The sequence below is a fragment of the Ursus maritimus genome, unplaced genomic scaffold (genome assembly GCF_017311325.1).
Source record: "Ursus maritimus isolate PB19 unplaced genomic scaffold, ASM1731132v1 scaffold_4, whole genome shotgun sequence".
NCBI lineage: Eukaryota > Metazoa > Chordata > Mammalia > Carnivora > Ursidae > Ursus > Ursus maritimus.
In genome coordinates this window covers 91187782-91259509 of record NW_024426552.1, presented here as the reverse complement: position 1 = coordinate 91259509, position 71728 = coordinate 91187782, and the positions used below count along the sequence as shown (strand labels likewise).

At 44.8% G+C, this 71728-nt stretch overlaps 1 protein-coding gene and 1 long non-coding RNA gene across 2 annotated transcripts in view; both read right to left on the bottom strand.

Moving 5' to 3' along the window:
* LOC121100513 overlaps nt 1-131 on the bottom strand; it is a 1754-nt gene extending 1623 nt beyond the window's left edge. Inside the window, exon 1 of the long non-coding RNA XR_005832270.1 lies at nt 1-131. This exon is cut by the window's left edge and continues 33 nt beyond it. This is a non-coding gene — a long non-coding RNA (uncharacterized LOC121100513).
* A 20294-nt stretch (nt 132-20425) lies between these two features.
* SLC7A14 (solute carrier family 7 member 14) lies at nt 20426-69760 on the bottom strand. The gene is made up of 7 exons (XM_008705342.2): nt 69457-69760; nt 50003-50239; nt 48099-48316; nt 39100-39246; nt 36312-36520; nt 33360-34237; nt 20426-21320 (listed from the first exon to the last, which is right to left on the bottom strand). Exons 1-7 carry the CDS (start codon nt 69758-69760, stop codon nt 20998-21000), a joined length of 2316 nt encoding a protein of 771 aa, XP_008703564.1. The 3' UTR covers nt 20426-20997.
* Nucleotides 69761-71728: the final 1968 nt, after the last annotated feature.

Genomic DNA, 71728 nt, shown 5'->3' with positions numbered 1-71728 from the left:
AGGATGCTGTTAGCTTCTTATCATGGTCATCTGTAATCTACTTTGGAAACTGACACCCTGCCTGAAAGGGGAAAATAAAATGCCAACAGAAGCACATTAGCGCAAATTAAAGATAAGAGTTTGCAGAATATCTGATATGTAAAGGCGTCTGGACTAGGTTTTCTCTCAACCTTGCACCTTTTTTTATGGGGGCCGGAAGTCAGCCAGTCCCTCAGCTACATCAAGTGTGTTGATTTCGTTATGAGCAGAATAGTGAGGGATTGGCAGGAAGTGCCTCCCCGGTCCCCGCACCATGTCCCGTTGAGGAGCATGCTGTTTCTTCTTAGGGCTAGAATTTGGTGGAAGGCGTTACTCTTCACTAGTCTGCCTGATTTAAAAACTTCCTCCCAGGTGTTGGGACTCGGTTTGCATCGGGATAGGTAGCACAGAAGCAGCTGCGTCAGCTGGCACGGACGTGGCCATGAAGAGCGTGACCAGGTACCACGGGCAGAGTGACGTGGAGACACTGACCTCCGTGCTGGAAACTGTAGGTGGTCTGAGGGTGCTGAGCAGTTCCCCCCCCCCAAATATGAAGAACGATGTTTCTTTTCATAGTCAATGAGAAAACAAATAATAAAAACGAAAATCTAGGCATGGATCGAGTGACTCATACAGGCAATATGCTACCACATGAGTCATTTCATGAAATCCATCTCGCCAACTGTCAAAGTCTGGCAAGCCATCGTCTTGGCCCAGTTTGGTGGTTCCTCCTCACAGAGCCACCAGGGCCCCCGGCGCTTCCCAGCACACTTCTTTATCAGTCCTAGTGGTGGCCTGGAACTCATGGTCCCAGATGTCAGCATCTACATGGCAGATGGAAAAAGGATCAAAGAAAAGGAGCAGAGGTCCATGCCCACTATGTCCTAGGAGAGTTCCCTGAAGCTGCCATGGGAATGTGACTGTAGTCAGTCATATGGCCACATCTAGCTGCAGGAGATGCTGGGAAGTAGAATCTTCTTTCGGGCCGGCTACGTCATTGGCAGTGCCCAGTGTAAAATGAAAATGTGGAGTTTTTTTAGAAAAAGCAGGAAAAAAGTGTTAAAACTAAACATAAAGCTTTTTCCTTTTTCTGTGGTCTCTCTTTTGACTCTTAGTGATGGTTTTTGTTTTTTTTTATTTAATGTTCTTGGTAAAGAAAAATTAAAATTTTTAATTACTAGAATGAATTTGAGTATTCTTTTTAAAAAAGATTATTTATTTGAGAGAGAGAGAAAGCACAAGCGGGGGAAGGGCAGAGGGAGGGGGAGAAGCAGACTCCCCGCTGAGCCTGACGTAGGGCTGGATTCCATGGTCCTGAGATCATGACCTGAGCTGAAGGCAGATGCTTAACCCACTGAGCCACCCAGGTACCCCTTACTATTCTTTATGCTGTGCAATGTCTGTTTTAAAGGCAAATATAAGAAAGTTTCACTTTTGGGGCACCTGGGTGGCTCAGTTGTTTAAGTGTCTGCCTTCAGCTCAGGTCCTGATCCCAGGGTCCTGGGATAGAGCTCCATATTGGGCTCCCCACTCAGCGGGGAGCCTTCTTCTCCCTCTCCCTCTGCCCCCCCACTCGTGTTCTCTTTCTCTCAAATAAATAAAATAAAATAAAAAGAACATTTCACTTTTATGAAGAAACTTCAAAATTCCACAATTTGTATTTGGTAGCTCCCCATATTAGTTTTTAATTCTTTTTTTTTTTTTTAAGATTTTATTTATTTATTTGACAGAGATAGAGACAGCCAGTGAGAGAGGGAACACAAGCAGGGGCAGTGGGAGAGGAAGAAGCAGGCTCATAGCGGAAGAGCCTGATGCGGGACTCGATCCCATAACGCCGGGATCACGCCCTGAGCCGAAGGCAGACGCTTAACCACTGTGCCACCCAGGCGCCCCTAGTTTTTAATTCTTATTAGAACTGTGGAGGCATTGCACAAAGCTAACTCGGTTGTCTTTTATTCTACTTCCCGATGTGCACATCGTCTACCAACACTCTCTACCTTTGGCTTCCTGACGAGTAAGGAAGGGCTGAAATGAGAAGGACCAGTAAGTCGCCCTATGTTTCCCCTTCCTGCTCTGTCATCGTGTTCGGTGTAAAGTGGTTGGTGAATACAGGGAACTAACACAGCGATATGATAGGGTTCTTGGGTCATTTGTGTTTCTCAGAACTCCATTGCCTTCTGTTGAAGTGAGTTGTGGTTTAAATGGTAAACGCGGCCTCTGGCGTCAGTGCACCTGTTTCCTCCGTGTTCTAGTGCGTTCGGGCAGCTGTAACACAATACCGCAGACTGGGCAGCTTAGAAACAACAGAAGTCTATTTCTCACAGTTTGGGAGGCTGGCAGCCCCAGATTAAGGCACTAGCATGGGGGTGTTCTGATAAAAGCCCTCCTCCTGGTTCACAGCCTAGTGCCCTCTTGCTGCTGTCTCACATGGTGGAAGGGGGAGGGAGCCCCCGGGGGCCTCCTTTATAAAAGCATAAATTCCATGAGAGCTCCACCTCCTCATACCATCACTTAGGTATTAAGTGATTAGGATTTCAACATCTGAATTTTTGGGGTACACAATCATTCACACCATGGCATTCAGTAGTAGACATAACACACTCTCGCCCTTGAACTTGCTTTGAGTCTTGCTGACCTCCCATACACCATGGGTCCCTTGGAGTGCTGTGCCCATGGGGCATCATGAACGTTGCATGAAATATGGTGGCAAGAAATGGGGGATGCGTGTGTTGCACATATTTTCCCTGCTCACATGCATGCTCCGTTGTTCTGTTAGACTTCACTTATAAAACGCAAGTTCAATGGTAAAATCATCAAGAATTTCAAGATGGCAGCAGCAGAGAATTGAACCCAGTGTAGGGTCCTCCTGCTTTTAGGGCCTGTGAGCCCACACAGGTCACGTGCCCACGAAGCTGGCCCTGGCTTTTATTCTAACTGGCTGTGTACCTAGCTAAGTTTTTGATTAAGTTTGTAAGAAGAAAACGGATTTTGAGGGAAACCTATGTTGTATCTTTCAACAATTCTATGAGAAGGGTGTCTGTCTTAGTTCAGACTGTTGTAACAAAAATACATAGACTCAGTGGCTTAAGTAATAAACACTAATTTCTCACAGTTCTGGAGGCTGGGAAGTCTAAGATCAAGGTGCCAGCAGATCCAGGGTCTGGTGAGTTCTCTCTTCCTCGTTTGTGGATGGCTGCTCTCTTGCTGTGTCCTGACGGGGTAGGAAGAGAGAGCGAGTAAGCGAGAGAGCTCTAGACTTTCCTCCTCCTTCCTCTTCTTCTTCTTCTTCTTCTTCTTCTTCTTTTTTTTTTTAAAGATTTTATTTATTTATTCGACAGAGATAGAGACAGCCAGCGAGAGAGGGAACACAAGCAGAGGGAGTGGGAGAGGAAGAAGCAGGCTCATAGTGGAAGAGCCTGATGTGGGGCTCGATCCCATAACGCCGGGATCACGCCCTGAGCCGAAGGCAGACGCTTAACCGCTGTGCCACCCAGGCGCCCCTCTTCTTCTTTTTTTTTTAAAAATTTCTTTTTTAGAGAGACAGAGAAAGAGAGAGAGTAGGGGGAGGCGCAGAGGGAGAGAATCTTCAAGTAGACTCCCCACTGAGCGGGGAGCCCGATGCAGGGTCAGTCTCATGACCCATGAGACCGTGACCTGAGCTGAAACCAGTTGCTCAACTGACTGAGCACATCTAGACACCCCTAGACTTCCCTTCTTCTTGTAGAAACACAAATGCCACCGTGGGGCTCCACTGTCATGGCCTCATCTAAACCGAATTACCTCTGAAAGGCGCCCCCTCCGAACATCATCACGTTGGGGGGCAGTCCTTCAACATATGAATTCGCAGGGCACACAAACATTCAGTCTCTTCAACAATCAGTATCATCCCCTTTCTCCCGTGTGAAGAAACCAGGGCTCAGGGAGATGAAGTAATGAGCCAAGGCCACAGAGCTAGTAAGTATCAAGGTCTGAACCCAGGCGTTCGAAAGCTAAGGCCAGTTCTCAGACTGCTACAGCATACTCGGGGTTTATGAAATGAAGTTAAACTATGTTTAACAAGATAGAGCAGAATTAAAATGTCAAAGATACCCATCTATCTCATAGGACGTTAAAGAGAAGAATAAATTTTACTTAAAATAGTAACAGAGTGCAGCCATACATGTTTTGTTCATTTAATTCTTACAACAATTCCATGAGTTAGGGGCTCTCATATACCCATTTTACAGAAGAGAAAACAGAGGCACGGAGAGGTTAAGTAAATTGCGTCAGGTTCCAGAGCCAAGATTCTAACCTTTGTAGTATGACTATAAAGCCTGAAGTATTAACCACTGTTCTAGCCCTCCAGTGCATTTACCTCCTGAGAAAGTGGAGTGAATTACTATGGAAAGCCATTTACTGAAAGGACGGATTCAAAATTAGCCTAGGATTCTTTAACATAAAAACTCTCCTTACTAAAAATGTTAGTTTGGGAATAGAGCTAAATTCTGGACCTGTTTTCAAAGCAAATATTCTTAGATAGGGATTGTTTATCTGTAGCCATCTGGAAAATAAAGGGAACTCAAGCTTCTCTGTGGTGTAAGGGCTATTGAATATTTGTATTTCTGGAAAGAGGAAAGTAGACTTGTGTTCTCCACCACGCCACACATGGATTTTCAAGAAGTAAGGGGAGTTAGCTACTGAAGGGAGTCAACTCTCTTGTAGGCTTTGAAGTCCTAATGAATGATGGATCGTACTCTGTATGTAAAAGGTAAAGTCACACGGGAGCACCCTTTGCTAGGTATGGGTCACGCTGGTCACCACTGGTTAGCAGGGGATGGGGCAGACCGGGAGTGTGGAGGTGGTGGAGGGGATATGGACAGTGTTCAGACTGTGGGTTTGGTTTGCAAACGAATACCAAAATGAGTGAGTACACTCTGTTTTTAGCCAAGAAATCACTGGGCTGGGAAGCCCTCGAAATATCAATCACTCAATAAGACCTCGTTGGGAAAACAACAAGATTTTTTACAGAGCCCTTTTGAAGTTAACCGGTTTGGGCTTAAAATTTGAAAATAAAAGAAGAGAGCACTCTAGGTCAGGAGGTCATTCTGAGCTACTTTCAATCCAGCAAGATGCCTAAAAGGGAAGTAGGGCCTCACTTTTGTTTTAAAAAAAAATTGGGTTTCAGATGGCAGAGAGGGCCAGGGTCCTGATTCTTCAGTCCTGTACCTCTCCTCCTAGCCCAAGGAGTGGCGTTGGGGGGCTATGCCAAGACCAGGAGGCTATCAAAGCCTCCCTCTGTGTGTTCGGATTTGGAATGTATTTCTGATGTCATGATAAGAACAAAAGAATCTGGCTCTGTGTCAGGCTGGAGTGGCTGCAGGGCTCCCGAAGGCGAGGAGTGGGGTTTGTGTCCTCCTTGGGGTCCATCTCCAAACCCGGGAGTTTTCCCTGCGCCAACCTAACTTTCATTAGAGAGCTTTCTCCATGAACATGTCAGAACCCTCCTTGAACCCATTTCCGCCTCGGTTAGCACTGTCACTTAGAGTTGATGCGGTCCATATGTTTGCCCCCCATGGGGAGAGTAGTGATTCCTCTCATCTGTCCTCAACTTGTCTCCTGTAAGCGGCTTGCTTTGTCTCATCCATACAGTAGGCCGGCGGTCGCCATCTTGCTGGCTCACCTCACGTCATAGCTCCACACCTGACCTCAGCACCTGAGAAGGAGCAGCTTTCGAGGGGCACGTTTTGCACAAGCAGGTTGGTCAACGTTCCGCAGCAGCTGAAGATCTGGGCATAGTTACAAGTGAATGAACTTCAGATGCATCCATGTACTAATCTGTTCAGTGGAAACGAAAGGTTTCCAGAATTTGAGAGAAGAAAACGAAGTACGTTTCAATCTCATTTTTAAAGCACTATATCGCTCTATAATGTAAGTGATAAAAATGCCTCTAATTCCCTCAAAATGCCTCTAATTCCCTCTATGTTCTTTTCACTAACTGGCTGGGCATTTTCTGGAGATGGGAAAATTTCATCATATTCTTGAATTCGAATTAATGTGTTCGTAGGAAAGATACTAGAATGTGCCTTTGTTTGGTCAAGTGAATTTCATGATTATATCTTGAGAGTTTGCCAGAAAATGCCACTACTCTTCAATATTTAATTCCTCTCTAATACATTTTTGTAGCTGGATATCTAATGCCACATTATTATCTTACTCAGTGGTGTAGCCTAAATTGTAGGACAGCAAAATTTTTAGAGACTTTGTCCCTTTGATTATTGTAAAATAAACAGAGCATGGCTTACCTAGGAGCCCCACCCCTTTGTTCATTTCTTCACATTTTATGCACAGGATTTGTGGGCACTCTTTATGTCCTGCTATTAAATCTTATACAAAGATTTTCATTCTGCAAAATTTATTAACTGTCTTCTCTGTTTCTAGAGATACATATGTTTACGTACTCATCTCTTGTATTAACATACTATGTACAGTATGAATTGTAGACAAAAATCTTCAAAGAATGGGAAAAAAGGAAATAATATTTTAATTTTATTTCATATTATTTCATATAATTATATTTCATATAATTGTACTAAGGTATTATGTACAGTATAAAATGTACACAAAAATCTTCAAAGAATGGGAAAAAATGAAATAACATTTTAATTTTATTTTGTATTATTTATTAACGATGTGAACTTTTTCTTCTCTTCAAATTAGTAACAATAATTTATGAGAGCAATGAGTTTGAACCTACTTCATTATTTAATACTGGGATAAGAATATTCAAAAGTCTGATTCTTCAGTTAATTTTACTGTTTGGTTTTAATAGCTGCTTTGGCTGAAAAATATACCTCATATAAGGACACAGAATAATATAGGAAAAGTATATCATTGACTGTCTTCCTCAATAATTATACTCTTTTTTTAAAAAGATATTATTTATTTATTTGACAGAGAGACACAGCCAGCGAGAGAGGGAACACAAGCAGGGGGAGTGGGAGAGGAAGAAGCAGGCTACTAGCGGAGGAGCCTGATGTGGGGCTCGATCCCATAATGCCGGGATCACGCCCTGAGCCGAAGGCAGACGCTTAACCGCTGCGCCACCCAGGCGCCCCTCAATAATTATACTCTTGTGTCAATCTCCTCCATCAATTTTGCAAAGATTCCTATTAAAAGTTGCAGTTTTCCATCTTCCTTGATGTATTTCAGTAGTTTTCTCAAACTAATGAGATAGGTTGCATTCCTAGATTTCTAAGAAATTGTTTGAAAACCCATAGAGGTTTTTCATTTGTAAGATTTCTGAAACAGATTTAAAAATTTTAAGTTGTCTATATGTCTAGTAAGACCTATTATTTTCAGTAATAAAATTATATACATGTCCAAATATCTCTTTTCAAAATAGTCACTCCATTGCACTAATTTCCTTCGAAAGCAATTGTTCTTCATGAATTGTTATAGGATCACAGAGTAACAATGTTTATTTTGTTTTTATTTGTTTTTTATTATTTTTTAAAGATTTTATTTATTTATTTGAGAGCGAGAGCACAACTGGGGCGGGGCCGGGGGGAGAGGGAGAGGAAGAAGCAGACTCCCTCTGAGCGGGGAGCCTGATGTGGGGCTCCATCCCAGGACCCTGGGATCATGAGCCGAAGGCAGATGCCCAACCGATAGAGCTGCCCAGGAGCCCTGCATTTTGTTTTTAAATTCTTGTTAGATAGCAAACTTTTGTACTTTTGGCTTCACTGTTTTTGCTCCAATTGACTCTTCTATGGTTTCTTTGTAGGAATCTTTTTAAATGACTAGCTCTTTTTGTGGGGTCAGTTCAATAAAAATAGATAATGCAATCTATAAACCCACCTAAATGGGTGTTTGTAATAAACAAAATATCATAACCTGAATGAAACGATGAGGGGGTGAGGGCAGTACTGTCCCCCCCTGCTCACTGAAGAGGGTCCTCTGTCCTGGAAACTTTTAGGGACCCAGATGACAATTAGACCCTCAGAGGGATGGCCTGATGAATATGGGGTTCAACACAATCCACAGTAAGCCACCCTACACAATATAACACAAATAAAATTAAGCCTTATATCCCACACATTGAATATATTATTACTGTTTATTACTATACATTATAATCATATTGAATATAAGGCTTAATTTTGTTCTTGTTCTTATTTTTTAGATTAAAAATTTTGGAAAAATAGTTCTAACATTGTCTTTTTTATATTTTTTTGGGATGCTTCTGATCTATAGTGGGAAAGAGACATATAAACAAAGAACTGTATTCAACATGTAAAATGCTATATACATTAAGAAAAAAAGAATGCTACAGGAATGTGTGCTTGGGGGATGAGTGAGTAAGGCAGGGGTTAAATTTCAGAAATTCAGGGAGGGGATACACTTGAGAGAAGCTGAAGGACGAATGGGCGAATGGGCGTTTGCTGAGTGGACAGGGGGGTCAAGGACATTCAGAAAGACACAAGAGGGCAAGAGAATGTGCCTAGAAACACGTTCAGGAGTCTATTGGGGTCAGAATACAGCACGTTTGGGGGAGGGTTAGACATGAGCCTGGAGATAGGGATGAGGTATTGCCTGGGAGGGGCTGCATTCCATTGGCAAATGGGAGCCAGTGGAGATTTTAAGTAGAGGATTGACTTTAGAGAAAGATACATTTCATTTATAAATCATGAACAGTATGGACATTTTGAAAATAAGCATATTTTTGGCAGCTGTGGGTGAAATTCTGTTCAATCGAGTTTAACAAATAATTATTGATCATTTTCTGTGTGACAGGCAGTATCCCCAAGGCAACACAAAGTTATATTGGCACACATTTTACTTGGTAAAAGGATTGAACTGAATATTTACAACGACATATGCAAATATCTGCATTTGTCCTTCAAAATTATGATGTCTTTTAATATTCTTGAAATGTGGAACCAATTAGCACTAGTGTTTAATTCTTTTTTTTTTTTTTTTTTTTTTTTAAGATTTTATTTATTTATTTGACAGAGAGAGAGAGACAGCCAGTGAGAGAGGGAACACAGGCAGGGGGAGTGGGAGAGGAAGAAGCAGGCTCCTAGCGGAGAAGCCTGATGTGGGGCTCGATCCCATAACGCCGGGATCACGCCCTGAGCCGAAGGCAGACGCTTAACCGCTGTGCCACCCAGGCGCCCCAAATTCTTAACAATTTATATGTGAGCCAAGTACCCAAGCTAATGAACTCTACTTGAGTATGGCTCCCCTCTGCTAAAGAAATAGAAACATCCTCAATATCCATGCCAGCGCAGAGAGAGAAATGCAGTAAGAGAATAGCTTCTATTATTTGTGTCATTGCTTGGGGGAAAGCTAGTCAGGGTCCTTTCTTGGTTTGCCATCTAGGACTTGGCAAATATTTGGAAAAGCCCTCATAGGAAATAAAATTTATTTCTGCAAATAAAAGTAAAATATTTTTTAAGGAACATTTGGAAAAAAACAGAGGAAGTATAAAAAAGAAAATACAAAATTACCCCACATCAGACTTCTCAGAGGTAACAATGGTCAACACGTCATATAATCTCCTAAATCTTCTGCTATGCATGTATAAAATACATATATTTTCAAAACTAAAGACATACTACACACAACCTTTGCATTCGACTTTTAAAATTCAACAATTAATGAAGATTCTCATGTCATGAAACATTCTGAGCACATTTTTAGTTGGCTGTATGGTACTGAGTTCTACAATTACAGACTATTTAAACAACCTCCTGTTTGGGGACATTAAGTTAACTTTGATTTTTAGGTATTTTCTCCCTGTAATTATAGATATATTCTTTGGCATAAACCTTTGACCATAGCTCTGATGATTTATTTTCTTAGGATCAATTTCTAAAAAGTTAAGTTAAAGGATCTCAACTCCGTCGGAGAGGTGAACTGTCAAATATTTAAATCCGGTGATTGGAAATTGTTCTCCACTTTGGCAAAAGTGTAGGGAGGGCTTCCGGAGGGTGAAGGAAAACTCAACTTCTATTCATTTAGTCCCTCAACAAATATTCTTTGAATGCCTCCTGCATCCCAGGCTCTGCCCTAGGGGCCAAGGTGCAGCAGGAGGCAAGAGAGGGCTGTTCACTGCCCTCCTGGCAGCCGTCTGGAAAGTTAGAAATCACGGGTCAACTTCTTGTTTATAGATGAGAAAAGAGAGTTTACAGAGCCAGCCATGGAGGGCCAGGACCGGAATACGGTCTCTGGCAGTCCAAGCCTCTTTGCACCCCACCTGCCATCTGTCCTGTCTTAGTGATCTTGGGGACATCAGTTCAGGGCGGGTTTAGGGTATCTCCTGCCCTTGATGTGTTTAGATCTAGCTGCCAGCAAGGCTGTGAAGCGAATGGGGCCAAGTGTGTCTTTGGGACCCTGGTGTCTCCCGTCTGTGCCATTTCGCCTCTTGGCATCTCCCAACCCTGTGTCAGTCACCCAGATACCCCACAGTTTTTTCTCACGACTAGTGAAAATTCACTTTCTGAGAAGGAACTAATATCGGTCATTCATATCTCAACCTGATGGAGTTAAGACATTGTGTTCCTTCTTCCAGGGGAGTTAACTGAAAGAGCTCTTTCTTACTGAGGAATGTCAGACTTTGTTTCCAGTGGAAGCATTTGGTGTCAGGGAGCAGATAGGGGCAGGGGTGCCCTCCCTCTGCTGGTCCTCAAGGCTCACAGCCTATCTCCTTCCCACGCCCTTTCATGGGGTTGGTGAGCCCAATCTCCACCTTTTTGCACAAGATTGACAAGGCCGGGCGAGAGAGTTGAGGACATTGTATCCACACCTTGAACCGTTTCCAGGACATTCAAGGGGCTGCTTTGGATACAGAGCTTCGTAGAACAGGGAAACCCCAGTGCTAGGAAACCCCGTTCCCCCGCCGCACCTGCCCTGTGAGGAGTGTCTCTGCTAGGAAGGAAATTCAATTACGGTCTTCCAACCACCAGAATTGAATGTAGATGGACTATTTCGTCTTCGGATTCCGTGCCAAATTGTATTCCTGCTGCTGTGTTTGAAGTTAGTTAGAGTCACAAATCATTTGTATGTCCCTCCTCTGAAGGAAGGCCCCACTGTACTTACCCCAGCCGGCGAACTGACTTACAGAGGGCTCGCCCATTTCCGAAAACACTCTAAACGGCTCTGGTGGGTAAGCGTCAGGCTTACACATAGATGTAATAAAAGCTTGGAGAATTCAAATTTCTAGGTCATAGAAATGGGGTGTGTGTGTGGTTTCCTTTCTGAGCCTCATAGCTGTGAGTTTTTCTTGATTGGATTGAGGCCAGCGTGAGAATGGAAAGCACCTATCTTCAGGTAAGGGAAGAGAGGTGCGTGGGCAAAGGAGAGGAAGGGGGCTGGACACAGAAAGGGCTCTCACTGCCCGGCGGAAATAAAATGTAGAAGACCTGTCAGCTTCATGTTTGGGATACGGGGGTCCCTTACATTTCCTTTTTTTTTTTTAATTTATTTGAGAGAGAGAGACAGATAGCATGAGTGGGGCAGAGAGGGAGAAGCAGGCTCCCCGCTGAGCAGGGAGCCCGATGCAGGGCTCCATCCCAGGACCTGAGCCGAAGGCAGACGTTTAAGTGACAGAGCCACCCAGGTGCCCCCCTTACATTTCCAATGGGGTATTTAATTTTTAAAATGGTTTCGAGTTATGGCCTAAGGAGAAAATTCCTGTAAAGTAGCTTTGATAGTCTGAATAACCTTTGAATTGTTTTCAATCTTAAAAATTGTGGTAAAATATACATGACATGTATCATCTTAACCGTTTTTAAGTGTATAGCTCAGTGGTGTTAAGTACATTCATATTGTTGCATAAACATTACTCCATTCTCTTGTGAACTCTTTTTTTAAAGAGATTATTTATCTGAGAGAGAGAGAGAGAAAGAGAGAGAATGGGGAGGGCAGAGGGAGAGGGAGAGAGAGAGAGAACCTCAAGCAAACTCCCCCTACCACAGAACCTGATGCCAGGCTCGATCTCACCACCCTGAGATCGTGACCTGAGCCGAAATCAAGAGTGGGACGCTTAACAGACTGAGCCACCCAGGCGCCCCATCTTGCAAACTCTTATATCTTGCAAAACTGAAGCTGTATACCCATCAAACAATAACTCCCCACTCTCCCCACCCCCCCAGCCCCTGGCAACTACTGCGCTTCTTACTGCCTCTATGATTTTGATTACTCTAGGTACCCCATATAAGTGGAGTCATACAGTCTTTGCCTTTTTGTCAAAGTCCTCAAAGTTTATCCATGATGTAGCATATGTCAGGATTTCCTTCCTTTTTTTAATAAAAATTTTTCTTATTAATGAGCGAGAGAGAGAGCGTGCACATGCAAGAGAGAGAGAGCATGATTGGGGGGGAGGAAGGGCAGAGGGACAAGCAGACTTCCCACTGAGCATGGAGCCTGACATGGGGCTCGATCCCAGGACCCTGAGATCATGACCTGAACTGAAGTCAGGCACTTAACCAACTGAGCCACCCAGGATTTCCTTCCTTTTTAAGGTTGAATAATATTCCATTGTGTGTGTATACACACACACACACACACACACACACACACACATATATATCACATTTTCCTTATCTATTCATTCATTGTTGGACACTTGGGTTGCTTTCAAGTTTTAGCCACTGTGAGTAATGCTGCTGTGAACAAATGCCTTGGAGACCCTGCTTTCAATTCTTCTGGAGACAGAGCCAGAGTGGAATTGTTGGATCATATGGTAATGCTATTTTTATTTTTTGAGGAATAGCCACACTGTCTCCCACAGGGGCTGCATCATTTTACATTCCCACTAAGAGTGTGTAAGGGTTCCAATTTCTCCACTTCTTCACTAACACTTGTTATTAAGTAACCTTTCAACATCAAGACCCGTGTAATGAGGTTGTATTTTGGAATATGAATCCAATTACTTTTGATCCTGGTAATCCCCCGTTCCAGGTTGTCCTGTGGCTCCCCTTGGATACTGTTTGTCAATAGGCAAATGGGCAACTCTTCCACCAGTAAGAATGAATGACAAGGCGTATAACTCACAAAAGTTACGGAAAGTTAGCAGCTGTTCTCGGGAGCAGGCTGCCGCACCCACAGGCTGTAAGCCACGATCATGGGCTGTAAGCATCAATGAGATGAGTCCAGAAATGACCGTATATCATTCGTGAAGGAAGTAGCTGGATACTTTTGCCTGACGTGGTGCTGCTGGTTGCCCAGTCTCAGAAGGGATGCAGTGGGTTTTGAAGCAAAAGTGCTGAGGGCTTGGTGGACCAGCAGGAGCCCGGAATCATACAAAGGAGCATCTGTGTGCAAGGAACTTCACAACTGGGGTTAAATGCCAGACTTGTGGATTTTAGAAGTGAATGTCATCCTGAAACGCACATGGCTGGATGGGTCAGTTCTTCGGTGGTGCCCTGTGTAGGGAGCAGTCCACATGGCCATTCTGCAGCAGTGGAGGGCCCACAGCACCCTAGTTCTCATCTGCTCCCCTAACCTCCCCTCTACTCACCCCCCCCCCCCAACTTCTTTGAGATTCTATAGGCTCTGTTCCCAGATGCCATTTTGGAGAGAAGCAAGGGCGAAGGGAGGAAATCCAAAAGACTGAGCATTTATCCCAAACAGACTCAATCATCTAAAAAGAGACTAAAACTGGAAGATGACTGTGATTCTGCAAATTAATATATTTAGTTTGTTTTTCTCTCCCTGCTACTCAGGCAGGTAGACCTTTGCAAGGGAGATCAACGCGTTGTAGAAAATAAAGACACGGCAGTTTCTTCGGAGCTCACGGGGTGTGACATTATGTGACCCAGCTCTACCAACTTCACCTTTTCTCCAGATGTCGCTACTGTACTGCCAAAAAGTCAAAATAAGCCACCACAGATGCTCTCTGTAGGCGGAAATGTCCCTCCGATTTGCCCTTAAAATGAATGGGGGCAATGAATCGGAATGCTGGTCGGTGCTGAGGGTGGAGGGCCAGGCTGCGGCTGTGGGTAGGAGCCGGTCCTGGGAATGGGGTAGCTCAGGAGGCAGTGTAGTGGGGGTCCCGGACAGAGTCCAGGAGAAAATGGTCAAAGGGAGATTGGGTCACTTGTTGTTCTCCCAAGAGTGCACTAAAGAAGAACTTCTTTTCTCTTCATGGAAATAAAGTGAATTTAAAAAGGTAGGATGGCACTGACTTTCTTCAAATTTAAATTTTAATAGTCGATTAGCTGTAATTTTTAAAATATTTTTATTCTGAAAACGAATGTTCCACAATAATGCAATTAGTTCCAAAAGAAATGAGCTCATTTATCTGGCTTTTCTACAAAGGACAATTGAAACATTTAAGGCAAGATTCACTTATTCATCTCCATTTTAGAATGGAAAGAAAGTATCAGATTTCAGGTACTGGTTAAGGTTAACAAAATACGGGAAAGCTCCTTTTTCTTTTCTTTCTTTCTTTTTTTTCTTTTGGTAGTCTTCGTGTAAAAGCTTTACATTACTATGGATATTTTATAGTAAGACACTTTTGTTTCTGACTTTCTTTATAACCCATTTTTAAATTTAAAGGCACACAATAAAGCTTTATGCATTTATTAAAATATACACATTTTGGTAAATTTAGAATTTTCCCTTAGTATCTTGATAAATCAATATATTGTCAACACCACAGTCATTTGAAAATAAAACACACTTCATAACATATCGGCATAGTATTTCTTTCTCAACGATACACTACAACACCCCATTGTACAGTGCACCAATGGGAATTAAGAACCACAAAACGAACAAACTCTAACAAATACAGCAATTTCATACAAAAAAAAATAGCAGAGAAAGACACTAGAAATTACCATCTGCAAAAAGCAAGTTGTACTTCTCAAGGACCCAACAAAAAGGAAACAAGTTAGTAAAATTTACAAGCTGTATTTATAACTTTGGATATGGATTAAACAGCAATGTTTCTTTTCCACAGTGAGAAAAGCTAGAATGTCGAGTGCTGTCGTTAGATGGTATAAGTACATGGAGGAGGACAATATCTGCTCTCTTAAAACCTGCAGCCCCTCTATCAGCCCAGACAGTGGAGGTATTTTTGTGCTACCAGAGCATTCACATAGCATGTCTTTGCTTTGGGGAGCTGGCGATTTCTGGTGTAGATGCTCGCCTCCAGGAGCACGAGGGAGTGAGGCCAGTGAACTGACAACTGCCAACACCAGTCACGAGGAGACGTGCAGGGGGCACTCTCCTCATCTCGCTCTCCGAAGGAACACGGTCCTTCAGCGTCTGCGCTTCCTGGGAAATGTACGTGACCCACAATTCTCTTTCGCCAATGTCACCGATGTCAGTGCTAGGAAAGCGTCGTAGGGGAAAAAAAAATAGCACAGAGGAGTCCCTGATGAGAAAATCCAGGCTGCCTCTGTTTCCTAATTCTTACACAAAGCCATTTTCTCTCCTTATTGTACCAGAATGTACAAATAATGTTCTCCGGGGGTAAGAAATTACAGCTACCTGCTTTCAGAAGACGTCAAGCCCAAAGCTGATTTTGTGAAAGTCCTCTATGAATTTCGTAATTCCATGCATATAGAATACTGTTCAATGGTTTCTAACACTATTTTAGTTGATACTGCAAAATTATGTTCACTTGTGATGGGCTGCAAAACTTCCACTAATCCCTTTTGGGCTTTAAGTCCTCAAAGAGAAAAAAACATTTTCTTAGAGTGAGAATTTTGACAAAAGGCAGCTGCCTCGGTATTTCAGAATGATGCGTGTGTTTCTCAAGCCGAGCGAGAAGAGGAAAGCAATTTAGCAAGCCCTAGCTCCTGAGGAGGAAAAGAAATGACAATAGCTTCTCCTCTGAAGTCGCAGAGAAAAAAAGTGGACACGAGACTAACGGTTATGTACACGAAAGGGGCTTTTTGCTCCCCATCACCATTCCAACTGAGAAATTCAGAGTCCACTCTGATGAACAGCATCCGGGTTCCTGCTTGCTGCGGGGCTTGTGGTTTGGGATGCGGTTTCTGGCTTTGCCCGCCGTTTAATTACAAGTATCAGCTCTTTCACGGCCAGACCGTCAGTGGTTATCAGCTGGTGCCTCTCTCTCTTAGGGACTTCAAAGGGCCCTTGAAGACAAACGGGTCCTCGGTGTCAGGGAGATACAAGCATGCGGAAGAAACCGAGGCACCCTGAAAATTTTGGTTAGAAACACCTTCTTTGACTAGTCTTGTTCCACATGGCATAAAGATGGGGTGCTCTCATGCAGGCCTAGTGGCAAGCTTTGGAGTGTGTGTTTCCTTCTCTTCCCTGCCTCCCTGCCAGCATCAGAAATTAAGGCCATCTCTGGATTCTTCGATAGCCTGAAAGCTTACCTCCAAGAGGGGGCCATTAACTCTGCCTGGGTTCAGTGAGTTGGTGTCCTAGCTCTGGCTTAGGACATGCTCCCTGAATTCTGACTTCTCCACTCTGAGATACAAAATTAGGTGAACCTGCGGCTGACCCTCCATGGGCTTCCACGGACATCTCAGTCCCTGGTAAAAACTGGGGAGAGGGGACAGCCATTTCTTCTAGTCTCGTGGGCCAATTCTCAAACTCCTGTAGCTTCTGTTTATAATGCAGAGAAAAGGTATCCCCTTATAGACTTCCAACAAATGTGATGTGAAGGAGGTCAGGTCTATCAGTCCTTTTCAGGAGAATAGGGGAAAGACACTTGGCTTTGAAGGAGCTCGTGTTTTGTTTCCCAATAATTGCTGGGTTTATATCTACACAAATGTGTTGTTAAATTCACCAACTTTCCCCCCCTGTATATCTAACATCATGGCCATTACGTAGACATTTGATTAGCTGTTAGTTTGTTACTAAGCAGTGGAATTGGATTCTTCACCTAATTCTATCATCTGATTTCCTTTCACCAGTTCAACGTGGCCTTGCGCTCAAGCTGAGTAAAATCTGGAGCTGAGGTCTTACTTTTTAGATGAGTTAGACAGGAAAAATTTTTAGGTTTGGTTGCTTAAACCTACTGTAGAAAGTTTTAAAGCGGCTGTGGATAACTTCATGTTCTCTGTCTCCATGTTAAATGGCTATCCTTCTCCTAGGTTAATGATGAAATCAGACAGGATTCAAAAAAAGAATCAATCATACATTGCTTTAATTTGGATATTTTTTCCCTTCAACATATTAAATCAATTTGAAATGTGTATGTGATCTGTTGGCTCCTTACACAGGTGGATGAAGCCACTGCCTCAGCTTCTTAAAGCCCAGCCCTCCCTGATTCATACGGTCATCATTTCCCGGTGCCTCCCCACCCAAGGGGAGCCAGCCAGCTTAGTTCGCTGTTCAAGTCTATCTGTGAATAAGCCCTCACCACCGTCTCGGCATTATTTCTTACTGTCCCATAGATCACTCATGCATTCATCCTAAGCTCCCGTCGAGCTAGCAGCTTCTTGCTTTCCCTTGAAAGCAATTTCCCACATTATTAGTCAGAGACAGCTGTCGGCCTGTCTCCACCTCACTCATGCTGATTCTCCACTTGGCAAGCCTTTCCCCCATTTCGACCTGGGGGAGATGCTCTGCCCATTCCACAGGATCGACACAAGGACTGCATTCTCTATCATTTTTCCCAATGGAAGGAGGTCTTTTCCATATTTGAACTCTCGTTGCACATTGTAACTCCCTCATCTCACATGTCAACTTCGTTATGGTTTTTATTTATATGTCTTATATATCCTGTTTCCCCCATGTCTTAGGCCATAGCACAGATAAGGACTCCCCAAAAAATTACTGAGTAAATGATATTTCATTTTCTTTTCATCTGTCTATTCAGCCATCCATCCGATCATCAGATATTTATTGAACGTTCTCTATATGCTGGGCACACGTAGCTGGCAAAATCTAAGTCTGGGGCTTATATGTGGGTTTCAGTGATCTATGCTATTCTCTGCCCTCATGGGGAAAGATTTGTTCTTATCATAGGAGTATTTCTTCTTGTCGTTACCAACAATTCCATTATTTTTCAAGTTCCCCCTCACTGGCAAATTTCGCAATGCATATCAAGATTTTGCATATGTGCACTAAACAGACTTCTAGCTTCGTCTTATCCTTTCTATTTCTGTTTTTACTTACCCAAGCTCCTCACTTATTTTTGCATTATATGAATTTAATAGCCACCTTGAAATCCTTCTGAAAGGAAGCAGAGTACCAATAAATAGAATACAATTACCAAAAAGAAAAATCAAGTTATTGGTTCCACACTACTAATTCACACAGTGAAACCTCCCTGGAAAAGAATTCAATAGACTGTAGGTCTTCCCTGGACTCCATTCAAGAAGGCTAAGTTTCTATGGTAATTATAAGGTGATCTTACTTTTAACGCAATTCCACTAATGCGGTCTTGAGAAAATTGCTAGGAGACACTAATATAATCATTCTAGTAATTGATGGTATTTGAAACTGCATTGTGAAATCTGGGACCATTTCACAGAGGCTGGGAAACATGAGCAAAAACATGTCAATTTACCTTAAAAAATCTTTTCCAATCATACTTTTTTTTTTAAAACCAAGATTGCTAGGGAGATGACTAACTTCAGAGAAATAAAGAGACCAAGATGATAAGAAGAAGAAGATACTACTTGGGAGTAATGTCTCCAGAACCAGAGCGGTTCACAGGGTCTTCACAGAATCGATACCAGTGGTGTTTATACTGTGTTCTCTCTCCTCATGCTACAGAAATTTCATACATCCGCCACCCAACTATTGTTACTTTAAAACTTCACCCTCACTACTGAAAGGGAGCTCTTTCACCCACATTCAGATTTTGTTATTTTACACCCATATTTCTTCTTGGACATTTTTAATGACTATAGCCCCACCCCATCTCTCTGGATATCTCAGGCTTCACACATTATATTTAGTTTAGGCAGATTTGTTGAGTCTCAAAACTAGTTCAAAACTTTGTAGTCACACAAAAAATTACTGATCATCAGTCCACATCTCATCCCCAAAGATATATTTCACAGACCAGCACTGTAGCTTTAGGGTTAAATTTAGGGAAGAGAAAACACGGCATTGCCATGCATTACAGTAAAATGACAAAACGAGCCCAGGAAAAAGAAGTTCTGGAAAATAGGAGTTACCTGAATTTACTGGCATTCATTGGCCGTGGGGGTGATATGCAATTTACTTACAAGCATTTTTTTTTTTTAAACTAGTTTCAACTGACCTTTTATTTTTTTTTAGAGTAAAGCCCAGTGCATCGCCAGGAGGACTTGTCAGCCTCGGTGGTTTTATCTGTGTTTGTCAGGCGCCGGTGCTGCTCATTCCCTGCTCTGGGAGCCCCCAAGGGCGGAACGTTACACTTGGTTCTATCCCCATCGTTTAGCACTTGGTCCAGTCTCAGCCAGTGTTCGCTGAGTGAAGAAAATGGACTTTCGCCTTCTCCGTAACCCTAAGGCATGCCACGATGGCGCGAACCTCAACCCGGAACAAAGACTAGACTTTGCATTAGTCGGCGTATGCTGGAAAACGTTTGGCATAATGCTAGATCCGGGAGGGAGAGGGCAAGAAATTTGCTATGTTGCCCCCCTTTCAGGAAACCCCCACAAAGACTGTAGCTTGGATGGAAACTGTGCCTCCACGTTCTCCAGTGCACATGTCAGGGCAGCCGGGAATCCCCGGGACCCAAGAGTTAGAATTGATAAGCCATGTGATTTTCCTGCCGTACATTCTGTCATCTAGGTTATTTCTGAGAAAATGCCTTTAAGAGCCCCTCGTAGGGCCTGATGGAGACCTTACCGGGTGGGTATTTCTCTGGGCTTCAGTGACCTGCCCTGGGAAATAACAGACAAAACACGTATCTGAAAGCGAGCTACTCGGGAGGAGTAAGGTTCCGAAGTGCAACGTGATCTCTCGGAATGCCATGACCTAAGTAGCTGAGTTTCCACGGTTACGTTTTCAGAGGAGCCCCCACCGCTCCAGGGGCGGCAAATCTCAACAAACTACACAATGTATAATTTTGGAAATCTGAAATAGAGTTTGCAATGTGATCTCAGTGGCTGGGTCACTTCTCCTTGTAAAGATTTTTATCCGATTAGAAAACAAACGGTCTGCTTCTTCAAGGCATATTAATGCCATGAAATCATGCTCCAGCTTTGCCCCCTTTCATTTTCTCAGCAGGAGCTTAGAGGCTGGTAAAAGGAAAGGTATGACAGAGAGTTAATTTCTGCCAATGCCCTTCCGGCCTTCACGGCAAGAGATGGTTATTCAATTTTTTTTCTGGGCATTAAAGTAGCGCTTACCATATTGTTGGGTCTGCAAGACTGCTTTATGGTAAATCTGAGACCCCTGGGGAAATGGTCTCAGAGTCCCTAACCTTTGCTGGATCCTGAAGTTATAGTTTGGAGACTGTGAGAACCTTGGTGAATAAAAAGAAACCTGTGTCTTCTGCATGAATTAGTTTTTGTGAGATTTCTGGACCCAGCGCTGCTTGCTGAGGAAGTGCCAATGTCCACCTGCCCACGTCCTCGGGGAGCAGCTCTCAGCAGGGCGTGCTCTGAGCATCTTTGCCCGTGTGGCCCCGGTGGCGGAAATGCTGCCTCGTGCCCACACCCCCCTGCTTTGGCACATCTCCAGGAGGAGCTGCAGCCTCAGTGTGGCCCCAAAAGTGAGCCCCTTGCTCCTGGGGTCTCCATAAGAAGCAAAAGGATTCAACCAGCAAAGCAAAGGCCAGGAGACATTTGCTGCCATCAGCTCTGATGGTAGACAGAGTTTCTTGCAGCCTCTGATTTAGTTTTTTTTTTTTTTTTACAAGGGGATCCGCGATGAAACCCAGGTTAAACCCTTCGACAGAACTATCCTGCAGAGCGAAGTAGCAAATGACAGGCTATGACTGGGGACTGACTCTGGGGGAAGGCTGGACTTTTGAAATGAGAGCCAAAAATGTTTTCACCCTCTAGCCCACGGGTTAAGTTACTGAAAAGAAATCACCACCACTTCTACACATTTCCTGGGTGTTCACTCCTACTCTGGAGAGTAATCTAACTCATCATTTGCAATCAGGGCCTCTGAGTTCTGTTTGTGTTTGCTTTTGCCCTTCGCTTTGCTACTTGTCCGGGTGCTGGCCTTCGCCTCTGACATCTGCTGGTAATAGAAGCCTTTGTCTTCGGCCGGGCCGCCCCAGTTCTCCTGGCTCTCGCCTTCCGTGGCGTAGGAGAAACCCTCCTCCGCCGAGAAAGGGTCATCCACGTCGTAGCGCTGGTACATGCTTTGGTGCAGGGCTTCTTCTCGGGCGCTGATTTCCAGGGTGCTGTTCCAGATTCCGCACAGGCGGATAAGCAGTTGCTCTGGGACCCAGGGGCCAGCGGGGAGATGCTCAGGGGTGAAGACAGACCTAGCGGGGGGTGTGTTTTCTTTGGTCTACACCGTGTCTGGAAAAGACGTGAATTAGACGTCATTAAAAATTGGGATATCTTGCATTAAGCAAGCTTCCCCTAAAAACGTCAGACGTGATGACACTACTCCCACATTCCTATCTGGCAGTCGTGGCTGGAGGTGAGCACTAGTGTCCTGTTTAGATAGAATGTGGGCTCTCTAGTCACCTCTGTCCCCACCTCCCTGTTCACTACACTCAGGTAGGTGCCAACTAGGAATTTGCATTTTCTGCCCTGACTTAAATATTTGTGCATCACCCATAGTGGGTCCCCAACCTTCTTGTAGCATTTTCTTATCCCCACACCCCCGGTTAGGGATGCCATCTGTATTTCACCACTGAGCAATGCGCATACACTGTCCTATGGTTTACTTTGCCTTTTTTCACTCACCAAAGGAGTGTTATATTACCACTACCCAGAGCTGTTCACTTTCATCTGTGGGCTCTCGGAGTGGTGCCTGCCACTGTTACGGCCCTTAGCATGTCTACTGAATGATTTATCTGCACGGGGTGGTTCTATTTTAGAGACTCTGCAGAAAACTGGCGCTTAATGTTTGTTGAATGAATGAATGAGAACTCCTGATGAGCGTGAAATTTCCAGTGCAACCTCCTTAGTTGATGTCATTCCAAGCAAAGGGAAGAAATTTGTTTTCCTAGTTAATATGGAGCATTAATAAGGGCTAATGTTTCATTTCTATTATAATTTTTTTGAAATTACATATAAAAATAGTTTGGGGGCACCTGGGTGGCTCAGTTGGTTAAGCATCTGACTCTTGGTTTTGGCTCAGGTTGTGATCTCAGGGTCTGCTCAGTGCTTGGGGTTCTCTCTCCCTCTGCCCCCTTGCTCATGCATGCTCTCTCTCTCTCTCTCTCAATATTAATAAATAAATATGAAAAAATAGTTTTAGAACCCACATTTTCTGTCTTGAAAAGCTCATGGAGGCTCAAGGCTTGGAATAGCTGAGAACCATAGCCTTGGGGGGGGGGTCATAGGGCACGATGATTAAGAGCATGAGGCCTGGATTCAAATCCTGCCTCCATCACTATTAGCCGTGGAGCCCTGGACCAGTTCCTTAGCTTCTTTGTGCCTCATTTTCTCTTCATGATAGTCAGGGTACCTATAACACGGGGCTGCCATGAGGATGAAATGAGAAAAGCAGTGGCTTTCAACCCTGGCTTCAGCTGGAGGGCCACCTGGGGAGTTTTTTTTTTTTTTTTTTTTAAGATTTTTATTTATTTATTTGACAGAGAGAGAGCACAAGCCGGAAGAGTGGCACGCAGAGGGAGAAGCAGACTCCCCACTGAGCAAGGAGCCGACGCGGGGCTCGATCCCAGGACTCTGGGATCATGACCTGAGCCGAAGGCAGCCGCTTAACTGACTGACTGAGCCACCCAGGTGCCCCACCTGGGGAGCTGTTGAACCGCCCTTGCACCCAAGGCTCCCCCCTAGAGATTCTGATTTAATTGGTCTGCAGTGTGATCAAAGCATAGGTATGTTTTAAAGCTTCGCAGGTGAGTCCAATGGTCAGCCAAGGCTGGGAATCCCTGAGATCAGGAACATGAAGCCCCCGAGCCACGTACTCTGTTGCCAACACCAGTCGTGTTAGGGCTTGGCCACCAGATGCCACTCAGTTATGCAACCCCCTTCCAGACCTCAGACGCCCTCTTCTGAGTGGCACTAGTCCGTTTGACTTTGCTAACCCTGCAGGCATCTGCACAGCTGTTTGCTTAGAACCACAAGGTCAAGTTCTGCTTTCCTCTTTGGTGCTTGAGAAATCCTGCTCCTTTTGAATTTGAAGTGTGTCTTTTTAAGCTTGGATTTCTCCCTCTTTGTCTCAAATGACTTGCTACTCACCCCCTGCCCCATCCCCCAGTGAAATCAACTTTCCAGGAGCCAAAGTAAGCAGAGATTTATAGTCCTAATTGGTAATAAATCCTAGAGTTAATCATTTGCAGATGTAGCTACTCTCAAATAGCGACTTCATTTTTCTGAACATGGATCTCTACTCTTTCTTGGGGGGGGGAGTGGGGAGTAGCCAGGTACCCTAGTGTAAGACAAGGCACCGAGTTAAGGCCCCTTCTAAAAGGGCCAGTGTGCTGCTTCTTGGAGAATGCCTCCATTGGAAGCATCCTTGAGACCCGAGAATAAATTTCAGGAGGCAGGTGGGATCAACAGGCACACACCTCTTTTTGCCCCTTTCTGCTTTTTTGCTATCTTTTCTCTTTCACATTGAGGCAGGTGTCAAATCTTGCTTCCTATTCCTGCTTGGTATCTTTTACATCAATTCTTTCCACCTGATCCCCTTTTCAGACCCTATTTATAAGTGAGTTATTTCCCTACTGAACTTCATATCATTCATTTTCCTTTTCCCTTTGTCCCTAAGCTCTCTGCTCAGCCATCACACAGGTCATCACTCAAGCACTGGTTTGACGTCTATTCTGACAGACCTTCCCCTGCCCGCACCAGGTGTGGTGGTGTCAGGCAGATTGATTTATGGAAATTCTCCAAGAGCCTCATAGAATCCTAGATATTTAGAGCTGGAAAGTGTCTATAGATCTGTTTGAGTACCTTCGTTTTACAAAAAAAGTAACAGGTTGGGAAATGGGCCGAGGGCAGCCAACAGCATTCCATGTGGATAGAGAGAAGTCTCTTGCATACCCTGTCCAGTCTCTTGCATACCCCATCCTTCACATCTGCCCCCTTCCCCCCTGCAGGCTGGTTTATAGACTATGCTTATCACAGTATGTATTGAGTAAGAAGTTATGTCTACGTTTGTTCTTTGGGAATGACTGCGTCTGAAGGAACATGTGTCTGCATGAATGCATTGAGTACGATTACTTTGAGAAAGCAACCCATGGAAATCTGCCATGTAAATATTTATGGGCCTTTTAATGTTTGCTCTGAGCCCCTTATAATTTCAAAGGTGTGTTATTTTGTCTTCAAAAATATATTTTGCTGTGCCTGGGTGGCGCAGTCCACTGAGCATCCGACTCTTGGTTTTGGCTCAGGTCGTGATCTCAGCGTCGTGAGATGGAGCCCCGAGTTGGGCTCTGAGCTCAGTGGGGAGTCTGCTTGAGACTGTCTTTCCCTCTGCCCCTCCCTGCCATGCTCTCTCTCTCTCTCTCAAATAAAGAAGCTTAAAAATATATATATTTCTTTTTAAAATTATTTTATTATTTTATTACTATTATTTTTTAAGTAGGCTCCATGCCTAGCATGGACTTCAATGTGGGGCTCGAACTCACCACTGAGATCAAGACCTGAGCTGAGATCAAGAGTCAGACACTTAACTGACTGAGCCGCCCAGGTGCTCCTAAAAATAATTATATTTCAAACATGAGTGCTCTGAAGCAAGAAGTGACTGGCATGCGGCCTGAAGGAATAAACGGTCAGCTGGGGCAAAGGTCTGGCGTTCTGCCTGACCCTTCCTGCTGGCCCTTGAGTAAGTTCAAGGCAAGTGGTGTAAGGCACCAAGGATTGGAGAAAAGGAAAAATGGAGGGGGACAAAGAAACAGAGGGGGTCAAAGGAAGGGAGGGAGGGAGGGGAGAAGTGTTTACTACCATCTGTCGCACATAAACAAAGGCTTTGTGTCGGAGGAGTAAACAGAGCTGCTAAAAGCCTCCTGTGTAGAAGCGGGGTGTTTTGTTTCTGCTTCTTTTTTTCCAGCTGGCTTAGAAAACTAAGCATGAGGTAGTTTCTGAAAAATCTGTGGGGATTCTGGGAATTCTGAATCATCTAAACTGAACTTCACACAACACCTCTGGGTGCTGAAGTCCTACTGATGCATTATTTACGTTGTACCTTTCTCCCAAGGAGTTCAAAATGTTATACGTGTTATCTTGTTTAGATTCCTCCCAGCCTGTTTGGGAATGTGTGTGAGAGAGAGAGAGAGAGAGAGAGAGAGAGTGAGAGAGAGAGAGAGTGTGTGTGTGTGGAGGGGGGGCAGGGAGCAGGAAGGTTAGGATTACGTGCATCTCACAGACAGGAAACTGGGGCATAAGACAAAATAAGAGATTTTCCACAGCAACACGGTTAGTGGTGGGACTGTGAATCCTTCAGGGGCTCTCCATGTCCTGATCCAGGGTGTATCTCACCTACCAGGGGTGGCTCGGGGGCATAGACTGAAAACAATGTTGCTTAGCTTTTTAGTTTTAAAGAATTCCACACATATAACAAAGTGGAGAGAATAGTATAAAGAACCCCATATACTCATCGCTAGCTCCCTCCTGACACGCACTCCCCTGAGCCCTGCTCTTTAGATGATTTTGAAGCAAATCCCTTCCACCCTGTGCTTCATCTGTAAATAATTAAGTATGTATCTTTAAAATAGACTTAAAAAAACTTAGTATCATTATCACATCTAAAAACTAAGAATAACTCCTTAATATTATCTGATATCCAGAAGTATTAAAATTTCCCTGAATTATGAAGCATATGGGGAAGAACTCTTCACCTTATGAGGCTGTAGACTCGCTCCAGGGAGGCTATTACTGCCTGGTAGCTTTCGGGCACTGTTATTCGTCCCTGGGACTGGCATCATATTCTTCCGTAAACTCTTACAGATGGCAGTTTTATCTTTTGAGAGAGGATTTGTTTTCCACCGAAGACAGAAGTCATTTGGAACCAAGCCTCAAGAATGAGACGGCTAATTGATATTTGCATATTTAATCCTGCTGTTCCTTAATAATTTAGGTCCAGGGGCACGTGGGTGGCTCAGTGGGTTAAGCATCTGCCTTCGGCTCAGGTCATGATCCTGGGGTCCTGCTCAGTGGGAGTCTGCTTCTCCCTCTCCCTGCCACTCCCCCTGTTTGTACTCTCTCTGTCAAATAAAGAAAATCTTTAAAAAAAAAATGTAGATCCATTGCGTTGTAGTTATACATCTTCTAGCTGTCATGCGTGAAAGGCGGATGTGGTGTTCGAAATCAGAAGGGAATTCGCTTTCGTGTTGCAGCAGCGTCTCGGAGACTCTCCTGCTGGGCTGGAGTTATTTTTTTGAGTTGATGGATCTTAAGGAGAGGCGACAGTCAGGGCAGCAACTAGTTAGCGGCAGGCACAGAAGTGTTTCAATATTTGCAAAACAGACATGGCTGTAGCCGGCACACGGGCCGAATGCCAGCCCCGCTCAAAGGTAGTGGCAGTGAGTCCTGTGAAAGGATGTTTGCAGCAAAGGGAAATATTTGAAAGGAGGCATTGGCTTTTCTTCCAGACAGAAATTCCCTGATGGAGAATGTGCCCAAGAGAGGCTAGACAAGATGAAGAATCATGCCTTTGGCAATTTCACGGGCTTTCTTTATGTAGAACATTCTGTGAACGTAAGACCCTTTGTAAAAAGTGCTTTCTCGTCCGTCATCCCAGAGAGGTTAAGACCTGCTTAATAAATCAGTGATTGAAACGGCGCTTCAACTTACATATACTGAGTCTTAACGGATGGCCGCTCCCACCCACCCGGGCACCTCCAGGGAAGGGTTAGCAACGCCAGGCTTGCTTTCAGATGCTGGGTCACCTGAGCGTCAGTGGGGAAACACCCATTACCTCTCCTTGTGTGGGTCCATCTGTGCAAATTAAGTCAATGACCCCAAACCTACAAGCGAGAGGGGAGGGAGGAGGGGGGAGGTGTCTCTGGATCTTATGGGGGAAAACCTTGAACAAAAACCCCACTCGGAAAAAGAGCCCGGGTGACCTGGAGACAGACAGTACCAGCAGATTTCTGACCCCACTGGCGGGGACTCTGGCTGAGGAGCGGCTGCCGGATCTCTAGCGTCCCCTGGGAGCTTCCTGTCCTCTGTAGGCAGTCACAGGCTCCGGGCCAGAGGCGGTGGGCCACCTGACCTCAGGCTGGGTGGAGCAACCCTTCCTGGGGCTCGCTTTCCAGCAGGAAGCCCTGCCCGCCGCAGATAACTGAGGCACTTTGTTATGCCCAGAGGCTTTTTTATTTTTACTACCCCGGGATCAGCTTTCCAAAACAGACATTTGCCAATGCAGAAAGGAAGACTGGATGGTAATGAGAAGGTGTCCTCCCACCCACTGCAATCCCTACCAACTCCCCCTTTGCTGGTTAGTTTTTAAAATACCGCCGCAAGCCCTGTTGGTTATAATAACAATTAGGGTTTGTTTAATCTGGTGTGGCCAGGAAGAGCAGGCTCGAATTGAATGGGGAGTTGGGGGGTGGTGGAGATTCTCTCCCTGGCTCTCCGACTGATCAAATATAAAGTCACATTACTTTATACCTCAGTTTCCCATCTGCAAAATGGAACTGGGGACCCTTATTTTATTTGAGTGGTTATAATTGCCAGGAGACAGAAGGCAATCCTGTAAAGGAATTTTAAAAAAATCCAATAATCTAAGCCAGTGATTCTACTTCTAACTCCACAGAAACCCCGGGGAAATGTGTCCATGTGTCCACCGAAAACCACGATTAAGAATCATAGCAGCTCTCTTTGTAGCAGTCCCAGACTGGAAGCCAGCTAAATGTCCATGGGCACTGGAATGGTATATTATTATCACGGTGGAAGGCTAGCCGGACAAGGAGAATGAACAACTTAAAACCGCAAGCAACAGCTTGGATGAATCTTAGAAATGTAATGTTGAGGGAAGGATGCGCAGTGCTCCCTCTGTCATGGCTCTGAGTGTGTTCCAGGAGCATTGCACACACCTGTTCTGGGGACTTTTTCTCTGCCATGGCCCCCTCTCCCTTCATTCTTTTGTCTCAAAGGAGAGCCAATACTGCAGGGGCCGCTGGGCGTAGAACCCCGGGAATCACCAGGCCATCTTCTCCATGCACAGCCCCTGTCCAACATGCAGCCTTGACTGTAGTGCGATCCCCTCTTTCTTGGAATTGCACTGGCCCTGTTGCCATCCTCATCCTGGCCTTCATCATTTTTTTTTTTTTTTTTTTGGCCCCTTTGAGCATGATTGATTTGATGGAGTTGCCAGTTGTTTTCTCCTCTGCCTACAGGAGAATTTCAAGCTTATTTATGGGACATATCCTCAGGAGTTGACTTATCTTGATGCCCTCTCTGCCCCCAATTCATGGCCCCCTTCCTTCCCTCCTCTTTCCTTCATGACAATGGCTGCTTTGAGTCCATTTCCAAAAGGATTTTCAAATGGTAGTGCAGGTAAAGACCGTAGGTGTGTCTTCTCTTTGGAAATTATGTTTTAGTAGAAGATTTATGAAGCTAATTGCCAGATCACTCTCTGTTCCTTACTTGGTAGCCCCTGGGGTGAGGGGGCCCATGAGCTGGTCTACCAGATGATTCCTTTCTAATAAAGTCCCACAGGGACAGTCGAGCTGGAAAGTGACACTGAGTAGTGTCATCACTGGTCATTGTTACTTTCAGACTCCCTGAGACTCTGCCCAACCCCATAGCTTACAAAACCAGCTAAGAGAAAAGGAAAACAAGCTGCTCTGTGCTCGTTTTGTTGGGATTATCAGACACTTGCTATGCGTGTTATTTCTCTTGTCTGAAGGAAAAGAGACAAGCGCTGAGTAATCTTGTTGGGACTTGTGCCTTATTTTACTCTGAGTCGTGCTCATCTGAAGGTCAAAAGCTTAGCCAAACATTGTTAGAAAAATGCTGTAATTAAGATTCATTTAGAGAAGCCTGGTTTAAAAAAATGTGCCCAAGATGATTATCAAGTTATGACTCAGCTTAACTATGTAAATCTTTTTAAAAAGTAGCTGATGTTTCATAAGAAGTTCCACTTAAAAATATCTCTACTGTTCTCCCCAGGAAAGTTATACTATGAATAGAGAAATTTAGAAGAAAAATCTGACATTTTGGAGACGCAGAAGCTTAGAGGTGGGATCTTTGTTCTATGAAAGCACTGAAAATTTTATAAGCCAGTTTGGGGTTGTGGGATGGATACATTTTATATGAGCAAAAAATTGTTTTTGGAAAACATGGAGCTTTTGTAATTAAATTATTTACCCTGCTTACAAATTATCTTCTTATTTTTCTCTCCAGGTCAGTGGTTCTCACATGTGAGCATGCATCAGAATAATCTGTAGGGTTTGTTAAAGCCTAAATCGTTCTCAAGAGACTCTGGGGTGGGGTTCAAAAATCGCATTTCTCACTAGTTCCCATGTAATACTGATGCTGCTGGTCTGGGACCACAGTTTGAGAACCACTACATCATTTTAAACCCGACCACCCATTAAAATTACCTGAGGAGCCTTAAAAAATACCCAGTACTTGGCCACACCGGACTCATTTATTCAGAAAATCTCTGAGGGGGGATCCTGGGCACAGAATATTTCAGAAGCAGTCAGATGATTCTGCTGCGTAGTCAAGATTGAGAATCTTCGTTCTGGGCAAAGCTCACTCGCGTACCAGTCTTCAAAGACCATGGCGCTAATGCAGTCAGTGAGTGCCTAGCAGCTGGGTGCGTGTTGAGCTGCGGGCTCCCGTGCCCTCTGTCTGGCCAGCCCCAGGCTGCAGGGTGACATCTCCCATGTCAGGGAGGCTCCGTTTCCGGACCGAGTTTGCAGTTTATGCCATCAGCAAGATGACAAAAGGCTCTCGGGGAGTTTTCTTCTGCCTGATAACCGGGAGGGCAGCCGGAGTCAGAACAGGTTCGTGCTGTGCTTTGGCATGTGATAGCTAGTCTGGGGGACAATGAATCATTTTAGATTTTAAAAAGAAAGGCAGGAAAGAAATAATTCATATTATTTTCCCCAGTATTTTCTTTTTAAATATTTATTTATTTATTTATTTATTTATTTATTTATTTATTTATTTATGATTGGGAGGGAGAGAAGGGGGAAGGGGCAGAGGGAGAGGGAGAGAGAGAGAGAATCCCAAGCCCGTTCCAAGCCCAGCACGACCCAGCACGGGGCTCGACCTCACAACCCTGAGATCATGACCTCGGCTGCAATCAAGAGTCGGATGCTGAGCCAACTGAGCCATCCAGGCACCCCTTTTCTTATTGAAGGCCCAAAGAGCAACCAGATCAAGACCAGTAGAATTATTTGCATTTTTACAGATGAGTAAACTGAGATGCAAAGGAGCTAGAGTCAAGACGTGCAGGTAGCAGAGCTGTGATTTGAACCTGGGCTGTTTGACTCCAAAGGCAAGGGTCCTTGCCACCTTACCACTTTTGCAAAATGCCCCTGATGCTCCAGAAACCACAGATATAATGCAGAACTGGGGACATAATTTTCGACCAGTAAAATGAAACCATAGAGCCTCTTGTTAAAAAGTTGTTAAGAAACAAAAAGTTGTTAAGAATTCAAGGAAGCAGCAGTGGAGCATTCGACCAACGTGGGGCCCTGTGGCGGCGGCAGAGGCTGTGCACGCGTGGAGCCAGCCCGGCTTAGGCGTTAATCTGCACAAAGTGCATCTCAAACCTTCCTATGCAATAAGAAGAGCTCAGGGGCACCCTGGTGAGGAGGAGTACCAGCTGCAGAGCTGAGCGTGAGAGCCCTGGGTTTTAATAGTAGCCCTGTGACGACCTTCCCGTTATTCCTGTTGACCTTGAGCGTGTTATTTGACCTTTCAGAGGCTCAGTTTTGTCATCTGTAAAGCTGAGAGAGGGAGAAGTGGGGAGGGCTAGATGATGCTAGCGTTCCTCCAACTTCCGTTATTTCTATACCACGTATTTAGTGTAGTGGCCACGGTCACGGTCCCCGGGCCCACACTACCTGACTTCTAACTTTGGCTCTCCCAGTTCTAGCTATGTGACCTCGGTCAAGTGCCTCAGCTTCCTCATCTGTAAAATGAAGGTCACTGCGAGGGTTACATGCGTTCATGTGAGGAAAGCCCTTGCATAATGGCTCGTATGTGCCAAGGGCTATATTAAGTGTTAATTATGACTATGAGTCATGGCACCTGTACTAGTCCTGATGTTTTTTTTTTTCTTTAATTTGACTCACTTTTTAAATTTAAGACTAATCACTAGATTCATGCGAGCATATATATTTTTTCTAGTATGTGTGAAAATGTAAAATAACTATGTAATCCTTTTGAAAGTTCAAAAAAATTCATTCCTAGACTCTCTAAAATCAGCCCAAATATTACTGATGGAATGGTCACCACACTGTGGGTAACATGTACTAGATATTGAAGGTCCCTTCCAGCCTTAAGACTTGAGGAATGAATGAATAATTGCCTGTCTTTGTGTCTATGCCATCAGTCATTTGACAATGTACTAGATATTGAAGGTCCCTTCCAGCCTTAAGACTCGAGGAATGACTAATTGCCTGTCTTTGTGTCTATGCCATCAGTCATTTGACAAATACGTAGTTCTCCCTTCTTTGGTTGAACCTTTCCATTGGTTACATGTTCCAGTGGAAACATGTTTAAATGGAGAAGAGAGACTGTGAATAAATCATGTAAGTAGTTAAAACCTTGACGAGTTAGTGGGGTTCTCTCAAGAACTCCCCCGAAAGTCTAACAAAGGAGCTCTAGAGTCGTGAAAAATTGGAATGGGATGTTAACAAGAAGACACAGGCTGGCCTTTAGCAGTGAGGAATCTGCTGGAAGACGCAGGCCCTTTTCTTTGAGCGCTGTTTTCCCCTTACTTTCCTCTAAGTAAATCTTATCTTATAGGCTTGCAGTTTAAATTCCACCTCCTCATGTTCCTTTCCAGCTCTTCCTTTTTTCTCATCTGAACCGTAGTCAGAGAGCAAGGTTTATTAATCACATGCTGTGTTCCAGGCACAGAGGACGCTGTGCTGAACACCCATATTCCTGACCTCGAGGAGTAGATGGGACTTCAGGGCCACCAATTTGTATAGGGCACATCAAGATAGTGATGACGAATTTTAAAATTAGGCTTCACTTCAGCCTCCCTCTCAAGTTCTCATGAGCACCAGTCCCCAGCCATCTCATGAACTCAGGGCTTGTTGGGTGTGAGAAACATGGAATAATATAAGTTGATCACGAAGGAAAATTAAAAATCTCGGGAAAGGTGCAGGACTGTTTGAAGGCAATGAAAGTGAATTTAGAGAGAGCATCTCTGATTTACGCCCAAAGCTGTGGACAGGAGAGGAGCTGGCAAAGTTATATCAGTTATCAACAGAAGAAGAGAAGATCAGTAAGACTGATGGTGTGATGGGTGCTTCCCAAGAGAATGACTGGAATATTGAAGGATGAACAAAGAATCTTGGGAAAAAATGAAAAAATCTTGACTATTTTATAAAGTCAATACGAAGTGGGGATGGGGTGCAGGACTGTTTGAAGGCAATAAAAGTGAATTTAGAGAGAGCATCTCTGATTTACACCCAAAGCTGTGGACAGGTGAGGGGCTGGCAAAGTTATATCAGTTATCAACAGAAGAAGAGAAGATCAGTAAGACTGATGGTGTGATGGGTGCTTCCCAAGAGAATGACTGGAATATTGAAGGATGAACAAAGAATCTTGGGAAAAAATGAAAAAATCTTGACTATTTTATAAAGTCAATACGAAGTGGGGATGTTAAATGGTATAATTGGGTCAGAAAAATTATGCCAAAAAATCCACACTTATTTCATACTTTGCTCATTAAAAAAATCAGGGCATGATTGGTATTTTAATTTAATTTTGTCAAATGTAAGAAAAATACTTTTTTTCCCGTAACTTTTAGTTTCATAATTTTTAGTTTCTAAGATAGAATTCCAGTTGAACTTTTCCACTCTCACTTTTACTGTGCTATTTTTGTCCCTTTATTACGTGGATTCATTTTACATGGACTTTTTTATGGAATTAATTATCCAAAAAAAGAATGTCCAGTAATAGTATTCAGTGAAGTGATGGATTGATCAGCATCATTCTTCAGAACCAACGACCAGGACCATAAGAGCCAGAAAGGGCACAACTGGCTTTACTGACTCTAATGAAGAAAGCCAGGGTCCACAGAACCAGCCAGATTTCTCTTGCAATGGAGAGGCCTAGTCTAGCTAGGAGGCAATTTTGGGATAAGGCTGTTCAAGGCCTTGGGAGGGAACTCTCGAGGCTCCAAAGGAAGTTGCTTACCCACAAAGCACCAGACTGCAAACCGGATCCATGTGATGGTGGAGAGCTTTAGCATGAGATAAATGTTCACCAGCATGGCAAAGGCAGGCACGAAGGGGAGGCAGGGGGCCATATAGGGCAGCTTTTTGGGGTTCTCTGGCTGCTGCAGGATCACGAACACCAGGGCGCTGATCAGCAGCACCATCAGAACCACCAGGAGGATGGCCCACCAGCTCTGCTCTGAGATGTAGTCGGAACCAAAGATGATGAAGGAGCAGAAGACGAACATGAGGATGAAGAGCAGGAGCACGCAGGTGGTCACCGTGTGCCCTGTAGCGGCCGTGGGCCGGTCCATCTTGCCTGGAAGGCCCAGCCGGATCCTCATGGTGTAGTAACGGGGCCCAATCAGCTTCTTTAACTTGATGAGATAAATGTTTTCAGATTCGTCGGCTTCTATGCCTGTGGTCACGTCCACAGTGCCATAGTTGGGGTGGTTCACGCTGTAGTTTGACTTGTCCGATTTGCCTATGAGCATCTCATTGTCTCCCAGAGATGGTAGGTTTTTGGCCCCACATGTGTTGGTGGCTGGGCCAGAAAACTCTTCCCCCTCACTCACAGGAGAACAAACTTCCTTCTCACAGTCTGCCAGGATGCCCTCCTTCTTCTTTGTGTGTTCCTGGGACAAGAACTTGACAAAACCATCAATGTCACTCTCTGGTTGGTATCGAAGAAGCAAGACGCAGACAGAAACCAAGGTGTAGGCAAGGAGTGTGCCAATGGACATCATCTCTATCAGGTCTCTCAGGCTGACTAACAGCGAGAGGAGAGCTGCCAGGAACCCCGACACAATGCAGGCCACCACTGGCGTCTCTGTGTAGGAGCTCACGTGAGCCAGGAACCTGGAAGGAGAGGCAAGCAGAGGGTTAGCAGTGAGCTACAGATGGTGACTGACTCTAACATGGCTTAACTTCTCCGGGTCCTGCTCCTCCAGTTTGCTTCTGGATTCATTGCTTTCAATACAGCTGCTATTCCTACTGCGGGATTTGGTTCCTGGAATATGATTTAAAAAGAATTTTAACGCCTTGGTTTTGAGGCAAACTTCTTTATTAAAGTTCCTACTTCATTACATGACGTGAAGGGTTGATTGAATTTGGAAAATATGTCAGAAACCTGGATGGAAGTGCAAACTTTGCTGGGAAAACGTTAGGGGCAGAGAATTTATATACCTGCTTGGGGTTTAGACCTGTGTCACCCAAAGAGCGGTCGGTCCGCGGGTCAGCAGCATCAGTATCACCTCGGAGCTTATTGGAAATACCTATTTTCAGGTTTCACTGGAGACCTACTACATCAGAATCCCTGGGCATGGGGCCTAGCAGAGTATGCTTCAGGAAACCTCCAGAGGATTCCGATGAATGCCAAAACTTGAGAAGCACTGCTCTACAGCAAAAGTGCAGGGGCTTAGGTGGAAAATAGCACAATAATGCAGAACGTGTGCTCGTAGATGCAGGCAAAGCCAACCAATTACCAACTGGAGAAGACCAGCCAACGTGAACGAATGGTAGGTGCTTCCTTAGCAGTTCCCAAGGGCCCTAAGTAGCTTCCTGCTCTCCTAATACTCCCTCCTCCCCTCTCTTCCATTTCCCCCTTCTTTTCCTTTTCTTTTTTTTTTTTCAAGAGAGAGAAAGAGAGAGGATGTGTGGAGGTGGGGGAGGGGCAGAGGGGAAGGGAGAGAGGGAGAATCTTAAGCAGACTCCATGCCCAGCACGGAGCCCGATGTGGGGCTCGATCCCATGACCCTGAGATCATGACCTGAGCTGAAATTGAGAGTCGGCCGCTTAACCGACTGAGCCACCCAGGTCCCCTTCCTTTATTTTCATGTTTTACACATGACTGTCAGCTGTGCTTGGGGATCTTTCCTCTTAGTTTTCTTGGACAGCAGAAAAATCTTTTGGATGTGAAGTTGTCACATCTCTATGATAATCAGCCTCTTATCCACTCGTCCAGCTCCCGAACATGGAAGCTCTGACCTGGTGCTGACTTGGAGGGTATACAGAGGAAATGAAATGTAAGATGACAGCTGATAGTAGAGAGAAAGTCCCTGAGGGGTTCCCTCCATACCACTGAGAGCTCCTTCACCTCTATGCTTTACTCCTTGCTTTGTGAACTTGAAGAATGCCTTTGCTGTGAGACCCTCATATGGTGGGCACTGGGAACCAAGACGTGGGCCACATTCCATTTGTGTCCATGAGCAGGTTGACCACTTCATGGCCAATGTAGGGGGCTGGAAGTCCATATATTGGCGTGGTTAAATATCTGGTCTTTGGAGTCAGTCATGAGTTCAAATCCTGCCCCCCCCCCACACCACTTAGCAGCTGAGGGATCGGGGCAAGTTTTTTTCACCTAAGTATACACATCTACTATATTCATCTGCAAAACAGGGTTATTGTGACAACTAACTGGGATACTGTATACAAAGCACCCAGGATACACAAATGTTCAATAAATTATAGCCTTTGTTGCTACTGTTATTAGGCTCTGTTCAGATGGTCTTATCCTCCCTGTGATGGTAGCTTTGAATGTTTTCAGCTACAGAAGGCCTGTGGAGAGATGGGCACTACCAGGCCTCAACATGAGGGCAGGCCTAAGATGTTCCTGGGATGGGTCCTTCCTTCTGGGAGCTACCTGGCATGACGGTTGGACACCCATAATCTTTACAAAGGAACACACAATGCCTAACAGGAGGGGTGGGGCAGTTAGGGGAACTTATCGGTTTGTACTAGATCAAGGGACCCAGAGTCAAACTGAGGGACTCTTTCAGGGCTTACGCTCCTTTCACTCAAATTCTTTGTTAGGATATATGACAAGTTCCATAGTCTATGTGACATACGCTCACATCAAAATTATAGTCAGGTTGACCTTCTCCTTGGACAAGCATGGCAGAATAGAATACATTTCATGGAGCATAGCCCTTACCTGAAAAGGAGCCCATCACCAGCCATGGCATAAATGACCCTTGGCATTGGGAAGAGGGAGCCCAGCAAGCTGACGGTCAGTCCTGCAACGGACCCAATGGCTACTACGAATTTTGCAGCATAGAACCCATGAGCCACAAACATCTCCATGAGCGGGGATTCTGTGTCGATGGCATTGCATGGCACCATCAGAGTTAAGATCATGCTCACCTGTTAAAACAAGAGAAAACACGGCTGGAGGGAGAGAGGGTGGTCAGCATGGATGGATGTCCCACAGGAGAGCAAAGAGGCCTGGATATTGGATTAGCCACTTCCTGGCATGTGCCCCTAATTTAACCAGTCATTTGGGCTCCAGAGCTCTCAGTATCTTCTCCTCCCATTAGAATTTAGTGGACTTGGCCAGATGATCCCCAGTAGCTCTCTCTGGCCTTCATATCTGAGGAATAAGTATGCAGGTATTTAAGCCCCCCAACAGCAGAACTACATTGACAGTTCAATGAAGGGCAGATATCAGCAGGTAGAAGGAATGACAGCCCAAGGCCCTGGAGCCAGGGCCTAGCAGTGACCATGGACACCCTGCCCACATGGGTGAGACTCTCATTTCTTTTATACTTTTAGAGTCCCATACAGTCTTAACTATATGCTCTCTTTCACCCTAAAGACCAGAGATGGAAACGCTGTTTAGATAGGTGATCAGAGGTCTATAGCCAGTTAACAGTGATCAGAGGATAGCGATAAGTGATCAGAGGTCCATAGCCAGTTAACAGATGGGAACCAGATAAGGACTCACATTTCCATTTCTTCTCTGTAGCTCAGTGCCAGGAGCCAGGCAGACCAACAAACAAATTATGGCATCAGGATGGAACTCAGTTCTACTCTGGGGTTGTAAGACTACCGTGGCTTTGCTGAGCCAGGTATCACTTGGCTCCCAGGACCTATCTTCCTTCGTATGTCATAAATCTGCCATAACATCCTTTCCTCATGGTCCCGGGCAACGAAGCCACCGGTCATAAGGCTGGGCTTCCCCTGGCCTGCAGAGGCCAGTGCGGGCATCAAGAAGGGAGTTCAGAGCCTGAAAGGGAGAGGGTCAGGCATTTCTAGACCACTTCTTCTCATGTTCCTCAGGAGCCAAAATCGTCCAGCGAAGCCATGGGTGGCTAGGGAGGACGGGAGGATGGACCACCACAGCCCCACAGTTTGGCTCTTCTGATGGTGGAATGGCAGCCTGCTGACCAGCACGACACCATACAGCCCCTGAGGCAGGGGTAAGGGCCATGTGTTCTAGAAGAGAATGTTTCCCAGCAACTTCACCCCTTGCAACATCCCCTTTGGGGGTGGGCTGGAGGAGAGTGGCACTGATTCCTACAGCAATTTGCGTTGAGTCTGCTGCTCACGTTAGACCAGGGTGGGTCAAAAGTTGACAGATGCACAGAAGTACTCTGTAGTCTATAAAGCACTAGCCTAAGAAAGGAATCGTGATTATTAACTTTATTGTGTGTGCCCACGGGTTGACCCCTGGAGGTGGGGGAGCTACGTGAGGGAGGAATAAGAGGGAAAACGCAGAGCAGAGTGTCTCTGCTGCGCTCCCCGCACCACCCCTATCCTCTGAACACTCTGTCTGCAGGGACAACTGGGGTGTGGATAAGAGGAAGCCCCTTGCCCGTGTGTGCATAGGGAGAGGTGATAATTGACCTGCACATAAAACAGTTGTGAGGGGCAGCCGAGTTCCCATAAACCACATCCAAGGCTGCTCTTTTGTTTTCCTTTGGTGTCCAGGACAATCTTCTTTTGCAGCTTGCCCTAATGATCAAGCCAGCACTGGTCTGGCTTCCTCAGTTGCTAAAGATGTTTTGTTTTGTTTTAGTTTTGGGGAAGGAGGTGCTTTTCCTATGCTATGCTGCCAGGATAGCAGCGCTGACAGGGCATGTCCCCAGCTGCCGGCTCTTTCCTATTTGTGGTAACTGAAGTGAGTGGGACCCTTAGGGCCTGGGGCATTTGTATAATCATGTGCCTATTGGCTTGTCACCTGGTTCTTTTCATTGCCAGGGGCTGGTGGTGGGGGGGAATATTGACTGTGAGGGAAATATTTCTGTGATAGAAATTCTGGGATGGGAGCTGAGAAACGACACATCACAAGTGTGAAGATCGTCTCAGGGAGGTGATCCTGAGAAGACAAGGCTGAAGGCTTCCTTCTGAGGATTCCCTTTAGGAGGAAAACCTTAAAAAGAAGCTTGGACCAGAATAAAAAGAGGGAGCCACAGCAGAAAGAAATCTCCCCCGAGATTTAAGGGGAAGAGTGTCTCTAGAGGATGACGTACTCTCTCTCCCCACTCCGGGAGAGCCTTGCCTCTCGCTGCCGGGAAGCTCCCAGAAGACAGAAGAGCATTGAGGAGGGTGCACAGAGGTCCACAATGCTTCTGCTTGCACACCCACCCGTTACTGCCAGCCTATGATCTGAGCTCCTTGGACAGCAGCCCACGCCCTGTATACCATCCCCTGGGCAGCGGCAGATTCCCAGAGCCTGTGTGTGGGGAGCAACGAGGATGGAGACTCAGAGGCCAAGGCTGAAGTGAGGGTCTGGGCTGCTCCTGTCTCCAGTCTGAAGTCCTGATTTTCTTCTTGTTATGGATGGGTGGGGATAGAGGGTGCCTGGACACATACATAAAGACACCAAGATAGTGTAAGGAAGGGACCACTTCCTGAGAGAAGGTGACCCAGTCCCAGAGCTACATTTTAAGGTCAAATACGAAAAGACCATCAGGATGGTCCTGAAAGGATGTAATACTTACAGATACATATGCTGTGAGGCAGATGACCAGGGAGGCGGTGATTGCATAAGGGATGGACGTGTTTGGATTCTTGGCTTCCTCTCCAGTGGTGGCGATGATGTCAAAGCCAATGAAAGCATAGAAACACGTGGCTGCTCCTTGCAGCACCTGGTGAGACAATGGCATTTCTCAGACTCAGAGTGTCAGGGCAACACCAGGGCCTAACATGTGGTACCGACAACTGCTCAGTGCCTGGCGACATTCCTGAGCAGCAGAGAGTAACATGGAGGAACTTGTGCTCAACGTTTGGTTCTGATCTCCAGTACTTTCTAGCTGTGCCACCCTGGGCAATTCCCTCATGTGTAAAATGGAGATAGGGAGAATTTTGGCCAAATGAAAACTGGGTTGTTCAACACATTCAAATCATTTTTGGTAAAAGTGGGGTTATAAGCAAGTCAATAAGTTGGCTTTCCCTATGTCTTGGGGGAACTCATTAACCTCTCTGTGCTTCATTTTCATTCAGTGGTTCTCATCCACAACCAGGCCCAGTATCACCTCCCTTAGGTATGTTTGGCAATGGGAGGAGCTACTTGTGATGGTCACAGAGACGTGGGGCATGCATTTTCAGCATTTAGTGTACGGGGCTCAAATGCTTCTGCACAAAAAGTTGTCCTGCCCAAATTAGCATTAGTGCCCCTGAAAGATATTCTCTGCTGTAACTTCTAGATCTGAAATGATATGAAAGATGTTCAGATCTTCAGATAGCCTATTGTCTTTCATGGGAAGACAGGTAGAGACGGTTGGATTTTTCTGCTCCTTTGGAGGTTTGAGTGACCTAGTTGGGCTCTAAGGCAGGAGAAGATGTGTGGTGAAGGCCTGTGGAGGTGGTATCCAGTGACATCTGTGGATGTCTGCTGGACAGAAGCCTGCATGGCTCCAAGAGTGGTTGGGACTTGATAAGTCAAGATGTCAGTGAGACTCTTCCCTTGAAGAGTGTGTTAGTTTCTTCCAAAGAATCAACTAAAGTTTCCCCACCTTAGCATTCTCAGTGTCAGCTGAAAGTAAGAAGTGTGCCTCTTCGAATGCTTGGGTAATGTCCTTTTAGGGGAGGGTGAGAGAGCTTTTTCTAGACTTGTGTGTAGAGGGTGAAGGGCCTTGGCAGTATGAAAGCTCTAGCCAGGGCTCCAGGAATGAGATTCATTGTAGAATGGACCATTTCCCCCCTTTTCTCCGCATACAGCTTGTAAATGATGAAATTCAATACATGTGTCAAGCACATAACCTGTGCCCAAATTTTCACTCTTAACCTTTCTCACTGGTTTCTCAATAAGTAAAAGACAAAGTGTACTAAGTACTGGAACCTACCAGCTATATTACAAACTGAAGATCTCACACCTCAAAAGAAAGTTTTGCTCACAAGTCTCCCCCCTAGGTTGCTAAAGTTTCATTTCCCTGATTGGGGGTTCTTCTCTTGGGGTCCATTCAACTCAGGGGGTCTATGACTTTTGCTGGGAAGAGATTACATCTTTATCTTTACTAACCTCTGACTGAACATACATTTCTTTTAGTAACGAATGAAGGTAATGAACAGTACCTGTGACTTTGTCACTCACAGCGATCAGATATTTTTTCCATACTAGATTGTTGCAGGGATGTTGAAATATTGCTTGTGCTTGTCGCTACTTCCAAATTATGGTAGTTATTAGACATAGATACCAGTATTTAACACACTATTAAAGAAACACATTGTTATTATGTCATAACTTAAAAATATTTTATAACTATATTTACATATATTTGATTTCTTTTGAATTCCTGTGTAATTAGGTTATTCATTTATAAACACGATCCTTAGAAGGGTTTCAGAGTCTTCACCAGACTGCCAAGGAGCACATGACAGAAAACAATCGAAGAACTCCTGTTCTTCTCAAACAAGCAGTTGTTGTTGGAGGGCTACTTTCTGGGAGGGGAGTTAACTCCCAATTTCACTTCAGTGAAGTCCTTCATTTCCGGGAATGGAAAGTGTTTGGGCCTCCAGAACTCCTGGTCTATTCTAATAACTCAGGTAGAAAAAAACTTCTCAAACAAGCAGTTGTTGTTGGAGGGCTACTTTCTGGGAGGGGAGTTAACTCCCAATTTCACTTCAGTGAAGTCCTTCATTTCCGGGAATGGAAAGTGTTTGGGCCTCCAGTCAATGAGAGAAAACAGATTTCACTTAATTGTTCACGGAGGTTCATAGGTCTGGAAACGTGCTTGCTTTCAGTTGCTGAGAACGTTTTTGGTCTTCAGGGATGAACAGATGCTGGGATTGCAGACTCCCTAAACTGCCCCCATCCAGGAAAGTATTGCTTTAAGACAGCTTCCAGAAAACCGGTTCTGCTTTCTCTTCCCTTACACATACATGCACACGGACACACACACAACTCCTGTAAATCATACGGATCTGTTATGACAGTCAGTCTCATGGTGTATCACTCCCAGTTAGGATGTCCCAGGGAGACAGCGCTATGCCTATTCAGTGTGGTGAGTTCTGGATGGAAAGTTCATAGGTGTTGCCAGCCCTTACTGCTGAAGAAGGGGGGAGGTGGACGTGTCTTAAATAAGTACTTTGGGGCGCATCTACACTAGAACAAGATGAGAGGTCTGTAAGCCATGCCGTGTGAGGAATCACTGGGGACCTAGGGATGTGTAACTCGAAGGAAAGAAGACTCAGAGGAAGACACGGAGGACACCTTCCAATTCTGACGTCCTGAGCATGAAGCAGTTGGAGGAGAAGTATACTGTGGGCTCCAGAGGGAATCGCAAAGCCATACGGGGGGGGGGGGGAGGGGGACAGGCATTGGATTTGGTTAGGAGAGCAGATTTTGTTGATTGTCAGACTTAGGGTGGTTCTGTCACATACAGGCTTGGTGACCTGGAACAAGTTCCTAACCTCTTGGAACCTCATTTTCTTAAATGGAGATGAAAATAGTATTTAGTTCATGGTGTGGTTACAAGGATTAAATGAGATAATAGAGTGAATTGCAGTCACGAACTATAGTAGGTGCTTAATAAATATTAGCTCTTACTAGCAGTATTTTTATTACTATAGTAAGTTTTCTAGAACAGATGAAACCCAAAGGGATAAAGAAATTCCTCCTTCTCCTTGTTTCTTTTTTTAGAACGGGACATGTACTTTATTACCTGCTCGCCTGTACCAGGCACCACGACTGACAGGGATACAGTCGTGAGCAAAAGTACCTTGAGCTTAACCCTCTGGGGCTTGGAGTCTAGAGGACACTGCAAGACCCAAAATGCAACCTTGACTGTGGTAATAAACTGAACAAGATTAATAGGGGTCTGTATTATTTGTAAGGCATAAATGCTACTGTTTTCCGAACAACTGAAAGAACAGATGGCAATTACTGATAATTATGAGATACCAGAATATGGACTATGGTCAAGTTAGGAATAGAGAGGAAAAGTTTGCAAAGAGAGTGTCTGTTAAGCTGTCTTTGCTGTGTAGAAGTAGGGAGCTATTCTGGTTGAAGGACGACAGGACAGATCAAAGGAAGAGCGTTTAGAAGTTCCCCTGCATTAGGTAGGAAACAGAATTTAACTCAGATGGTTTAAATGAAATGATTTCAGTGAAGGCCCCATTAGCTAAGTCCAACAGGGATCAACCAGTGAGGGGCCTTTTCGAGCATAGAACAGAGTATGAAGGGTGGATAATGGATCTGGGGGGTGGGGCACATAGAAAACACCCAGCACACCTGCCAAGATCAAACAGATCCTGGTCTAATAAGATATAGAACAAATACACAGATTATCGAAGAGAAGATAATAAAATTAGCAAATAGGGTCACCTTTTTACTTAATTAAGTTAGTATGAATGAGTTTTTCTTCCTTGCAAGCAAATGATCCCTGAGTGATGACCACAAAAGGGTCAGGAAATGAGACTGTGTGTGGGGTGTGTCTCTACCCTAACAACCACTAAAACTACTTTGAACTTCGCTGTATCCAGACCTCAGATCTGGCCACGGGGATTAGTGATGAGGATTCCCTTCCGTGTGTGAAAGAATGCGTGTGTACTTAGGAGGGAGCGTCTGTGAATGAAATTGATTGGTGAAGTGTGTGTACGTGTGTGTTTCAAGGTTCATTAGTATTTTATTCCAACTTTCAAAAAATGTTTTACATAAATAAAAAATAGTATTGACTTTTTAATTGGATGACATAAGCAGAAATAGTTTTCCAAAGTAAAGCTGGTCCAGATCCAGATCCAGGTCAGCCCGTCCCTCTAGAGAGCTTCTGTGGGGAAGCAGCATGGGCCTCAGCTGCTGGAGGGCTGACTGCTGCTTATTTAGTTGGCAAAAAGCACTGCCATCAGTGGCGTGCTGGTACTAGTCGGCGTGTGGAGTCCCTAAAAGCTGGCCCCCTATGTGTTACTGATATTCGTGAGGCAACGCTCTGTATTCTGCCTTGGCCAGTCTGCCAGATGCCTCGGAGCTAATTAGCCACCTTTATATAATGCACTCCCAAGGTAACAAGACAAAACTCCAACTTTTATAGCACTTTCTACCACCCCATGCTCCAGGTCTATTAGCAGCTGTCCACAGTGACAGTGGAATGTGCTAATAGGTTCCAGCAGATGAATTACAACGTGGAGAACAAGAAAAACAGCTTTCCCTTTGTTTGGAGGCAGTCGGCAGTCCCCACAAATACTTGTTACGGACCATTTTCCTGGGAGCTATTTGTGCGGGTAGAGTGTCTTATTTGGGTAAAGAAAAACCGCAAGATAGCATCAAGGACAAATAGCATACAGGGACTCCACAGCCAGCAGCGTTCAGGGGCTGAGGAACTGTAGAGGGTAGCAGGGGTTCAGCTGAGGGCCAGCAGTTACTTGATCTAGAGAAAAATGTTTGTTGTTCTTGAGCTCTTCAGGACCAAAGAAGCATTTGACCCAGAACCTATAAGTGAGTAAACCATTCCTTAAGCTATTTTCTTTGGAAGGATGTGGTCGGAACAGGGAAAGACACGAAGATCTTCTTCATCCCATCCTACCTGAAGGGGATTAGAACTCTGAACTAGGTCCCTTGTCAGGGGTAGGGGTCAGGTTTTCCCTAAGGAGAAGACCATGCAGCCGCCACGTAGGCAACTTACTTTTGTTGACAATCGTTAGGTAAGAGAGTAGGGAGTGTGTTTATTAACTTGGTGGAAGATATGTTCACGAGAGGGCGTTAGACCCAAAAAATTAGGATCCGTATTCAAAGTGGTCTTGCTAGGGGCGCCTGAGTGGCTCAGTCGGTACAACATAAACTCTTGATCCTGGGGTCATGAGTTCCAGTTCCATGCTGGGCATAGAGCTTACTTAAAAACAAAACCGAACCAAAAACAAACTGGCCTTGCTGGACTGGAAAAGTGACCAGAAAACAAAGTTGAGAAAGAACAGGTCCAGGCCAGTTTGCTAGGGAGGAAATGTACTGTGCTGAAACCCAAGGCCAGGCAGATAGGAAAGAGGAAAGACGATGAGTCAGCACCATCCTCAAACTGGGCTGTCCTTTGTGCTCAGCTGATGCTTTCAGTCACAGCCACTAGAACAGATATCTGAATTCTCTGCAGGAATAATGAATTTGCGGTGAAAAATGCAAAATCCCGGCCAAACCTTCTTGGTGGCCAGTGACAAACCACCTCAAGACAGTAGGGTTGGGTTGCAGTGAGGTTAGTGAGGCCAAAGGTGCTAAAAGAGACAATTGTTCCCGTATGTCCAAACCCAGGTGGGGGGGGCGTAGTGGAGTAAATAAGGACTTTGACTCAACCAGGACTGGAATTGAATTTCAGTTCTATTACGACCTAGGTCTGTAGCCTTAACTTTTCTCAACTTAAGATATTTTGATATAAAAGTAGAGATTAGGAAACCGGGGATGGGGGCGCCTGGGTGGCACAGTGGTTGAGCGTCTGCCTTCGGCTCAGGGCGTGATCCCGGCGATCTGGGATCGAGCCCCACATCAGGCTCTTCTGCTATGAGCCTGCTTCTTCCTCTCCCACTCCCCCTGCTTGTGTTCCCTCTCTCGCTGTCTGTCTCTATCTCTGTTGAATAAATAAATAAAATCTTTAAAAAAAAAAAAAAAAGGAAACCGGGGATGTACTGTATGGTGACTAACATAATATAATAAAAAATCATTATAAAAAAAAAAAAGTAGAGATTAGGGCCATCGTGAAGATTACATGAAAAGTGTATGTAAAAGAGTGCGTCACAAAGCAAATGGTACGTTAAGAATGGCATCCTTCCTTTCTTTTGTTTATGCCTGACTTCTGATCTTCTTTTCTTGCTACAAAAGCTAGTGAGAACCTGGCTGTATAAATGGGAGCCCCTAGGGCTGGCTTGATTAGTCCCTTCCTCGATGGGGTGGATTCCTGACTATCCTGAAGAGGCATGTGGGGCCCTTGAGTGGGAAGAGGAGACCCCCAGAGAGAATAAAGCCCCCAGAACAAAGCACAGAGGGACAGGTTCCAAGGCTTGTTCATCATCAGCCTGGGCAAAGGGGATTTGCCCAGAAGAGATTAACTGCTTCTAGTCTTTACACGGGGCCTAGACCATAATGTGTGCCTTTAGGCGAGCCCTTAAGAGATTTTTGAAAATTAGGCATGAACTGAGTAATTACAAAATGTTTTCAAATTGTTTTGCTATGATGTCTTAGTAAACAATGTCCTTTGGCCTGGGCCGGTTTACACTCCCCTCTGAAGGTAAGAAGAGAGGCTAGACCATGTCCTAGCGCTCCTCCTAGCTCTAAGACTCTAGGACTTTGTGAAAGCTTAAAGGAAATGAAAACGTAACATGGTTTCGAGAAGAGCAGAAGTAAGGGGCGATCACGCACAAGGTACCCCACGCAATAGAAAGCGCTCTGGAGTCACAGAGACCCGACTAGGAATTTCAGTCCTGGCGCTGACTAAGTGACTCCAGGTAAGCTCCCCAGCCTCTCTGAGCCTTAGATTGTCCTGTTAAGTTGGGTGCAGCAGCTTTAAAATTTTGTTATAAGAGTGAAATAATATTCACAGGGCACAATGCCGGGCACCTAACAGGTAGTGGATAAACTCTAACTCTTCCCTCCTGTAATTATCGCTATTGTTAGCCACACAATGTGTACCAAAAAAACCCATCCAAGATGTTATTCTTTTCGGCAAACATTTGGTGCAGTTAGTTTTCCCAGTTGATGAATGAGAAACCTGAAAGCACAGAAGTTAGCTGTTGGCCAGAGTCTTAACAGTAAGTCCATGACCCCCAAATTTCTTAGATTGTGAAAAAAATGGTGAGAACATTTTTGTGTGCTAGGATGAAAATGCAGTGTGTTCCGGAAAAACACTTTTTTCTTTGCCACTCTTGTAATTTGTTGTTTCTTTTATTTGATAGGAAAGGAACGATTTGTATTGTAAGAAAATGTCGACTCGAGGATCCAGAACGGGGTCAACAGTGCTTCTTTGTCTCTTCTGGTTTTGACCAGTTTCAGGATTTATGCATTTCAAGGAGGAGGGATGAACTTTGTGATACCGTGGAATTCTTCCAGATAAGCAGAAGACTAGAAATCTTGGCTTAAATTGCTCTCTTGCTTATTTCTCTGAATCGAACTGTGTGGCACGGTTCAGAAGAGACAGGAGTTATTTTGAGTGTTCTCCAAGAGGGATTTCTGGTCCCTGGACATCTTGGGGGAAAACCAGTCTAAGGAAGAGCTTTTTGCAAAAGCAAATCTGGTGGCGTCCCAGACTTGCTCTCTGCCAGCGCTAGGCAGGTGTGCCTCCCTTGGCCTCAGTTTCTTCACCTGCCAGATGAGAGGTTGAAGCAGGTGATGTCTAAGATCTCTTCCAGCTCAAAATTTTCTGAATTGTGTTCTCAATGAACTCATCAGGTATTTTAGTCATACTAGAAAAACGATCCAGGCACAATTTAGAACTACCTGTCAGTATTAAGACTTTGCCACTCTGACCTTCCCATTTTTCTTTAGTGTAAATCTCATCACGCAGATCAGGGGATGAGATCTGAAAATGTCCTTTTGGTCCAGCCCACTCTCTGGCCAACTCCCAGACCATACTAGGTGGACTCCTCTGCCATGAACCATGCGACTGGAGTGGGATTTATGACCAGCCCTCACTGTGCCCACTTAGCTGCACCTAGACCTCAGTGGGGCTCTCTACATTGGGTCAGACACTGCGATTAAATTTAAAAACTGTTGTTTCCCTAGTTCTATACTCAGGCGACACTCATCCCTTACCTACCTACTTGCTCTTCTGGCTTCTTTACTGCCTTGTCTATCCAGGGCTATCTGTCTCTGAAAATACTCGAGAGGGATTCTCTAGGACCAAACTGTTCCTATATACAGGCTTTAGAGTTAGACAGTCCTGGCTTTGGGTCTTGACTCTGCCACTTATATCGTGTGCTTAATAGTGAGTCCCCTTAGGGGCTCCTGGGTGGCACAGCGGTTAAGCGTCTGCCTTTGGCTCAGGGCGTGATCCCGGCATTGTGGGATCGAGCCCCACATCAGGCTCCTCCGCTAGGAGCCTGCTTCTTCCTCTCCCACTCCCCCTGCTTGTGTTCCCTCTCTCGCTGGCTGTCTCTATCTCTGTCAAATAAATAAATAAAATCTTTAAAAAAAAAAATAGTGAGTCCCCTGACGTCTCTGAGTGTGAGTTTTTCATCTGCAAGACCAGAATGTAAGTATCTTGCTAGCAAGGTTATCGAACACTTAATATTACATACAGAGCACTTAGCATAGGATCAGGCAGATTTCAGATGGCCAAAACATCAAATCTGTTATGGTTATTTGTATGAAATAGAGTCTCAATAAATGTTTGTAAAATAAGTAAAAAAAAAAAAAAAGAAATAGGAACCACTTCAGAGCATTCCAATTAAATTAAGATGAAAAGTGATGAAAAAGATGCCATGCAGACTATGGGACACAGCAGCATTTTTTGAAAATATGTCTCAGACCAGCCACAGGGTGGAAGGCAGAATGTGCAAGGGCCTTAGGAGGCCTTAGAGAGGGACTCACCCCTGACCAGCCATGGGGCAAGAACTGGCCCTCAGCCCAGTATTTCCCGTTGATGAAGAAGAGGCCCGCGATCATGATGAACACCCAGACTGCCAGGTTCAGCACGTTGAGGACGTTGTTGAAGCCCACGGAATTCTTGACCCCCAGCGCGACAATAATGGTGACGATGATCGCAATCACTAGAGCCAGAAGGTCGGGGTATGACTCTTCACCTTTCCCTAGGTGGCAAAGACATGAGTTAATATTGTCCGGAGGGAAAAAGGGCCATGCAGACTCCCAGCACCCCATCAGGGCATTCGCACTCAGCTCTGGCAAGGGTGATCAGTTCGTCATGGGGGAGGAGAAACAAGTGTGTGCGGGCATGTGTGTCCACACGTGTGCTTGTGTGCAAGTGTGTGTAAGTGTGTGCACGTGTGCCTACACTGTGGTCCACAAGTGTCTCTTTGCAAATGGGAAGTTTTTGGTATATAGGTAAGATGACCTGATTACCTGGACCCAAAATTGGTCTACATGACATGGCAATGACACTACCACCTATGGAACCATGGCAAAGAACATTTGAAGTCAGAACGGTCCTAAGACATTCATGGTGTATATACGGGTTTAACATGTTACTTGAAAACTGGTTTATCTTCACCGTTGTTCACTTTATAGTCCATAAATTTTCCATTCCGTTCTAGCAATCTTTCATTTTTAGAAAGTTTTAAAATGCATGTCTTTGGAAACTGTTGGAAGAAGGGTGTGCTTTGTATTTATGCGTATGTGGTTGCAGAGAAAAGAAGCAGTGAACACACCCCACCCGGTTGGTCTGGTCTGTTGGCCAGTGGACTCCTGCCCTCTATAGAGGGGAAAAGGCATTGCCTCAGCTGTCAGGCTTCTGAATTTCAGCTGCACTCTTTGCCCATGACCAGCTGTGCGGCCTTGGGCAAATGCCTCATTTCCCTGGACCTCATCTGTAAAGTGAAGGGTTTGTACTACCTGATTTTGGAGGCCTTTCCAGATCTAAAAATTCTGTGAAATCTGTATACTATGGAGATGTGGTCTTCATACTTATTATCTTCTCATGGTATCTGAATGCTCAGCATTTTTATCAGTTCTTCTGAGATAGGGACACCAAAGTCATATGAGTAGCATGCAGCCACAGAAGCTGTACTTGGAAGTTCTGGGTCAAGACCCCCCAGCTTCCTCCACTATTGTCTGGCTTCCCATGAATATGAGAGGGTAAAGTCAGACATCAGGATAGAAAGCAGGAGCAAGCGATGGATGGAGCTCCTGGTATTTGTTACGTGAAGTTCTGATTATTTAGTATTCACCCAATTATATTATTCCTCCTTGGCTTCTTCCATACTGGAATCCATTTTGTCCCTTTTAAAAATATATTTTATCATTTAAAAATTAACACATGCTTATTTATGAAAATTAAAAATATCTGATGAAACCACTGGAGAAGTTCATTAGAGTTATTTTTCCTGCGTTGGCTTTATTTTTATGTAGTTATTAACGTGATGGATATACAGCTTGTACCCTTTGTCACATCAAGAACATATTCCATGTTATTACGACAGTCTTCCCAATCATCCTTTTAATCGCTACATAATATGCTTCCACAACTTACTCAACCATTTGCTCCACTGTAGAATACTCAGGCTGTTTCTAGGCTTTTTTTTTTTTTTTTTTATTATAAATAAGGCTGTGATGAATATCTTTTCATATAAAGCTTTTATGGAAATTAGAATGACTTCCTTAAGATAGATTCACAGGAGAACTACTCGCCCCCCCCGCCCCCCACAAAAGACATATTTAAGGCTCTTGATACATTTTGCCACATTGAATCCTGAAAGGGGAGCCCATTTATTCGTTGGGGTAAGTCTGTTTGTTGGGGTAAGAGGATATGGCGGTCTCACCCAGGCCGTTGAGGGTTCCCACGCTGTCTACCATCCAGCGGCTGATGGTGTGGTTTGCTAACGAGTCAAACATGCTGCTCAGAGCACTGGCACCGGCCGCGGTGCCAATCAGGTACTCCAGGATCAGGTTCCAGCCGATGAAAAACGCCACAAATTCCCCCACAGTGACGTAGCTGTAGGTGTAGGCGGAGCCCGTGGTCTTGGGGACGCGGACTCCGAACTCGGCGTAGCAGACGCCTGCGTGGGACAAGCACACATGGGTGGGGGGCTTCAGGAGAGGAGCTAACCCCTTCACCGAGAGGTGTAACAATCTTGGGTACAAAGTACCGGAATCTCTGCGATCTTAGAACAAACACATGAGATTTTATATATCTGAATAAATTCAAGGCCAATTCTAATATCTTTCAATGTCCGTTCTGAAAAACTTTTAACCTGATTGGCTGGGAAGGTAATCAGAGCTAATTCTAATGAACGATTGGAAACTGCTCTTTATTTAGAAAAATTCCTATTTGTTGTATGTGACTCTGTGATGTTCCTTAGGTGTCAGAGATCCTGAATGACCTAGTGGGCCTACGTCATTGTGACCCCACACCTGATGGCACCAGGGTTATGTTATGTTAACATTCTTCTCTTTCATTTGTACATATTCTGGAAGTTGCTCCCCATTTGGGGATGATAGTTCAAGTGATCTGTGAAGATTTTGTACTATATATGGGGGGTGGGGTAGATAAAAAATACATATGTAAGTAAGCCACTAGTTTTTACAAGGAAATTTAGCATGGGGAAAAGATAATTTAATGAACACTATAGAGTGTCCACTATGTGCTTGGCAGGGTGCTAAGTGCTGGGAATAAAAAAGCAAGTGAGATATGACCCTGACTGCAAGGGGAGATATACCAAGAAATCAGTGTCCGTCATGGGCTGTATAAATTCAATAATGCGGGGATATATAGGAAGAGAGAAAGCAGGGAGGAGAGACACGTGCATCAGCTGGTTTTGAGGTATATGGAGAAATTAACTGCACAAAGAAGGTGGAACATGAAGCAAAAACGTGGTGGGTAGGCAGTCTGGAGTATTTGAGTGGAGGGGGGTGGGCGTGAAGTGACTGGGGGCAGACGAGCCTGGAGAGGTAAGTAGAAGCCATGTGTTTTCCAAAGTGGGTCAAGACCCACTTCCACTACAATCATCTATTAAATCATAATTTCAGGGGTAAGGACCAGGAATCTACATTTTCACGAGCTCTCCACTTATAATTGAAAAACACTGGTGTACTCCCTCCTTCCTTGATGGAATCATAGATCAAATTAGAAAGAGACTGGGAATATGCCAAACTTCTGGGAGTTGGGAGCATTTCCTACGTCATGCTGGGGACTCTGGGTGTGAGGCCACTGGGTCGGGTGCCAAGTAGGATGACAAACAGGACCGCTTGGAGGAAACACACCAAGAATGGGATGTAGGAAGGATTTCAAAGTAAACTTTGCCTTCAGTTCCCAGTTTTAAGGGCCAATCCTGAGGTTCTGTCATCACAAATCAAGGAGTAGAATCAGTGCAAGGAAGCAAAAGCAGAGATGTCAGAAGCCAGGACACCATGAATGATTAAAGGTGAGGCAATATCTCTTTTGCTACCCCTTCGTGCTGTCAGCTCTCAGGGTGTCTGTGTGGAAGGAGCACTGGACCAGCGGGGCTGTGCTCTTGTCTCAACTCTGCCTTGACCTTGTTCATTCCTTTATATTCAGTTTCCTTCTTTGTAAAATAAAGAAATTAGGGATGCTCTCTTAAGGGTCTTCCTATTCTGACACTCTAGGATTCTACCTGTTTCATTGACTTTTATGAATTTTGCTGCTAGATATATTGGGCATAGTTTACTTTTCTTTTACATCAATTACTATATTGTTCCATATACGGAGACATTCTCAGGGTTAGCAAAGCCATTCGTCTCTGCACTGAATAATCTAGGCCACCATTTATTTTGAGTTCCTATGTCAGCCCCCCTACCCCTTTGTAAAACAGTTTTCCATCTCCTTCCTGGAGGTCAGACTGCCAGTTGTTTCTTTTTGTTGCTGCCACAGGGATTACCTCGAACAGGCAGACCACTTCCTTTTCTAAATCTCTGCTTTCAACACCTGATGTTTAAATTGTTAGAGTGAGTCTAAAATTAAGAGGAAGTGGTCTCTGAAGGAAGGGCTGGAGAATTTTTCCGTGAGGAAGGTGTAGAGTGTCTAAGCCCCGAGTATGAGGACCTGAGAACTTGAAGGACTTTCGTGCTCTCATCTCCTAGAGAGAGTTGGGTTCGCAGATACACACTAGTGCCCTTCTAGTGGGTATGACGAAGGGATTAGGAGGCAATTCTAATTCTACTCTTTGGTGTAGGATCCACAGCTTTACCCCAAAATTCTTATATCCTATGAGTTTCTTCTCGTCACCTCTTTACTTCTGATAATGCACGAGGCTTGTAAATCGAAGTTTCTCAGCCAATGTTTTTGAAGTTGGCATTAAATTTGATTGTAAATTTGATTTGGAGAGTCAGTATTATGAAATTTGGGCAATCCATGGTTCTCTCCTCAATATTTGATTTGCCAAATTAGATGCAAAAATACCCAATTCACCATCAGAACCCACTCCCCCAGGGAAATTGGCAAATAGCCAAGTCTTCCTGAGGTCTGGTGAAGGAACCCGTGCATGCTGTCCTGAGGCAGAGCCAGAGGCCCTGAGCTGGGCACCGTGCAGGAGCTGTGAAGTCAGTCATTTAGTTTGCAAGGTCCTGCTTGGATTCTGGTAGCAGGAGTTTGGGAAGAATAGTGGGAAAATCAGTTAGACACTAACCAGGTAAGACAATTTCTGCTCCTAGAGACCATTTTTTGGACACTTTGTAAAGGATTTTATTTTTGGATCTTTCTGATTTATTTGTATGCAAGAATCCAGGCTTTTAGTGGGCACTAGAGAGTATGCAGCCTGGCGCTGAAGCCCCGTGGTAAGGGGTAAGAGACTTCAACCCCATAGGTCCTGAAAAAAACCGGAAAATGCCAATCACTCAACTTTTTCCTAATGTCTGGTGTATAAGAGAGACGTATTCAAAGGTATCTTTCTAATTTCAATAAGAAACAAAAACCAAAGAAAGGGAAACCATGGTTTTTACCCTCCGTCATGTTACAACTGAGGTCTAAGGGCAAGTTACTTACCTAACATGGATAAAGGGGGGGGTCCAGATACATAAACTTTAGGGTCCCTTCTAGTGCTATCATTTTTTGGTTCCCGAGTTAGAATCAACTCTCAGTCATTTGAATCAGTGGGGCAGCCATGGAGAAAATGCTGCAAACCAGTGGTTCTCAGCAAGAGTAGTGCTGTCGCCTCGGGGGAATTTTGGAAATCTGTGGGGGTGTCCATCGTTCTCGTGATGATTGTGGGCACTTGAGGCATTAAGCGGGTAGGAGCCTCTACTGTTAGACGTTCTGCCGTGTGGGCTGTCCCACAGAATGAGGCATTGTCCTATGTCTTCCATAACTTCTGAGGGTCCCAGTGGACCTGTTTATAAGAACAGGTTTATACATTATAAAGACCTGTTTATAATTTCTGGGCCTGAGTCTATCTCCATTTTATATATTAACCCTTTTTTTTTCATGATTTCATATACATTGAATTTTCCAAGGCTGCAACAACTGGGTAAATTGAGGGATGTTTGCAATTTGTTTTGTTTGGAATTTGCCAAGAGTTGGCCATTATTTTGGAAACCCATATCATCAGGAGCAACATGGCTCATGGTCTCTGAACATCAAACGGCACACCTGTGTGAGTTTGCACTCACAGCAGGTCTGGAAGCGACAGCAGACTTCTGACGACTTCATTGTATCTCCTATTGCACTTATGTCCCAGCTTCCACACACTGAAATATTATTTTTACCAGAAGTGACCTTTCTTTCCTTTACCTTCCATACTCAGGGCATATTGATTTTTTAAAAAATTAAGTGTGTAGCTCTGGAAGAGAGTGGAGGTTTCCTCAAAAAGTTAAAAATAGAACTACCCTATGATCCAGCAATTGCACTAATAGGTATTTACCCAAAGAATACAAGAACACGCATTCGAAGGGATACATGCACCCCAATGTTTATAGCAGCGTTATCAACAATAGCCAAATTATGGAAACAGTATAAGTGTCCATCGACTGATGAGTGGGCAAAGAAGAATATTAGTCATAAAAAAGAATGAAACCTTGCCATTTGCAATGACATGAGTGGAACTAGAGAATATTATGCTAAGTGAAATAAGTCAGTCAGAGAAAGACAAATACCATATAATTTCACTCATATGTGGAATTCAAGAAACAACACAAATGAGCAAAGGGGAAAAAAAGAGAGAGAGAGAAGCAAACCAAGAAACAGACTCTTACCTATAGAGAATAAATTGAGGGTTACTAGAGGGGAGTTGGGTGGAGGGATGGGGGAAATAGGTGATGGATTAAGGAGGGCAGTTGTGATGAGCACCGGGTGACGTATGGAAGTGTTGAGTCACTATATTGTACACCTGAGACTAATATTACACTGTATGTTTTTTTCTTAAAGATTTTATTTATTTGACACGGGGGGAGGGCACAAGCAAGGGGAGCAGCAGGCAGTGGGAGAAGGAGAAGCGGGCTCCCTGTTGAGCAGAGAGCCCGATGTGGGGTTCCATCCCAGGACCCCAGGATCATGACCTGAGCCGAAAGCAGATGCTTAACCAACTGAGCCACCCAGGCCCCCCTACACTGGTATGTTAACTAACTGGAATTTAAATAAAAACTTAAAAAAATAAAATATAATTTTAATGACTATAAAAAAACGACCAAATTAAGTGTGTAGGAAGGTAGCACTATCTCATTTGCACTCAAGTGTAGCAAAGGAAGAATTTCAAAGTATTTATTACCTAAAGTTGATTTGGTGTACCAGGGCGGAGAATCACTATTCTGAACGAGAGAAAAATTTATAAATAGCCTCTACTCAATTTAAAAAATTTCTTTCCCTGGGGTTATCTTCCTAGTCATATTTTCCTTATGCTATTATCAAAGAGATTCTGCATTCCTTGGCTAACCATCAAGTGACTGGAGAGGCAGAGACATACTGATTCCAAAAGTACAACTGCAGAGCTGGAGAAAATCACTATGAAGTGCAATGTCGGGGTACAGGTGGCCACCATAAGTGACTGCCTGCTGAGACCATGGCGTGGAAGTTTTCCAGTGGAGTTGTTCGGAGATCGTAAGCCCAGATCCTTGAGAAATACAGAAGATTCACTGGAGCAGAACAAGAGGGAATGGAGTGATTTCTCATAGCCTGCAACTCAGATATCCTTTTCAAATTATCCACTCTTTAGGTATATTGTAAACATACCTTTCTTTTCATTTTGTCACATCCGTAGTGTTTTGTTTATTTCTATACCCAGAACTGTTTTTGGTTAAATTGACAAACTGCCAGCCTAAAGAGCAGTCAAACTTAGGTTTTACACATTGAAAAGAGGGTCGGTATAAGATACCAAGGGGATTCCATATTGAAATATTCTCTATCGATTTCCTCTTGTGTACCTTAAATGATGTACGATTTGGAGCTCAGAGAAATTTGGTCCTTTTCAGTGTGAATTTCTTTCCAACTCTGGGAGTCTGTGGTTCTATCACATACAGGTGTAATCAGCCAGCCTTACATTAAATGCTCCCAGAGAGCCCACATGTGACGTTGAACTTTCCAAACTGTGCCCAGTACGGTGCCTCCGATAGTCAAGATCATCACCGTTTGTGCCTTCCTCCACTCATGGCCTGCCCCGGCGCTCTCTACTCTCTTAGAACCATCTCCTCCACCCCTGAGAGGGTGTAAAAGAGAAAGATCCACCTGGGAGTAGGTGAAACAGAAGGATTCTCCACTCAAGAAATGCGTTTCCCTTCACATTCCACTCAAGAAAGCCATTAGATATCCAAGTACTTTCTAAAAGTGTACTTCACCTGGAAAGATTAAATCTAGAGGTTATTCACACTTGAATGCCAGTTATTCTACTTAAATAGAGGTTTTTCCATTAACGTGTAGTTTAACTTACTAAGTCCTTAACCTATCAACTAGCATACCAGTTTCTTACAATAACTTCTGACTTCCTAATTTCTTTTCTTAAAGTGACACCATTGTTGCTGTTTTTGTAAAATATTTTATTTATTTTATTATATTTTAGAGAGAGAGAGAGAGAGAGAGCATGGAAGTGTAGTGAGGGGCAGAGGGAGAGGGAGAGAGAATCTCGAGTAGATATCACGCTGATGCGGGGCTCGATCGTATGACCCTGAGATCATGACCCGAGCCAAAATCAAGAGTCAGATGCTTAATCAACAGAGCCACCAGACACCCCTAAGTGACGCACATTGTTAAGTGCCTGCTATGTTAGGCACTGAAGTGAATACCAGAGACAAAGATCTAACCTTGAAGCGTCTATATTCCAATCAGGAAAGAGTTTAATAAACAGATTCCACATAGCCAGTATCTAATACTATATAGTATTTATGAGGTGCTCTGGGAGCCCAGTGGGGTGAGCAGTTTTTAGATAGCACAGTCCTTGTTTCCTGGGAAGTAGGGATGAAGGGGTAAGCTTCTGATCACACATTGAAGGGTGAGCTGGGTTTTTCCAAGTAAAACAAAATGGGAAAGGGCGATATCAGGCAGATGGAGGGGTAGCTGGAGTGGTACATGTGGGCTGTTTTGGATCGAGGAGGATGAGTCTGCAGAGGTGAACTGGGATCAAGTGATTAAAGAAGTGGGACCTTTTTAATAAATTGGGGAAATCTAGCTGAAAAAACCCATCTGGTTCATCTACCTCTATAGTTTTAAAGCTTTGTCTTGGTTGTAAAACCCTCTTTGCACACGTAGTGTTATTTGAGACTTTCATACATAAATAAGTAGAAGCAAGGTGGCTCTATCTGAGGAGTGGGTGGGAGGCCTGAGGCTCGGGATCCCTCTCAACCCATATTCTCCCCAAAGCTCCGACCTTCCTCTGTGGACTCATGGGGCTGCACTGAGCATGGTGTGGGGACGGGTGTCAGCTGCCGGTGGGGATGTTCTCTTGGTGGTTGATGCTCCGGAGCCCCAGACCTGAAGCTGCCCCTTTGATTAATGACAGAGATTAATGGCTAGAATCAAAGCCTTCTGAGACGCAGTTCTAGGAGCTTTCCAACTCATTCATTCATCCAAAACACTTATCAGGTTCCATCTTTATGCACCTATGTTAGCTTTCAGAGATTTAAAGGTGAAGAGGAAGAACACAGTTCCTTTGTTGTGGGTCTTATAGTCCAGTGGAGAAGACAGACAAGAAAACCAACAATTACAATAAAATAACAAAGGAGATATTAGCTGCAGGGGGTGGGGGGAAAATACACAAATTGCTTTAAAGAGCTGCAAAGTTGGGTTCTGAAGTAAGGTCTTAGGACAGCCAGAAGGACTTCCCTAGGGAAAGAGGGTATCAGGAGATATGGGAAGGGGTGGAGGGGGGTCTCCAAGAAGACAGTTTGCCAACACTGCAGCTTCATTCAGGCCTCTGGGATCAGTAACATTGGGAGTGCTGCTCAGGGGGTCAATCGGGCTGTCTTGGGTGACTGGCCATAGGTCACAGAGAGCAGGCCTGAGCAGTTACTTCAAACATACTGTATCTATCAGTGATTCTCAGTCATGAGGTCAGTTACTCCTGAATGCCAATGATCCGCCATCTCCCAGACTAGGATGGAATCAGCCATCGGACTGAACCAGGGCACCCCACCAATTAGGCCCAAACATGTCTTTAAGAAAGTCCTCATCAAAGAGCATTTTGCTGAGATGGTTGTTACTCCTTTCCTTCTCATTTTATTAGTTTTCATAAAACATCTTTGTTCTGTTTATAAGTTCACAGCAGGGCTAAGACGTTGTCTATACTGCTGTGGTTGGTGGCACTGCTTAAATGTGGACTGGGAGTGGGCTGTAAGGAGAAATTACAGGGCCTCAGGGAGAAATAGAGTGTGAATTCTCTCGGAAACATTTGTTTTGTTTGCGACACTGAATTCCAGATGGTGAGTAATGAAGTAACCCCATCACTGCTGGCCCCCCTGAGAAGCAGGTTGTGGGTTCTCAGAACCCTCTATTCAGCCCCCTGGCACGTGGGAGCCTGCCATCTTGCACCAGTGTCCTCTTCCCAATGCTCTTGATTAGCCAAGAAAATTGTGCGTTTCTTTCCCCAGGGGAATCCATCAGGCTCTCTCTCCTGCTCCCTTCCCTGCTCCCTGTCTCGTCTACCTGAGTCAGCTTGGTCACCCCATCACCTGCCAGTGAAGCCTAGGCACTTTTAACAAGTGCGTCTGGAAGAAAAGCAATTTGTCTGGCAACACCTCTTTCTTTGCATCTAAGAAGAGACTTATAATTTTTCTGCCAAAGCAGGCCCTGGGTGGACAGTTAGAGCCTGCATTTAGGGGACGGGCGGCATCAGCAATCAGGGTGTGTGTGTGACACTATTCGTTACTGAACCTGACAGGGCTCCAATTGAGTTGGGTAGGGAACAGAGGGCTCGCAAGGTCCCCAAACCAGAGCACCGACGTATCAACACATGCACGGGAAGGAAGGAGAAGGGACCCCGAGACAGGTCAAGGAAGTTTAATAATTTACTCATTAAATGTGACCAGCCTGTCTGCTTACTTTCTTCTCTAGATCTCCTTCTGTGAAAGCATTTCAGAGCTTGTTGAAGGAACGATTCCCACAGCATGATGAATTACAGTCTTCTATCGTTTGCGATTCCCACAGCATGATGAATTACAGTCTTCTATCGTTTGCTGATGCTATTGTTAATGTCCTCGTTAGTGTTCCCTAGTTTATCTTATTGCTTTATCAAATGGTGATGAGGACGTACCAATAATCATGCTCATGCAGTTGCTTTCAACTAAATGACACACAGGGTTCGCTGTTCCCGGAGTCCACCTGACCTAGATTGGTCCCTCTTCCTCGCTGTGGTGACAGGTGGGCTGGGGGTGCCCTTTGCTCTGCTCCCAACATTTTCATGTAGGTGATCTCAGGTCAATGTCAAAGGCAGTCTTGGAGGGAGGGAGATGTTACAAAAGAGAAAAGCACCTGTTTTGGGGGCATCTATCCATGCTAGGCCCATTGTATACATTTTCTCACCTCATGCTCAGGTCAGCTGTCTGCGAACGCTGAGGCCACCATCAGCAGGCCGTCTCTGCTTCAGGAGAAGCAGTGAGTGTCATGGGAGCCACCCAGCCTCTGGAGACAGGTCTAGAGAGTGGTTGTGACAACTAAGTGACATATTGCACACAGATCACTTTGCCCAGTGCCTGGCACACAGCAAGTGTTTAATAAATGACAGCTACAATTAGTACTAACTGTGGCCTTGAGTAAGGCATCTGATTCACAGATTTAGTTTCCCCATCTGGAAAGTGGCGACGGTGATCTCTGCTGGGGGCTGCTGTGGGTCAGTGAGGGAACACATGCACGGCTCTGACATGCAGTGGGCACTCCTCCACCGGGAGCGATGGTGATTAGTACAGAGGAAGTAAGGGAATCGCACAGGCTTTCGTAGCAGTAGCCTCCCGAGGGTTTATGTCGGAGCATTTGCCTTGTGGGTGGGATCAAAGGGGTTGGAAGCAAGAATTGTTGGTGGAAGATTTTAGAGGCTCAGCATTGGCAGGGATATCAGAAATCATCTGGAGTCTAGACCAAGCCCCAGGTGTGCCCAATTCCCTTCTAAATCAGAACCTGGGAAAGTTCCTTCTTAGGTTTGAAATCTTTAATCTGGAAACATATGTTCTCTTCTGCAGGTCCAGTTAGAAATGGGAGGGTGGAGAGAAATTTCCCGTTTTCTTGCTCAACCTTTCTTCAGGAGGCCTCCAGCCCCTCGTTCAGATGACTCTGACAGCTGGGCTAGAAAGGCTTTGTGCAGAGAGGACAGAACAGGAGTAAAGTGACAGCTGCCAATTCTCGTGCACCCAGATATTTTTCAGCTCACCACTCTCCAGGAGTAGGCAGTGCCCCCAATTCTAAAGCCGATGAAAGGGGGGCCAACAAGGACAGACCTAAGAAGCTCCTGTGAGGGGACCAAGCCATCCCTCCTGCCCTGAGGATTTATGGCTGGGGTTAAAGGTGAATGCTGAGAGAGCATGCTCCAGCCCTCTGTGGCTACGCAGCCGGTCTGACGGACAGGTGGATCCGGGTTCCCCTGGGATGGGCTGCCTTCCCAGCAGATGCCTGGGGCGTGAGACACGGCGAATCTCTCATGGGCCTGGATCTGTTCTCTGTGGAGGACCTTCCTAGAGACACGAGACAGCCCGCATAGAAGAGGGGTGCCATCTCAACTTTTTCCCCAAACAGGGCCAACGTGCAGGGAGGGCAACATGAGGAGGGGCACTGAGTGTGCAGAGCGGATGCTGGGCAAGTGCAAGGCTCCTGAGCCGCCGTGCACAAGTCAGCTTCGTACCGGGCCCCCGAGGGTGAGGACATCACTCCTCTTCACGGGCTTTTATCTCATGGCGGTCAGGCCTTACTCATTTCGAGCACCTTTTTCAGTGCACAGAGCTGAGGCTGCTTGAATATCACTTCTCCAGAAGGAGCACTTTGTCATGGGAGCCTGGTTAATGTCCTTACAGCACTCACCACAATGTGTGGTTAGATCTATTCATTTACTTGTGTTCTGAGGCGTAGCCTCCTTGCACGTTTTTTTGTGCAATCATTTTGCACAAAAGCACAATCATTTTGAAGGGGGCTATTCTGGTAGAGGTGAGAATTCCTCTAGGGACAATACCTTCAGACCCTAAAGAATACTCTTTGTGCAAAGGTCGTCTGGTGAAAGGGTGAGTAGGGGGCAGGCCCGCTGGGTCTTTTGCTAGGTATGCACCAAGGGGCTTCGGAATCTGAAGCATGGACACTCATTCGCATTGAGAACAAATCGAGGCTGGTTAGGTTGGAGACCTGGCCGACAGTGCGGCAGTGCTGACAAGAACACGAGGAGACGGTGCTGAGCATTATGCCATGGGCGCCGGCTCTCCTGAGCCCTTTACATACACACTTTTCACGAGATGCTTATGATGCAAAACTTATTATTTCCATTTACAGATGATGAATCCAAGATCTAGACGGGCTATTGGGACTTCCCAGTCCTTCCCGCCTGACAGAACACACCCAGAGAATGGTCACATTTGTATGGCTACGAGAAGCAGGTCAATATGCACAAGGGGGAGGCCCTTCACAGGTGGCCGTGATGGCCTGGGCCTCTGCCACCTCCCAGCTGTGCTGAGGGCTGAGGGATCAATACCGTGGCACACCCGTAACTTTTGGCAACCTGTTTGGGAAGGTCTAGGTTAAGTACAGTTCCCAAGTCGTGCAAGTTGTAAACGGCAGAGCAGGGCTTGAATGGGGTGGATCTATTCTGGGGGCTGACTGCCCCTGGCGCCCGGATGCTACCGGGGTTGGAAACTGTGTGTGTGTGGAATGTTGAGACACTGGACCTTTCTATACAAATCTTTCCCCTCCCTGGGTTCTTTTTTTACCCTCCTACAGGCAATCGAATTTGAACTGTTCATTTTGCAGAAAAAGCAACTGAAGTCAAGAGGTGAGCCACTTGCCTAAGTGTCCTGAGCTGCCGAGGAACAGAGCTGGAACAAGGGCTCGGGTGTCCCGACTTCTGTCCCCGGCCCTGGGGTCTCTTGCAGTGCGCAAGACGATCTCACGCGTGCCTGTCTGGTTTCTTTGCATGGATGTCTCAGAGTTCTCTTGTGGGTTCTGCAGTACATCTGCCCTGATGCTGAGCCCGGAGCAGGTGGCTGGGCGCCCCCCCCCCCCATGCTAGCTGCACTTGCATGCCCTGTCTACTCTACCAGGTGCTGTAGAAGACGTCAAAGGAGCCCAGGTTCTCCTTGGTTTGCCGGAGGAAGCTCATTTCAGAATCAGCAATTAAGAGACTTGTAAAGTTTTATTAACATGAGCTCACCTTCTCTGAACTGGTGACTGACATCCTTCCTACAGGGCTGTCAACCCAGCTCTATATGGAAGACTTACATGAACTGCACATCACCCTTCTCACTGCTGACAGGTGACAGAAAGGCACTGAGCTTAGAAGGCATTTTCATGACCTGGGTTACAGAAGTTATGATCTAGAAAAGTGCTCAACCCATCAATAAAATAGAGTGAGCTACAGGCTTTTTTGAAAGCCCAATAAGAGTGAAGGGTTTCTTGATTCACTTGACTCTCTTTGATGAATTCTTAAATTTGGGGGCATGTGTCTGCATGAGGCAGCTTGGCGGTAATAGCCTCTGGAGCCAGGCAGAATCAAAGTTAGGTTCAACCTTGGCCGCTGACTGCCTTGAGGGCCTGGATAAGTCACTTCGCCTCTCTGAGCCTCAGTTTTATCACCTACAAAATCAGTATATAATGGCCCTTCTCTTGTAGGATTTGCTGGGTGGATTATGCAGCGGTGTGCAGCTGGTGTGGCTGGTGCCGGGCACATCAGAAGTCCCCAGTGGTCTAGCTGTTGTGATTAATAGAATGCAGACACTAATAGTCACCCAGTAGGGAGGTTGAGAGCATTAAATGCACAGTGCTTGGGGCACAGTATTGGATTAGTAATAATAATAACAACAACAATAATAATGACTAACATTTATCAAGTGCTTATTAGGTTATGTCTTAGAGACTTTACAAGCATTGAGGGTAGCTGCTATCATTATGGCTATTTCGACATAGAGCTGTGAGTTTGGACAATATTTTGGGAGAGCTAGTTTTCCAGAGGCTTGAAGATGGGCATGCATCTGTTCATCTTTGCATTTCCTCTCTACACTTCCAGTGTTTCTGCCTCTCCCACCGCCAGTGTGGTTTAGAGCAGTGCTCAGATACGTTTGGGCGAACAAAGGGAGGCAAGCTTGTGGAATGAATGAGTGATCCTAGATCACTGAGAACGACCAGCGATGCAAAAGGGTCAACACTCCTGTGTTCATCTCTTGAGTCTGGCTTCAGTTTGAGGAGGGGAAATGGTCTATTCTGAAAAACAGAACAAGGGAACTCAGCAGACTATCTAAATAGACTCAGAATCTTTAGAAATCTTCCTCGGTCATGAAAATCCAACCTGAGATGAATACTGCAATGGGGAGATCCTGCTTAGGCTTTGTGAAGATCCAGCCCAGGGAGGAGGTTGGGGAGCCCCGCCTGCGGCTTGGCAGAGCACTACTCCCCTCACCACCTCCCCAGAGATGCAGCTCCCATGGTCTCACCTGATGATGCCAACGAGCAAATGAGGATGGCCCTTCCCTTTCCTAGGGTTTTCTGCTTCTACTTTCACTTTCTGTCACTGGAACTGTGTTGTAAATCCGTTATTCTAATGACATTATTTCAAAAACACTTGCGTTTGTTCTGTCTTTTCTCAGCTAGAGAGAGCATTTATCCCTCTGCCACATCCTCCCTCGCCCACCTGTGCCCACACCCTCTCCATCCTAGGCTTCCTTCTGATCTCTAATCTTAACCTCTTGCCTGTTCGGTGCAATACGTGCATAACCAGTGTCTCCACCTCTACTCTCTCCCCACCATGTTACTACAGTACGGATCTGGTTATGTCGCTGAACTTCTCTGCTGGCAGAATGATCTCTTGGCCTGTCCCCTTGGGCAGACCTTCCCGCTTGGCCCCCAAGTCCCTCCTCTAAGAACCTACTTTGTTTAATGAATGATCCTGATGGACTGTTTTAGCTAGGGGACAATAGTCTTTGGAGAATAGCCGGGATGAAATTGTAGAGAGTTGGAGACAGAAACTCATGGGAGCAGCAACTCAGCGTTGGCAGAACTAGGAAAAGTTCCCTACTCAGTTGTTGAGGGAGACTCTAGATTCTCCAATTGTACATTACGGGCAATCAGAACCAATTTTACTTCAATATTTCAGAACAAGTTGACCTCAGCAAGCTGGAGGGCTTAGGGGCAGTGCATCCACTATCGATGTGGCAGTGACAGCCAGTTTTCCTTTTCTTTCCCGTCAACAGAGCTCCTGTAATACTGGAGTTGACAATGTACCCAATCAGAAGACGACACTTCATATCCTCACTTGCTGTGGCCAAGTGTTCCAGTTTCAACCAAGGTAAGTTATAGAGAAGGATCTATAGAGATAACTTACATGTAAGTTCTAGAGAAGGACTTATGAAAAAGTTTCATAAAAAGGGGACAGAAATATGGGAAATGACCTGCTTCAACTTTCTGTTCCTGCCTTCTGGAACTCAGATGCACTGACTGGAGCTCCAGCAGCCATCTTGGATCTTGAAGTCACCTTAAGGATGGAAGCCAAGCATCCTCCATGGTAGAGCACAAAGAGGAAGGGCCTGAGTCCCCAAAACTGCAGAGCCACAATAACAGCCTCCCCCCAGATTCTTTCTACACAAGAAAGAAGTGAGATCGTCTGTTGTATTTGGTTTTCTGTTGCGTGCGATTGAATCTGACCCTAATCTGCTAATACAGCAGCAGATGAGCAAAGTGATTCCCATGTGGGCTCTGGAGTCAGACTGCTTTCACCCCATTCCCTGCTCTGTCGCCTCGCAATCAGGTGTCTTTTTTTTTTTTTAAAGATTTTATTTATTTATTCGACAGAGATAGAGACAGCCAGCGAGAGAGGGAACCCAAGCAGGGGGAGTGGGAGAGGAAGAAGCAGGCTCACAGCAGAAGAGCCTGATGTGGGGCTCGATCCCATAATGCCGGGATCACGCCCTGAGCCGAAGGCAGATGCTTAACCACTGTGCCACCCAGGCGCCCCTCAATCAGGTGTCTTAAGCAAGTTACCACACTTTTCACAAGCCTCTGTTTTCTCATCTGTAATGTGAGGATAATGACACCACTTACCACATAGAGTTGACGTGAGGATTAAGTAACATAATGTGTTAAGCACTCAGAACTCTTTTGGTACACAGTAAGTGCTCAGTAAATGGTAGCTGCTGCTGCTATTATTACTATTATTACTACTATTATTGCCATACTTACCCACCAGATTGGGTGTTCATCTCCACCCATAAGCAATGGGTCCTTTAGAGTAGAAACAATTTCTTATGTGTTTTTGGTACTGCCCCAGAACTGGTAGATGGTGGGTACACAATACGTCTTTACTGAAGCACATCTTATTAGATTTTTGTCAACTATTTCTCATGGGTAGATGATAAAACTTACTGGTATTGGCATCAGACTGGGGACTGATGCCCTGTAAGCACAGTGTCTCTTCATCCCTACCAAAACCATTTGAGATACAAGCCGAAAGGGCTATTGTAGGATGTGCATGACCTTAGGAGTCACTCAGACCTACATTCTATGTAAGGTTCAAATTTGATAATATTAAAAGAGAACTGGAAATAAACTTGGAGTGGCCACATGTCACTAGCATGGTGGCTTTGCTCTGTGTTTCATCCTGAGTCAAGAGAATTAGACAACCTCTGGAAGCCAAACTGCTTCTGTCCCTCAGTCTCTCAACATGGTTGTAGGTGGGAATCAGGAAGAAAAACTATTTCCCCTATCTTGTTTATTTAATCTGGTGTATTCAAAGAGATTTTTAGGTTTGGTATGGGCATGGGGTCTGGTTGTGGCCTGCTGAACTATTAAAGAGTAGATAAGACCTTATGGGCAGAGGGTAAAGGTTACTGCACAGGCTGCTTTCTCTGATAAGTTTCCCTCCACCTGCAATAGGGCTGTGGGCGTTTATGGTGTTGAGGCATGACTGGTAGGAGGGGCTTGGGAGGTCCCTGTAACTTTGGCTCTTGTCAAATTGTAGAGGGTGTGGCTCTCTCTCTCTTAGTCAGATTTGTTTCATGGTATAAGCTGGTTTGCATGGCACAGGGGATGATGCCATGGGGCCAAGAAAATCTTAAGAATCTGCTGACCAAATAATTTATATCCTAACATATGCTTTCTCTTTTTGTAGATCATAGCTGGAGCAGGAGTTGAGTTTTGGTACCAATGATAGAGTAGTTCTTAACCCTGGCTGCACATTCGAATCCTCTGAGGCTCTTAACAAAGTACCATTCCTTGGGTTTCACCCCAGTCCAACTGAATTAGAATCTCTGGGGATGGAGCCAGGACATCAGCATTTTTAAAAGGAAATATACAGGAATTAAAAGAAAACTAAAGGACGAGCCACAAAGTGAGAGAAAATGTTTACAAAATCACATATGTAATAAAGGAATTGTATCCGGAATATATAAGAAAATCTTAAAAGTTAATAATAAGAAAATGAAGAACCCAATTAAAAAATGGGCAAAAGATTTGAACACTTCACTAAAGAAGATGGATGGCAAATAAACACGTAAAAAGATGCTCAAAATAACAATTAGGAAATGCAAATGAAAACCACATTGAAATATCATTATACACCTTTGAAAATGGCAAACAAACAAAGCAACAACAAAAAGCAACACCTGACAATTCTGAAGGCTAACAAGGAACAGAGCAATTGGAATTCTCAGGTGTGGCTGGTGGGAATGAAAAATAATACAGTCACTTTGGAAAAGAGTTAGCAGTTTATTATAAAGTTAAACCTACATTCCTAGATATTTACTCAAGAGAACTTACAGCTCGTGTTCACACAAAAACCTGTACATAAATATTTGTAATGGCTTATTTATAATGCCCCAGACTGGAACCAACTCAATTCAACATTCAGCTAATAGATGGATAAATAAACTGTAGTATATCCGTGCAGTGGGATATTACTCAAAAATAAAACGGTACGGGGCACCTGGGTGGCGCAGTCGTTAAGCGTCTGCCTTCGGCTCAGGGCGTGATCCCAGTGTTCTGGGATCGAGCCCCGTATCAGGCTCCTCTGCTGGGAGCGTGCTTCGTCCTCTCCCACTCCCCCTGCTTGTGTTCCCTCTCTTGCTGGCTGTCTCTATGTCAAATAAATAAATAAAATCTTAAAAAAAAATAAAATGGAACAACCCACCGATATACATAATATGAATCAATCTTAAATGCATCATACTAAGTGAAAGAAACCAAACTCAAAAGGTTATACACTGAATGATTCCATTTATATAACATTCCGGAAAAGGCAAAAGTAAAGGGACAGAAAGCAGTTTAGTGGGTGCCAGGGGGTGGGAGTGGAGGAGAGGAAAATTGAAAAAGGTAACATGAAGGAATTATTTGGGGCGGATGGAACTCTTCTGTATCTTGATTGTGGTGGAGGTTACGTAATTGTATGTGTTGGTCAAGCTCGTGGAGTTGTATATTTAAAAGGATACATTTTACTGTATGTAATTATAACTCAATAAAGCTGACTCCCTTCCCCCAAACCATTCTTCAGAAAAAAAAATTTCCCTAAGTGATTTAAATTCATAGTCAACGTTGAAAGATGTTGTTGGTATAACAAATTTGAATCTAAGTTCTGGTAATTAAATTTCAGTTTTCTTATATATAAAACTGGAGATAATAAAACCTACCTTGAAGAGATATTATGAATCTATTTTTTTATTTTAAATATTTATTTATTTATTTTAGAGAGAGAGAAAGAGGACCAGTGGGAGGGGCAGAGTGAGAGGGAGAGAGAATCTCAAGCCAACTCCACACTGAGCATGGAGCCTGTGGGGCTTGATCTCACAACCCTGAGATCATGATCTGAGCCAAAACCAAGAGTCTGACGCTCAACCGACTGCACCATCCAGGCGTGGCATGAAGATGTTACGAGTCTTAAATGTGGTAATGTATGACAAGCTCCGATTGCAGGGTTTGGCACACAATAATCACAACCACTCACGTAGCGCTATGTGCCAGACACCGCAGCACCCAGGCATCTCTGCGAAGGAGATATTATGATGACCATTTTCAAGGTGGAGAAACGGAGGCTTAGAGAAGTTACGGACCTCGCTCAAGGTCTCACACCCAGTCAGTGGCAGAGCCAGGTTCCAAGTCTCATCTTAAGATCGCTGATTACTGTAGCACTTCTGAAACCTCCATCTCAAACATCCTGCCCATTGGCTTCACATGTATGGCCCTAGTGCATTTTCTCAATACTTTCAATGGTGTCCTCAGGGTTGAGCCAGGTTTTGTAAGGCCAGAAGGAGAAAGGAGCACGTATTAAAAAGTCTGAAGGTAGAGGGGAGTTTGGTTATCGTGATACGGAGGAGTGGTGGGAAGTTTGTCAGGGGAGGTGCAATACCCGCATGATGATACGGGAATGGAGAGAAGACAGCAGAGGCGGACGTCCCTTAGTTTAGTGACAAAGGATCACAGAATGAGAGGCCTGGTTGGAGGCTTCTGTTATAGATATGCTAACTTCAGCACAAGTTATTTTGGCCTGGGCTCTGGTTGGGGCTATTGGAGAATTCCGGCTGGCCTCAGTCACAAAGACATCTTAGAGATGACTTCAGGAAAAGGCATAGTTGTACAACCAACAGGGAAGTAAACCTTGACAAGAGATAAAATAAAATCCGTCTGGAATGACTTCCCTCATTAAGTTAAAAAGATGTCAGATATAAACTAGGGCACTTGCTGGCTGTGTGCTCACGGGCTGTGCGTCCCCCGTGGATGACGGCTAGTCTGTAGGCAATATTCGTGCAGAACTTTTCTCGTGAAGGTGTGCGTTCCTACACAGGAATCCCGACACAGGCTAGCATTCTTGCTTCTGAAGCACTGGATGAGGCCATGACGTTCCCTGCCAGGACATGAGCTGACCCACGTGACCTGCCACCTAAAACCCAGCAAAACTTCATGCTTTTGCAATACAACGCTAAGAAACAAGATGTGTTCTTTTTCCTTCTTTTTCAAGTTATTGTCTATTGACCTATTCCTGGGAAGATACTGTGGATCACAGCACAAGAGAAAAGGAGGGAAGAGGAAAAGGAAAATAAGAGGGCCGTTTCACAAATTATCAATATGTAAGTCCTGGTACCTTATTTAAAAAATGAGTTTTATGATTCTTTCCCAAGGAGAGAGACGGCACTGGTTGGACTTCCCTGTAGAATACAGTCTGTCGGAGTGCTTGTGGCAGATGGTGCTTTGTGATTCTCAAGATGGCTTTACGTTTCCTACCTTGGTTTCCTCCTGCTTGGGGGTCACAGTGCCAGTTTTGGGCTCATCAAATCCCAATCATATCAGATTTAGTGACTTGTCATTTTGCTACTCTGCCCAGCCTTTCTGTATTATTTATAATCCTAGCTATAGCCACCTTCCCACAAAGGGATTGACCTATCTTCCGTTGAAAGGGAGAGTTATGATAAAAATGGCGCCATTAGGACGTGACAAGGAATGAGAAGTTGGGAGGTGGTCAGACACCAGAATAATTATTTGTATGGAAAAACCAAAGGAAAAGGAGGCGACTACAGTTGAGTGTTGAACTCCCTGGAAGTCAGGGCAAGAAAGGAGCCCGATGACCCCTTTGCCGACCCTTCACCCGTCTCACCACTGAATATTCTAGAGAAGCAGCATGAGCTGGAACAGACCGGCAGTGCACTGTCCACAGGCCTTCCACTGTACTGAGACACTTACCTGATAATATGGACGCAACGGCTGCAATGATGAAGGACACGATGACACCAGGTCCTGCCATTTCCTTGGCCACCAGACCAGACACCACGTACATCCCCGTGCCCACACAGCTGCCGACGCCAAGTGAGATGAGGTCCATGGTGGTGAGCACCTGGGCTAGCTTGGTGCCATGGGCCGTGGTGGCCCCTGTTCCCTCCAGCATGGACTCCACTGGTTTGGTGCGCAAGATTCTGGAGTGCATGGCGTACCAGGCGGCCCCCCACTGCACCCGCCGGGGGTCCAGGGAGGCAAGGAAGCCACTCATCCTGTGTGATAGGGGTTACGGTGAAGGTCAACTGATGGAAGAGGTTCTATGGGCGCCTTAATGGATGCTTCTGGAGCTCATCTAGTGAATAGGGATCTCCTTTTTAGAAAAGGTCCAGCGGGACCCAAAGCAGCCTTCTCCTGGGCATGAATGTCTGCAGGAAAAACACAAGAAAGGAGAAGATGAGACCAGGCAGGAACAAATGATCGCTTGGAGGCGTGGTTGGAGGTCAATATACTGAATTGGTTGAACAGGTCTATCTTGTGCATTCACAATGCAGGAGGGTTGCGTTTCCCCCCTTTGTGTTACCTCCAGTCCTAAATAACCTTCTGTCCTTTGCACTTTGTCCCCGAGTTGTTCTGAAGATGGTCTGAATCAGGGTCTGCCACTTACTGCTGTGGGACCTTGGGTAAGTTACCTCACTTCTCTGTGCTTCTGTTTCAACTGTATAATGGGGTTAAAAAAGCCTTCTACCTGGTATTGACGTGAAAATTAGATTATTGTCTAAAAAGAGCTTAAGACAATGCCTGGCACATGGAAAATGCTCACCTGGCCTGGCTCTGCCCAGACTTACCTGGCTTCTTCTTAGAAGACTCGATCTGTGATTTTGGGGCATATACTTTGGGGATACAACATCCTCATTTTTAAAATACAAAGATGTAAAATTAGATTTATGACTTTTAAGAGGGACAATCCCACCCCATGGGGTTGTTTTGGAACTTTGCTCTCAAATAAAATGAAAAGTGTCTTGAGTGTTTTTTTTTTTTTTTTCCTCTCAAAGACTGAGGAAGACGAGGTGTTCCTGGCATTTGGTGGGTAAGACCCAGAGATGATAACTGGGTGGGATGGTGTCATCCAATTTTCAATGATCTCACAGACATTCTTGTAGATGAAAATTCTGCTTATGATGATCTAAACCTAAAACCTAATTGTTTTATGTATAAACACACGGGCTTTTCAGGGATGGTTTTAATATACAAGTACATCGACTTTTCCAGGAATGAAACTGTAGAGTAAATGGAAGGATGATTGTAAATTCTTTAGTTTGGAACCAAAAAGGAATTCTTCACTGCTTCAGAAACTCAATCCCCCTTTCAACGCCACCCATGGTACAGCATCTCCCATGCAGCACACCTGTGACGGCCTGCCGTTTGGAACTGGTACACCGACCATGATTCTTTAAACTGTAAAAGCGTCTGACAGCTCCCTGTGTGCTCGCCTGAGTCTTTACATACCCAAGTACGTTATATACAGGTAGGTTATTCATGCCTTTTGCTTCAAGGTTTTAAAGGAGGGGTCTAACAAAACCTTTATTACGGAAAAGAGGTGCTGGGCTTGATAGAGCGGAGAACTATATTAGATGATCTCCAAAGTTTCGACAAGCTGGAGAATGCAAAGATGATACGAAGCTACTTTCTTTGGAAGTCAGGAGCTTTATTCAATTCTATAAAGACCTTCTAAGGTATAGCTGAACTTTGATTCCAACTACTGTGCTAACAAGCCTAGGATGTTTACATTTACAAGAAATACCAGCCCATGAAATCTACCAATATTATTAATTGATACTACTTAGCACTTAATGTTGCACTTGTCTGCTTCTAAAGGCTTTGCAAACACAACCTAATTAGAAGAATCAGGCGAAAGGAAGCAGTTTGGGTCACAGGGTTTGGGTGATGGACCTACTGGTTTAATTTCCTCCTAGATTTAACAGTGTTGCTTCATGCTGTGTTTTAATTCTTGGTAACACCTTAACTGTCAGGACAGGTGGATAGTGCCATTGTATATGGCAGAGTTATTTAAAAGTTTAGAGCGTCAGCAGGCTTTTATCTTTTCTTTCTTTCCTTTTTTTTTTTTTTTGTAAGATTTCCAGATTTGTGAGACAATGTATCACATATATAGGAGGGAGGCTGCAAGAACAATTGCTTTGCCTGAGCTCTTGAGGTCTTGTGATAAATTAATGTACATATC

Excerpts from the sequence above, each read along its gene's own strand:
- SLC7A14 (XM_008705342.2), bottom strand. The coding sequence starts at position 69,760 with ATGAGTGGCTTCCTTGCCTCCCTGGACCCCCGGCGGGTGCAGTGGGGG. Across the intron at positions 50,240-69,456 it reads CGTTGCGTCCATATTATCAG|GCGTCTGCTACGCCGAGTTC; the intron begins GTAAGTGTCTCA and ends TGTCCCACGCAG. Across the intron at positions 21,321-33,359 it reads TGCAGTCTGGTGCTTTGTGG|AGCAACTGCTTATCCGCCTG; the intron begins GTAAGCAACTTC and ends CCTGGGTCCCAG.